We start from the raw sequence: 60,948 nt of genomic DNA, 5'->3' as shown, positions 1-60,948 counted from the left end.
GTACGAGGAGGGGCATACCTCTGGATCAGTGAAGAGATATAAGAAGGGTTGGAATTGTTCAGTGCTTTAAATGTATGGGTTAGCACTTTGAATTGACTCCTATAGGATACAGGGAGCCAATGTAAGGACTGGCAGAGGGGCGAGGTGTGAGAGGACCGACTGGATAGGAAAATCAGTCTAGCTGCAGCATTCATTACAGACTGTAGCGGGGCAGCGCGGCTTTTGGGGAGACCAATCAGGAGAGGGTTACAGTAATCCATGCGGGAAATTACTAGAGCATGGACAAGCTCCTTGGTAGCATCTTGCGTAAGAAAGGGGCGGATGCGGGCTATGTTTTTGAGTTGGAACCTACAGGACTTGGCAACAAACTGGATGTGAGACTCAAAGGTGAGACCAGAGTCAAGTATGACGCCAAGACAGCGCGCTTGTAGGGATGGACTTATGTGGATATCACTGACTTGAAGGGAGAGTGAGAGCGGAGGATCAGTATTAGGAGGAGGAAAGACAAGGAGTTCAGTTTTTGAGAGGTTAAGTTTGAGAAAGCGTGACGACATCCAGTCAGAGATGGAAGAGAGGCAAGCAGTGACACGTTGCAGTACGGCTGGGGAGAGGTCCGGTGAGGAGAGGTATATCTGAGTGTCATCAGCGTACAGGTGGTAATCACAGCAACTACAATGTACTCAGTGTAACTGCTGGAAAATACCTATAAGTGGATTTGCCATCTTTTTAAATAGTTATTTTTTTTGTTGAAATTTATAAAATTGTTAAAGATATTGATGGCACACAGTATAAATAAAACGTTACCCTCTTATTTAAATGAAAGCTGTTTGTACCATGACAGGTACACTTTAAAAGTATTTCATTGAGAGTGTTTATATTCGAGGACATTGTTTTACTGAAAGTGTGGCTGAAACAGATTAATCATTGTAAGAGAAAGTTAAAAAAAATTGGTTTGCATATAAATATATATTTTTAATAAAAATTTGAATACAGTATTACCAACGGCATGTATAGAATTATACGGTTATTACTTTAACAACATGTAACCATTTTACAGTTTGAGTTTCTTTTTTTACTCATGAATATATTTACTTTTCTTTATCCCCCTCCACCCCCACCCCCCTCCATTTGCTCAATTTGTCATGTTTCTTAGTAATACTAGTATGGCAAAAGCACTGCAGTCATGAGAGCGGTCTGGTGATAAGATGTATCTTTCTAGAAGAGTGGCGCTATTTGGCGTGGGTCATCTGGCAAGACGCTAACAGAATCTTCAGCTCTGCCGCATAGCATACACAGCATGGTGTACTCCTACAAGGAAACAAAAACAAAAGTTTTAATCGGCAAATGTAGTTTGAAGGCAAGCAGGTTAATGAAAATGTATTTACCAACTTTTACCTGTGCTTCTCAGAGTATATTTCTTGCACAGATATCGAATAATCACGCTAGTGACCATGATTCTTCACTGATATTGCTAAAGTAGAGGTTCTCCTGCATAAGCGGAGATTCTCGGAATTCTGCCCAAAACACAACTGGAATAGCTATCCCTACGGCAGAAAGGGAAATTCAACTTTAGCAATGTCAGTAAAGATGGACAGACCCAGGTAAGTGTAAAACTGTTTGAAAATTGCTTGACTCCTCACTTGGGGAGGCGTCAGGGAACTCCTGGAACCATAGACATTATAGCATGATGTAGTGGTTATGGTGCTTAGAATATCCTTTAAGCTTTTCAGTGTGCATTATGGACTTTCCCATAGTGTTGGAGATGAACGACTTACATCTGATCTAACAATAGCATGCTCTGGAGACCAAACACCTGTCAAATTCTGTCTACAACGTCACATGATTAAAGGGCCCACTCGACAGCTGCTGTAATCACTGAATTTATTTTAAATCACAGTGATAACCAAGACAAACTCAAACTCCTAAATGTTCTCACAGTGCTTACAGGATCAAATCAAGTAATGCTATATTGCTAAAAAAAAACAAATACAGCACTCTAATATGTAGCTCAGGAAAACAAAGCCACGTCCAACTTACAATGTTATATACTTAAGTGTGATTTATCATGTTCAATTCAAAGTGGATTTCAAAATTTAGGCAACAAAGAAATTGTAGTGAATAACCATTTCAGTATGAAGCTATAAAAGCAAACTTGCCTTCCCTAAATATTCACTACTGTAAAACCACTTTTTGTCCACCAAATTTACTACTCCCCTCTTAATGATCTAAGCCTATCAAAGGATGCCCATTATGAGTAAAGGATAGAAATCCATGTATATTTACTCACAATTTGCAGTCAATGATAGGTTGAGACTGTCCTCTCTTAGCCAATTGCTGCTGCCCCCTTGCTGTTCTAATGCTTCTGCATTAGTCTGGAGCAGAAAAGGAGAGCTTAAGACCAATACCTTAAGTGTTAAACCATGCAACAATCATTTAACATGTGAAGGTAAAACTGCACCGGGGACACCAGACACTATAACAACTTCACTGAGATGAAGTTGCTATGGTAGTCAGAGTTTTCCAGTCACATGATTATCTTTCCATCAGATACTAGTTTGAATAGACAGCTAGAATACATTACGCTGATTATACAGGCAAACCGATGGCTAAAAAAAATTTTTTAGATCAGTAATGATTTATAAATTAATTAAAGTGAGGGAGGAAAAATGATTTGATCCCCTGCTGGTTTTGAATGTTTGCCCACTGACAAAGAAATAATCAGTCTAGAATTTTAATTGTAGGTGTATTTTAACAGTAAGAGACAGAATAACAAAAAACAAAAAACAAACAAACAGAAAAACGCATGTCAAAAAGGTTATAAATTGATTTGCATGTCAATGAGTGAAATAAGCATTTGACCCATTTGACTTAGTACTTGGTAGCAAAATCCTTGTTGGCAATCACAGAAGTCAGACATAGTTGGCCACCAAGTTTGCACCCATCTCAGGAGGGATTTTGTCCCACTTCTCTTTGCAGATCCTCTCCATGTCATTAAGGTTTTGAGGCTGACGTTTGGCAACTTGAACCTTCAGTTCCCTCCACAGATTTTCTATGGGATTAAGGTCTGGAGTCTGGCTAGGCCACTCCAGAACCTTAATGTGCTTCTTCTTGAGCCACTCTTTTGTAGCCTTGGCTGTGTGTTTTGGGTCGTTGTCATGCTGGAATACCCATCCATGACCCATTTTGAATGCCCTGGCTAAGGAAGGAGGTTTTTAACCAAGATTCGATGGTACATGGCCAAGTCCATTGTCCCTTTGATGCAGTGCAGTTGTCCTGTCCCCTTACCAGAAACACCCCCCCAAAGCATAATGTTTACACCTCCATGTTTGACTGTGGGGATGGTGGTCCTGGGGTCATACTCAACTCAACTGCAGCATTCCTCCTCCTCAAACACGTCGAGTTTTTGGTCTCATCTGACCACAGCACTCTCACCCAGTTCTCCTCTGAATCATTCAGCAAACTTTATTGGCAAACTTCAGACAGGCCTGTACATGGGGGACCTGGATTTCAGTACTTCACAGCTTTGTGTGTTACTAATTGTTTTCTTGGTGACTATGCTCTCAGATGCATTGAGATCATTAACAAGATCCTCCCATGTAGTTCTGGGCTGATTCCTCACCGTTCTCATGATCATCGAAACTCCACGAGGTGAGATCTTGCATGGAGCACCAGACCAAGGGAGACTGACCGTTATTTTGTGTTTTTTCCATTTGCGAATAATCGCACCAACTGTTCTCACCTTCTGCTTGGCGATGGTCTGTAGCCCATTACAGCCTTGTCTAGGTCTACAATCTCGTCCCTGACATCTTTGGTCAGCTCTTTGGTCTTGGCCATGGTGGAGAGTTTGGAATCTGATTGATTGCTTCTGTGGACAGGTGTCTTTTATACAGGTAGAGAGCAGAGATTAGGAGCACTCCCTTTAAGAGAGTGCTCCTAATCTCAGCTCTTTACCTGTATAAAAGACACATGGGAGCCAGAAATCTTGCTGATCGATAGGGGATCAAATACTTATTTCACTCATTGACATGCAAGTCAATTTATAACTTTTTTGACATGGATTTTTCTGGATTTTGTTTTGTTATTCTGTCTCTCAATGTTAAAATACACCTACTATTAAAATTATAGACAGATCATTTATTTGTCAGTGGACAAACATTTAAAATCAGCAGAGGATCAAATACTTTTTCCCCTCACTGTACATTTACTTGTCATGAACGCAGGTAACAGCAGATACATCCCCACTGAGAAGAATTACACATTTCTATGATTAATGCCAGGGAAAGAGTGAGTTAACCATTTTATCTGTAGTGTGTCTGATCTTTATTGTTCTCTTCCCCTGCTGTGAGTGTTTTAACTCAGTCAGCAGTTTGCATGCACCATATTTTATGATTTTACACAAGATAGTTAAAAAGTTAGAACCTATGCAAAATTTCTCAGAATTTATAAAAGTCATGAACTAGGAAATTAAAAGGACAATATAAGCACCAAAACTACTACTTCATCATGTAGTGGTTTTGGTACACAGATGTCACTTTTCTCTGGCTACATGAAACACTGTCAATTTCTGTCAAACAGCAATGTTTACATTTTGCTGAAAACGTGCCTCTAGTACAGGAGTAGGCATAATGTGTTGCCAGTATCATGACAGTAAGAGCATGATGGGAGATGTAGTCCACAAAAGTTGCCTACCTCTGCTTTAGTAGCTGTCAAGCAGACAACAAGTAGTGGCACTTCCTCCTTAATGGAACACTACAGTGTTAGGAATACAAAAATGTATTCCTAATACTATAGTGTTTTTTTCTTCATTTAGGTTCAGGCCCCTTCTAAATAAAAATTGGAAAAATGATTTACTCAACTTCGTTTTCAGGGCCGAGATCAAGTCGAGCCCGCAGCCGTCAGTGATGTCATGCTGACGCTTTTAAATGTCTACTGAAATGCTCCTCATAGAGGGGGACAAACAAAAAATGCATGCACGTCAGCAGTACACTCCTATTGGAGGTTAGCTGTGAGAACAGGGTTTGACTTGTTTCTCACAGCGGTAGCACCTCTAGTGGCTGTCAAGTAGACAGCCACTAGAGGCGTATTTATCACCCAGATGTAAACTTTACCAAACCTACTAAATGGCAATGGCTTTGCAGGGATAAAACTAAAGGACCACTGTTCCCACACCACTTCATTGACATGAAGTAGTCTGGGTGACTTCAGATGAACCTTGATTTTGGTTTTTAAATTTGGTCAAAGCCCTTTTTTTTTTTTGAAAATCCAAATTTCAACAAGTTTCTGTTGCATAACATTATTTGGGACTTACTGTTCCTTTAAAACAGATTCTATTGATTAAAATTCCAATGCATACTACTGCATACATTTAGTAAATAAATTAAAATAAGACTGTTTAGTACCTGGTAATCATCCACCACACTGAAAGTATATTCATGCTTTGCAATTACATGATGACAATTTGTACACATATCTGAAAAATACAAAAACAAATAAAATAATATTATTATGAGGATAATAAAACATGGAATAAGAGTATTGGGGATATGCAATCAACAATAAACCTCAAAGTGATGAATTATTACAAAACAAATAACGATGATATAATGTTATAAATATATATTTTTGTGGACTTATAGCTTTCTTTATACACACTTTTAAAAATAATTAAATGTTGATTGTCACCCTAGCAAACATAGAGGGTTACATCTATTAAATTCAATTTTAAAAGCACCCGTGTAGCAAAAATGACATGGCAGCACTATGCCTAGATTTTATTTAATTTGCAAATCAAATCTTCTAATTTACAGCACATATGTTAATGAGAACTATGGCTTCTTCAAACAGTGTTACTTTTTTATTAGTAACCTTTATGGATTTAGTATAGCAGCCATGTCACTGATTCGAGGGAAGTGAATAAATACTTTTTGTATCATGAGACAATTATAAAACGTATCAAGTTTTTATAAGCTGCAATCTATTACATAAGCAATCATTATTTGCAATGCAAATAGAATATGTTTTGCCAAGTCTGCAATTTGGCAACAGAAGGTCATAAGCTGCTGATATGCTATCACTATAAATCTCTAATTGTGCATGAATCCTTTTATAAACATATTGTGCCACTATTTACTCTCCTCCCTTGGTTAGCCAGTAGAGGGAGCACAGGGAAATTAAGAGTGACACAATATCAATGAATTGCTACACAACATCTTTAAGTTACATTATTATTATTGATATAGCGTCAACAAATTCCACAACGCTGTACAATAGGAACCTAGGTTGAAAAAAGAAGAAGAAGAAAAAAAAAAGACCCTGGTCCTTTAAAGTCAACGTTTAAAACATCTTTTTATGCTGTTGATCAAAACAAAGGCAAAAAAAAAAAACATTTTGTAAAAACTGGTTTGGAATCGTCACAGTTAAATCTTCTTAATTACTTCTTGTCTTCAGTTGATTGATATATACGTCTTTTGTATATATAGTCTTGGGCCAAATGCTCGCCACAATAATATAATTATTAAATAAAAAAAATAAAAAATAAATCCTTCATACATGACTCCATAATTAGATGTCTCCTTGGGTCAACATCCTGTTCACAAACATGTAAATATATCCATGAATATACAGTTTTTTTGAAAAAAAGAAGTCTCAATGGATGACCTCTTGTTTCTTTTATGTTTCTGCCAACAAACAGGTTAGTACCTAGTTGTATTGACCATGTCAATATATTTGTACAGAGCTATCATACCCCCTCTGAGATGCCTTTTGTTCGGTCTGAAGCTGAGGGATGACATGCTCTCTTACAGATCCCTCTCATAGGTGCCACATTATGCATTCTTCAGCTCCCCAAGCTTCATCTGTCTGGAGCTCACAACACTGCATTACACTATGGATGTGCAAGGGAACAACACTGAGGTTAACGGGGCATCAGTCAAGACTTCGGTCCATAGCCCAACTCACACATTGCACAAGAAGATGCTTGTTTCCCACAGCCAAAGATCCATATTTGTCAAGTTGAGTTAATCTCACAGTTGAACATATTAGAATCTTAGAACAGGAACTTTGTTTATAAATACTTTTTAATTGCTCTGGCGTTTCAACAAAATTCGAAGGTAATCAGAAATCTTGAAAGCTTTATAAAATACTCATTGATATCAGCTTAACTGAGCCACTCTAAAGCCTCCCTTGGTGCACTGTTTAATTTGCATTTCCAATAATTTTCCAATAATCACTTAATCCAATAATCCCTTAACTGCTCCAATAAACGGATAGTAACCATACAGCTGCTGCTGTTTACCCATATGGGGATTGCAATAATGCACTGTAGTTGCTGTGATTGAGAGCAGGAGAATTGCCTGTAGGAGAAACCACCAGTTTTTCTTATAGTGTCATATCTGCTAATAATTTTGCTTCTACAATGAAATTCATTATAGAGACATAATCTTCTCATCCATTAAAAGAGAAGTTCAAAACGAATCTAACACATTTTAAGATTTTATTTTCAGCATAAATTCTCCAGTTTATTATTACTCCTTACCTCTAAGTGATTGATACTAAAATATTTACCTGGCAGTGTGACACTTGATATTACTGCATCTAATGCCTACACATTTACAATCTCAATGACACAGGTTACAGCGAATGGATAGAGTTTAAATAGACGATATCCCCATTCACACACAGTAGGAACAGTTTCTTTACACAAAGATAATGAAGCTCACTGGATACATATAGACTTTAAGCAGCATTCCCGTAAATAAATAATAAATAAAAATAAAAGATCTATCCCTTAATAAAAAGTGAAAATTATTTTCCCATGTAGCACTATATGAGTAAAAGGCTTTGCACAACTTATAGTCCACCCCCATGAAAGAGTAAGATGCACAAGCGACTTTTAAAGAAGAATTTTAGCCGGTGAATGTCACAAACTAAGGATCGTTGGATGGCATTCCCCTTCACAAAGTATTCAGACCCTTTATTTTTTTTATTAAAGAACCACTAAAGTCACCCAGACCGCTTCATCTCAATGACATGTTCTGCGTGCATTGAGCAGTTTTGCAGTTTTAACCCTTTAATATAAAGCATTGCCATTTTGCACCTTTTGGATGAGGGGGAAGCTTTGCCTTTGAGTGTTACAAGTATTTTATTTGGTTTAATTTGTTTTTAATTCATATAAATCCCTTTATAATACATACCCTTCCTTATCTTTTCATCTGTCTCCTGGTTCCAGAGGGTAACGTCACCCTACAAACTGATGCACGGTCTGACAACTTGGAGACAGTTACAAATAGGCTCCAGAAAAGGGGAGCACAAACCTGTATATATCTGAATATCTACTTTGCTTTATATATATGCTTTATATCCTAAACTGGATGCACCGCAATTGCTAAACCTGTCACTACCCTTATCAATAAATCCCTGGTGTCAGGATACATACCCAAACTTTGGAAGACTGCAAAAGTTGTACCTATCCATAAAAGTGGTGACAATACTTTGGTATCTAACTATCGCCTGATATCATTGCTCCCTGTATCAAAAATACACACGCAACTATGAATATTATCAACAATCAAATTATCTGACCCATGATCTATCAGGCTTTCGTCCAAGTCATTCAACTTCGACTGCTCTCTTAAAAGTTTGCAATGACATCAAAATTGGCATGGTACAAGGACACTTAAAGGACCACTATAGGCACCCAGACCACTTCAGCTCGATGAAGTGGTCTGGGTGCCAGGTCCCTCTAGTTTTAACGCCGCAGCTGAAAACATAGCAGTTTCAGAGAAACTGCTATGTTTCACAGAGTGCTAATCCAGCCTCTAGTGGCTGTCTCCCTGACAGCCGCTAGAGGCGCTTCCGCAATTCTCACTGTGAAAAATCACAGTGAGAAGACGCTGGACGTCCATAGGAAATCATTGAGTAATGCTTTCCAATGGGCAGTTTGCATGCGCTCACGGCTCTTGCCAAGCATGCGCATTCGGCGCTGACGTCGGCAGGAGGAGGAGAGTTCCCCAGCAGCAGGGAGGCCCTGAGGGGGACCTAATTACCCTACAGTGCCAGGAAAACAAGTTTGTTTTCCTGGCACTATAGTGGTCCTTTAACTGGAGCTGTTTCCTTGATTTTGCCAAGGCCTTTGACACAGTAGACCATGGGATTCTTTTGCAAAAATGTAAAAACTCAGGCATTGGTGATCGTCTGCTATACTGGTTTTGATCATATGTTTCAGACCGATTGCAATATGTAGCCATTTCTGATAGCGCTTCCCTCCCTCTTCCAGTCATGTGTGGTGTTCCCCAAGGCTCCATACTCGGCCCCCTGCTATTCACATTATTTATTAATGATCTGCCTAACGTCTGCAATCCTCAAGTGTACACATGTCTGCAGACGACACTGTAATCTACGCTAGTAAACCCAAGCTACTGCAATTCACAGAGGTAGAAAAGATGAAAGCGGATAACAAACTCTTCCTAGACACTGACAAAACTGTTACAATGATCTTTGGAACTGTACCTAAATTATGTAAACTACAAAATCAATAATTGTGCATCAGAACAAATTCATATAGCACACTGACAGCAGTCTGCTATTTTAAATATCTAGGTATGTTGCTAGACCCCAATCTATCTTTTGCCCTTCATACTGAAAACACCTCTTCAAAACTTTACCCAAAACTAGGTGCCCTGTACAGAAACAAATCCTGCCTAAGCCTTACAGTTAGGAAACAGATAGTGCAACAAATGCTAACACCAGTCATTGATTATGGGGATGTAGTGTATGCACCCTCACCGCAAACCCACCTTAATATGTTATATAATTTGTTCTGCCACTTTGTACTAGAATGTAATTACTTTACCCACCACTGTGACATGTTGAAAGAGCTAAACTTGCTGTCGCTAGAATCCCAACGCATTCTTCACCAGCCTTGTGCATAAGAGCATTTCTGGGAAGCTCCCACCCTACCTGAGTAGAGTGCTCTCCCCGGCCGTTCCCAACTCCTATAACCTCCGATCCAGTACTAGCCTGATATTTAGCATACCGCAATACAAAAATAAAGTGGCCCGATCCTCCTTTTCCTTCAGAGCACCGCCATTATGGAATAACCCCAGGGACACAGTCAAATCTTCATTCAATCTAAAATCTTTTAAGAGATCTATGGCACTATACCTCCGCACAGAATGCACCTGTCATAGTTGAATATATATATATATCTTACCTGTTGTGTATTATATTTATATATATATATATATATATATATATATATATATAGTTTGTATATTGTATTTTTTGTAATATTGTATCCTATTATAACTATGCGAGTCTCAGCGCTCGAAAAAAATATTTAATTATCTACTAATATTTAATGCGGACGGGTGGATAAGAAAGTGAGACTGCAGGGGATTGATCTATACACAAAAATTGCTTCATTAAGCTAAAGTTGTTTTCGTGACTATAGTGTATATTTAATTTACATTCCAAATACCCTATGAAGCATACCCTTTAGCGCCAACAAAGCTTCCAGGGCTGATCTTCCCATCAAGAAATCACCCAGCACTTCTGTGGATCAATCACAGGTTTCTCATAGAGAAGTCTGTGATTATATGAATTCGCTGGCTCAGAGTGCATGTGTACGTTCCTGATCGGGAAGGAGGGGTTAGTGAGGATTACTCCCACTTTTTGAACCCCAGGGAGGGAGGTGAGAACTAGCTTCCCCTTGCAGGAGGTAGTTTGTCGGCAGAGTGTTGTGTGAAGACAGAGGTAAAATCTGCACAAGAATACCATTAGGCAGTCAGGAACAGGGTTCTGCGTTGTCAATGTCACGAGTGCTGGGGGGCAAACTAGCCCCTGGCAGACAAGTGCCAATAGCTCTGCATGTGTACTGTCTCAAGCTGTATCACTGCACTTACAGACTCCTACCACCATGTCACTTACATACTCCTATCATCAGGTCACCTTGCCAAATCACTGAAGTGGTCATGGTGGTTTAAGTAACCCTTTCACTCATTACTTTAGTGAAGGACCTTTGGCAGGAATTGCAGTGATTGTGGTGCTGGAATGGAGGTAAGGAGGGTATTTCTTGAAAATGTACATAGAATACATTATGTATCTTTGTGAAACAGGATCTATTCAATGTGTTTGGGACAGATTTAGACAATAAAAAAAAATGTCAGTGAAGTGTTAAGGGACCTGAGAATATGCACCCAGACCACTTTAATGAATGAAGTGGCCTGGGTGCCTATATGTTCCTTTATATCTAAAGCAGATCATAATAAATAATGAGATAACTCAGACTCAGGAGTTAAGACCCCTGCTGTAATATAAAAAAGTCACTGCTTCAATTCATGGTGAAGTCAAATCAGTCTTTTATCCTTAGCTAATAATGCCAACTATACCACAACCCAGAACAGGAAACAAGCAATACGTTAAATGTACTGTTTCTTGTTAAATACTGTTAAAATGTAAATATAGTGTGGAAAACTTAAACTCTCTTACGATCGAATGTAATTATCTCCTCGCCATCCTCGTCATCTGTGGATTTATTAGCGATTAGCACAAAGTCCCGTTTATTGCACTGAGCACAGCTCACATAATTCATCAAGAAGGAACCAGTCTCCAAACATGTGCTACCCTGGAAGAAGATAAAAAAAACAAAGAATATGAGAACTCTGAGAAAGGATAAAAGCTTAAAGGAACTCAGTAGCTTGCCATTCGGTAAATTCCCATTTAAGTCTCAAAATAGTTTTTGCTCACTTGTGTCTTTACAGACAGAACCTATTCCAAGGCATACCAGGCTGATCCCACCCAAAAGGGCAGCCCAGGACCAAAATGCCGACAAGTTCTCTCTGCACGAGAGATACAGCAGTCATGGACAATAGTTTTGGCCGTCTTTGGGCCTCGTCAGAGAGGTGTAGCTGATACCCCTGTAGGCACAATGAGCAAGGGCTCCATGTCTGGATTACCTTTTTAACACCAGGTCCCCAACAGGTAGATTTGTAGGTCCCAGGCTGACCAATTGGATGTGATAAGCACTAAAGGTGAGCGATGTCACATCCCATTTCAACAGTGTGGCGAACACCTGTGTTTGCCCACTCTCCAGGGACAAAATCACTTTTACTTATGGCATCACCGGTTGTCAGTGCTGAAGTGAGGGACCCAAGCAGTGCCCCAGCAATCCCTACGAGATTGCTCTAGGTGTAGTTATGAACTGTAACAGTTTATCCATTTCCATTGTGATTGCTCTATGCGTAGTAATGGATTCTAACAGTTTAGAAACATAGAATGTGACGGCAGATAAGAACCTTCAGTCCATCTAGTCTGCCCAGTTTTCTAAATACTTTCATTAGTCTCTATAGCCTTATGCCTATTCTACGCATGCTTAAACGCCTTCACTGTGTTAACGTCTACCATTTCAGCTGGAAGCCTATTCCATGCATCCAATACCCTCTCAGTAAAATAATACTTCCTGATATTATTTGTAAGTCTTTGCCCCTCCAATTTAAGAAAATGTCCTCTTATTGTGTACTAATGCAGAAAGATAAGTCCTGCGCTCACTCCCATCACTGGGCGGCTGCAAATGACTACAGTACACATCAGCCCCAATATATAGTAAAAACCAAAGAAAAACAAGTTACCTGCGCTCTCCCCTTAATCCCTATGTATTTTTAAACAAATGGAGGTTTTTTAGTTACCTCCAATGGCCATGAGAGGATGAGCCCACCTGCCAACGCCAAGGCAGACCACCCTCTTATTGTGGTAGTTTTTCTTCTTTTAAATACAATCTCCTCCTTTATGGTGTTAATTCCCTTTATGTATTTACTGTATTTTTCGCTCCATATGACGAACCTGACCATAAGACGCACCTAGTTTTTAGAAAAGGAAAACAAAAAAATATACAAGCCCCGCTCCCCTCCCCTGTCCCATAGTGTTCCTTACCACCCGCTCCCCTCCCCTGTCCCATAATGTTCCTTACCACCCACTCCCCTGTCCCATAGTGTTCCTTACCACCCACTCCCCTCCCTTGTCCCATAATGTTCTTTCCCCCCCCCTCCCCTGTCCCATAGTGTTCTTACCCCCCCCGTCCCATTGTGTTCCTTATCACCCACTCCCCTCCCTCCCTGTCCCATAGTGTTCTTCCACCCACCCCTGTCCCATAGTGTTCCTTACCACCCCTCCTCCCGTCCCTTAGTGCCCCTCTCTCTCCCCCGGTCTCTGGTAAGTCTCCTACATTTATTGCTGTTCACACCCCAGTGCAGATACAGGTACAGTGCTGGCATTGTACACTGACAGCTATTCACACCCCAATACAGGTAAAGGTACAGTGCTGGCATTGTACGCTGACAGGTATTCACACCCCAATACAGATACAGGTACAGTGCTGGCATTGTACACTGACAGCTATTCACACCCCAATACAGGTACAGGTACAGTGCTGGCGTTGTACACTGACAGCTATTCACAGCCCAATACAGATACAGGTACAGTGCTGGCATTGTACACTGACAGCTATTCACACCCCAATGCAGATATAGGTACAGTGCTGGCATTGTACACTGACAGCTATTCACACCCCAATGCAGATACAGGTACAGTGCTGGCATTGTACACTGACAGCTATTCACACCACAGTACAGATGCAGGTACAGTGCTGGCATTGTACACTGACAGCTATTCACACCACAGTACAGATGCAGGTACAGTGCTGGCATTGTACACTGACAGCTATTCACACCCCAATACAGACACAGGTACAGTGCTGGCATTGTACACTGACAGCTATTCACACCCAAGTGTAGATACAGGTACAGTGCTGGCATTGTACACTGACAGCTATTCACACCCCAGTACAGATATAGGTACAGTGCTGGCATTGTACACTGACAGCTATTCACACCCCAATACAGGTACAGTGCTGGCGTTGTACACTGACAGCTATTCACAGCCCAATACAGATACAGGTACAGTGCTGGCATTGTACACTGACAGCTATTCACACCCCAATGCAGATATAGGTAGAGTGCTGGCATTGTACACTGACAGCTATTCACACCCCAATGCAGATACAGGTACAGTGCTGGCATTGTACACTGACAGCTATTCACACCACAGTACAGATGCAGGTACAGTGCTGGCATTGTACACTGACAGCTATTCACACCCCAATACAGATACAGGTACAGTGCTGGCATTGTACACTGACAGCTATTCACACCCCAGTACAGATACAGGTACAGTGCTGGCATTGTACACTGACAGCTATTCACACCCCAATACAGGTACAGGTACAGTGCTGGCGTTGTACACTGACAGCTATTCACAGCCCAATACAGATACAGGTACAGTGCTGGCATTGTACACTGACAGCTATTCACACCCCAATGCAGATATAGGTACAGTGCTGGCATTGTACACTGACAGCTATTCACACCCCAATGCAGATACAGGTACAGTGCTGGCATTGTACACTGACAGCTATTCACACCACAGTACAGATGCAGATACAGTGCTGGCATTGTACACTGACAGCTATTCACACCCCAGGACCATCTCCCTCCTTCCTGTTACTTCTCTTCACCCTCCACTCCTCCTCCGAGCTCACCCTATCCGGGTACTCCTCCTGCACGCACCCCCCGCACATGGCTCCGGCTAGGCCGCTACTCCGAGTCCTGGACAGTAGCCGGTAGCTGTCAGTGTACACTGAAAGGCCTTCCGGGAGGAATCACCGCGAGAGGTGTCTGATACTGTTATTCATCAGATCACCACTGGGGGGCGCTGAATCGCATCAATTCCTCACATTTCCCCTAACTTCTGTATTAACCCTTTGAGTGCAAGTGTTTACCTCCACCAGCTGCCAATAGGGAGACAAAGTGTTAACAAAACAATAAAATACATAGACACATATATTCACTAAACTTCGAACTACAGTAAGTTAAAATGTGAATGGCAAATAAAGGATGAGTGTGGAAATGAATCCTAGTCAACCATACTTAAAGGGACACTCCAGGCACCCAGACCACTTCTGCCCATTGGAGTGGTCTGGGTGCCAACTCCCACTACTCCTAACCCTGCAAGTGTAATTATTGCAGGTTTTTTTTAAAAAAAAAACTGCAATAATTACCTTGCAGGGTTAACTCCACTTCTAGTGGCTGTCTATTAGACAGCCACTAGAGGGAACTTCCTGCTCTATAGCACAGGAAACCTGTGCTAGAGCGTCGCTTGAACGTCCTCACGCTGTGTGAATTCGTTTTCAATGCTTTCCTATGGGGAGACGTAATGCGCATGCGCGGCATTGCCGCGCATGCGCATTAGGTCTCCTCGGCTGGTGGGCGGGATCAGTCGCGCCCACCGGCCGACGGAAGAACAGGGAGGAGCGTCGCGGAGGAGGAGACAGCGGCGAGGGACATCGCCGCTGCCTCTTGTAAGTGACTTCAGTAACCGGCGATTGGTGGGTGGGAGGGAGAGGGACCCTCCAGTGCTAGGAGAACGGATCGTTTTCCTGGCACTGGAGTTTCCCTTTAAAGGGACACTCCAGGCACCCAGACCACTTCTGCCCATTGGAGTGGTCTGGGTGCCAACTCCCACTACCCTTAACCCTGCAAGTGTAATTATTGCAGTTTCTATAAACTGCAATAATTGCATTGCAGGGTAAACTCCTCCTCTAGTGGCTGTCTACTAGACAGCTACTAGAGGGCACTTCCAGGTTTATAGCACAGATTTTGTGTGCTAGAGCGTCGCTGGACGTCCTCACGCTGTGTGAGGACCTCCAGCGTTGCTGAAATCCCCATAGGAAAGCATTGAAAGCATTAATGCTGCGCATGCGCATTAGATTTCCCCCGACGCCAACTGCGCATGCGCAATAGGTCGCCCCCGCCGGATTACGTCGGCGGGGGAGGAGCGTGGGCGGACCCTGAACTAGCGCCGAGGGACATCAGCGCTGGTCTCAGGTAAGTCACTGAAGGGGTTTTAACCCCTTCAGCAACCTGGGATGGGGGATGGGAGGGAGAAGGGACCTGCAGTGCCAGGAAAATGGTTTATTTTCCTGGCACTGGAGAGTCCCTGTAAATTTAAAGGCAGATTATGGCATTAAGATGTCACTGTAGAAAACTGTAGAAAATACTCATCCCCTAACATAATTCACACGCCCTGTCCCCCGCCCATGTGCTGACCATATCATTGTGCTGTCAACTAAAGTAGCCCAGATTAAAGGAACAATCTAGGCACCATAACAACTTGATTCTCTAACAGTTTAACCCCAAAGTTTCCTCCAACGCCGCTCTCACTCCTTCTGAAATTTCAGTTTCAGGAAGGTCCGTTTCTATCCAATCCAGTTTTGTGAATGGGGAGTCACTGATTGCCTGAGTGCGGCGCCCTAATCCGACAACACTTCATGCTTCTTGAAACGAACATTTCAGAAGCCAGATGCCGCCTGGGGGGAGTTGGAGGGAGGCAACTTTGGGGTTAAACGTTCAAAAACGGTTTAACCCGTTGAGGCCCGGGTGCCTTCTGGCACCATAACAACTTCATTTAGATAAAGTTGTTATTGTGCCAAAGCTGTCCCTTTAAGCTTTTAGGGAGCACCAACATATCACAACTTAACAAGGTTTAATCCTAAAACTTGCCCCAAGATTTATGTTTGCTAGCAGATTGACGAAAGGGCATTTGTTGTTTTTTTGTTAAATATTGCTCTTTTTTGAGATTAACATATATGCAATGCCAGGCTTTCAAGGCAGTACAATTCTCCTTTAGATGAATTGCAACATTTTGTAAAGCGCTGTGGATAGAAACCTGATAAAGCATGCATGCCCACACACAGCAATCCAGGATGAAGTTTCCTGAGAGTTTTTGTGAGCTTGCAAAATAAACCTCCCAGGTGTCCTGATATAGGAGGGAAAGTCCCTATTTGGGCCCTAATCCATCTGTTTCTCTTTTCTGCCCTAATGTCCCTCTTTTCTAGGAGCTCCATACTGCTGGTGTGTCTGAGTGTATAACAGAGCTCCACAGCAATAATACTCTCAGTAATGTGTCTTTAAACTGCAATAAATGTATTTAGAAATCAATCTGTGTAAATAATATACATTGTTGTTGTTCTAAATTACATTTTAGTTTTATAAATTATTGGGTCATCTCTAGCAGGTAAACTCTTTGAGCAGGGCCCTCAACCCCTCTGTATCCTGTGCGTCCAACTCGTCTGGTTACAAATACTTGTTTGTTACTCCAAATATGTACAGCGCGGCAGAATTTGTTGGCACTTTATAAATAATGATAATAATCTAAAATGTCTCAGAACAGCCACATCCTCACTCACACCCCTTAAAATTAAAGTGTCACTCTTTTTCCATTTAAAATGATTGGAGATATGCAATTTATTACCAAGATTGCTAGTGCACTGCTAGGTGTGTTTTTATTTACCTCCACTGCCTTCCTTGCCCAGTAAATGCTCAGTGATACTCAGTACCCTCAAACAGGCTGGATCACGCTTAGTGGGCCTGAGTAAGAATGCTATGCAAGTCATGCAAAATATATACAAATATAAAGTCAGAGGTTACTGTGGGAATTGCGTAACAGAAAAAATATGAGATTGGAAAACATTATTGAAGCAACAATTATTTTTAGAAAGCAAACGTTTTCTGGTACGTGACAGCCATTCACTGCCTCCATAGTAAAAGCTGCTAGTTTTTAGTTATGTAATCAACAGACAAGATCTTGTTTAGTTCTCCCTATTTTATTAATTGCCCGGTCTTAACAAGTGATGAATTTCGGGGTGCAATTTACCAATAACACAGTATCTAGATCATAATTCTTTGCAGCTTTTAAGCTGTTTAATGAAGATAATTTTTACTTTAATAACCACGAAAAGACATGAGAGAAACTACTTGGAACACTAATACAAATTGCTGATGAGTCTGGTAGCTTTGTTCATGTTTTTCATGAATAATGCCACTGTTGAACATGCATGCTTGCAGCTGCTGAAAGATCTGTCTCACAGAAAGCGATGAGAGAACCCTAAAATTTATTTTGGAATTGCAAGATAAACACGTCATAAAAGATCGTATGGAATCGTGTAAGTATAGCGACCGTTTGAATGTATTGGAAGAACAGGGAAAGGGGAGCAGCTTGCAACATAACAAATGCCATAAGTAATGCTTAGAGTATCTATTTAAATATACAAACAAAAGAACAATGTGACTGTATAAACCTCAGACAATGAAAATAACGAGGGGAGAGGCGCAGAACACAGAATCAAATTGAGAAAGGAAGGTTCAAAGAAAATAGAGATATTGAAGATAAGGTGGAGACAGGAAGGCTAAAATGTAAAAGAAGAGAGTGGCAACAAAATGTTAATAGGGGTTGTAACAGCTTAAGGGCGGGAGTAAGACAAACATAGTTATCCACTATAGTGAGCATTCTAAGTAAATTTTAAATTCAAGGTAAAATAGCCAAACTGGAAACATTCATCTATGCTTCCTATTCGGCTACTTTGGCCTTAAATTTTAAATTCACTTTGAATTCTCACTTTAGTGAATAATCCTGTTAATGTGCTGATAAGCATATGTGGCTCCCGGAATGATTTTAATGTAAAGCGTTGCGGAATAAGCTGGCGCTATATAAATACCAATAATAATAATAATATGTGTACTAACTACATTGCAATGACATTAAACCAATTTCTTTCACATAAGAACAATCTATAATCACCTCCCTGTGACCTCTACTAATGGTAAAACTGCTAATATTTTATCCAGTGGTTCATGTAAACAAGTAAAACATTTCACACCAGGTAATAATTAGCGAGTACATCAGTGATGAATTAAACCACTATGCAGTTTTACAAAACCATTACCCTTGCCTTGAAAGAAATCTCTGTCTGTACTGGTGTGGGATAAAACTGTGACAAAATTGTTTTCTAATGAGAATTTAAAGGGACACTCAGAGACACTATAGCTTATTGTAGTTGTTATGGTACAACATGGTGTCTTTGGTTGACGTCCCTACAGTCTTGTCAAACCATTTTCAAGCAGTTTAAAAAAAAAAAAAAAAAAAGAGATGTCCTGCTCCTCTGCAAACCCCATTGTAATGTGGAAGACTCACTAAAAATAAGCCTCATAATATGCATCCAAATCTGGGCAACAATGAACAGGCTGAGTCTGAGATAAACCAACCACTCAATGCCTTCACAGCCTTTCTATGTAAGCTTGTACATTATCATGGCATCAGCTGACAGTTAACTTTGGTTGCATGGAGAGCCCAGCTTTTTGGGAAAATAAAAAACATCAGGAACTGCACACAGAGACTCTTTGCACTAACACAGTCACAAAAACAAAACTGTAGCGGTTGTGGTGCCTAGAGTAGAGTGTCCCTTTAAAGGCCACATTTTTACAATTATTCAAATTAAGATGTGTCAGATTTAGATCCTCCGTGTTATAAATATTTGGCCAAAGAACACTTCATAAGGCTGACTAATATGATATCTTGTCTGCCACTTGCAATAACACTAGCTGGTGAGCTCATTGAAGCATCGGATCTCCAGTAATTGTAATGGATAAAAAGAGGATTTTAAGGCCTAGGACATAAACCTTATAGCTGTGGCACAAGATTTGTACAAAGCTCTGCTAGCAAAATAAAAAACAGTAAGGGAAAAAGACACTGGATCAGTGAAAGATGTTACATGTATGAGATAAACTAACATAATTATGTCCCTTCGTGATGCATTTTTAAGGTCTCTAATTCAAGCTTAAACACCCAACACTACCTGTTTACGTATTTTATTTGTCTTGTTTTGCATTGAATGCATTCTGATATTTACATACACTGTAAACAGGTTTGACTAGTTCAAACTGTGAGATTTGTGTTTGTAATTAACGTGTGATAGCATTCAGAAAACAAACAGGATTACTAGTCTGTTTGTTCTTAAGCTATTTCAAAACATATTTACATTGAACAGAGCCAGCCCAAAAAAGAGAGGCCAGCTATCCTTTCCAATTCAAGAAAGCAATACGTTTATGTATGCACATAATATAATGTATCTCTAATTTCAGAAAGCAACAGGGATGTATGTGTATATGATATTTATGTTAGCCTACCATATTTAATATATAAACTAGGATATACACATACATCCCTGTTGCTTTCTGTCTTTTTGTCTTTTTTTCCCCATAAACCTCTTTTAGAGCATCAGTCCCAGTCAATTAATAAAGCAAAAATTTGCACAAAACTGATATATCTAAAGCAATATTAGAGCTTCAGCGTCAGACACTTTGAGAAGACCAGAAGAACCGAGGGGACCCGGGGAATGCCAATAATTAACCCCTTAAGGACACATGACATGTGTGACATGTCATTATTCCCTCTTATTCCAGAAGTTTGGTCCTTAAGGGGTTAAACTATTCTAAAACGCTTGACTATTTACCCTCTGGGTTGGTGCCAGAGGATTGCTGGCACTATAAACACTACAAAGGTCTGCAGTGATCATAGTTCTTAGGGTGCCCATTTAAACTTGACCATTTTAATTCTCCTATTTTTCTACTCTCTGTATTCTGACCTATATCTCTTTAATGAATCATTTACCTTTCCTGACATATTGTAAAACTTGGCCTCATACCCAAGTGCGTCCCCAGTATACTCTGCCTGATGCTAATCAATAAGTCTCTGTTCATGAAAGCATATAGGCATGAACTCCTTTGGCTGATCAATCCCATGGGCCTACAGCTGTCACGTTACATCTAGTATCAGGTGAAACTGGATATCTGCTGTTCAAGAATGAACGAGAACGGTTCCATAATTTTCACAGCTGTTTGACGCTTGCTATTTGAATGCCTGAAACCACAGAGTTTATTGACTAAACAGTGAAATATGGTAGGCTAACATTTAGTAACTAACGTTCAAAATAACAGAATTGGAAGCGCAAGTTTGGCCTGTATTTTGCAACTCAATTACCGGTCACCACATGTAAAAACAAGATGAATTAACAATGTTTCTGCTTCTATTTTACTTATCTTTTGTATTTGAAATAGGGTATACTAAAGGTTTCTCATTGTTTGGGTAAGCAGCTCATTGTTTGGTCTGATAGATATTATATATTTCTCCTTTAATTTTTATTTTTCCCTAGTTTATTTGTTCTCTTTATTTTATTGTTTTGTTTTGCTTTTTGGTTGATCACGTAGCCAAAGAAACATATGGAAGAGGATTATGAAGGTTGCTAACAGAAAAGCTGGACAAAGTTCTAAAAGTGGAGCAATCGCCATGGCAACTAGTGTAATCAGCCAAAACACTGAATGTTTTTATGGTAATTCCTCCAAACTCAGAATTTTGACCCATTCTTACTTTATATTAGCTATACCATTGTCTCTAAAATAAAGTAGGAGAAATAAGCAAACACACGCCCCCTCCCTCCCCCTCCTCGGCCGGTTTCAGCTACGGTCTCCCTAGGCACTGGGTCAGTGCACCACCTCTTCTGACGTCACCCGATGGGGAGGGACGCTAAAGCCAATGCGCAGCATGCACTGCGACCGCATTAGGCCCTCCCCATAGGAAAGCATTGATTTGCTGCTTTCATTTGGAGTCTTTACTGACGCTGGATGACCTCAAGCAAAGCATGAGGACGTCCAGCATCAGTTAGGCAACCAAAACTGCAATAATCAAAATTGCAGGGTTAAGGGACAGGGACATTGCACCCAGATCAATTTAATGAGCTGTACTGCTGTGGGTGCATATAGTGTCCCTTTAAGCATTAGTCTACTGAATTAGAATGGATATCCAATCTACATGTCATATATAACCATACAGAAGGTATCTCAAACTCTGTCCTGGCCACCAGATTTTGCTAAACTACAGCTCCCATGATTCTCGGCTATCTATTGTTTTACAAAAATCATTACGTCGTATGATATTGGCATCTGAGTGGCCAAAGTTTGATATCACTGTCAGACAGCTTTTGTTTATATTATGTCATATATATTGTGAATTATTTTGCTATACCCCGCTTTAATGCAATGTTTTCTTCTTAAGGAACAAAGGTGACTTGATACAAACAGGGAATAACCACAAGGCTGAGAGATCACAAGGCTGAGGGAGCTATTTTATATGGAAAGCGATAAGCTATACCAACAGGACATTTAATTCCCTCTCTCCAACTGAAGGGTAAAAATAACATCAAGAATTGGTTGTTTGAATTAAAGAGCTCACAAAAAAGCCCTCCAGCCTGGGAGGATCAAAAACGCGTGTGTTGGATAGCTTCCCCATTCAGGAAACAAAATCAATACTAAATTGCTTTTAGACAGGATTCGGACAAACCAGAAAGACCTGGTAACATCACACCCATCAACTGTCCTGGCTTCGAGACATCATTAGATATGGTTGTGTTGCATGAAATTAACTCAAGGCTCCACCGCACACACATAACAGGATGTTTTTTCCACTTTTCTGCTTTGTTTTCTTATACATTTCCTTTTTATGTATTGTAAAAGGATACTCAAGACTGGAGATGACCCTGCCATTTTTACTGCAATATGCAGATATGTTACAAATTGGTAAAAATTAGGTAAGAATAAATAAATAAACAGAACAATCTTCCCATAGCTTCTTAATCACAGAATTTCTTCTTTTATGCCACTCGTCTTTGTAGTCACAAAACTGTGGTTCAATAATCCCACTCAATCCGTGATCTCTCATATAAATGTATGGAAATATCGTTAAAGGGTTTCTGTAATAAGTGTGTATATGTTAAGGGTGAGTAGAATATTTTTTTTAAATGTACTATATCTTCTTTTATTAACAGCTTGCCATAATATAACTCTATATCACCGAAAAATGTTAACCCGCAATCTAACGTTCTTTATAAAAAAATATACATTTATTCTACTAACAATGCAAACAGCAATACATATGTAAAAGCTTAACAGATGGTACAGCTTAACTATGTTGCAGAGAAAGAGATCTTTGCCTTTGTCCAGAAAGTCAGGGGATCAAGAGAATAGTAGTAGGACATGGTCCTTTGTCTACGTTTTTTTTTTATAGACATGACTATAATGATTTCAGAACTTTTAATAACCCTGGCCATATAAGGATACATATGAAGACCCTTGACCATCAATCCTCTCATTATGCATCCATATCCAGAGACTCATGGTACAGCATAGCAAATTACCATCTGTTCATTTTAACCCATTAGACATCAATGCTCAATATGAATAGGAACATAGAATATACAGTTTCTCCAGTGATCATGTTGGTATAAGTCTAGATGTGCAGTATTACTGCTTGAAACACTGCACATCCAGAAATATTTTACCTTTAGTGCTGGGGGCTAGTTACACCCTGACACATGTGACTTTGGCAGGCCGGAACTCTGCTAAGGCCTGTCAAATGTAAATCCTGTGCATATTTTCGTCAGCGTGAACAGTGTGCTGGCGACAGATGTAAGCATATTCTCCCCTACCTACAAGGGGAAGCTTTGCGCAGCCCTCCCTCCCTGTGTGCAATCCCTCCACTTCCTTCCATTACAGAAATATATATTTTTTTAATCCTCCCTCTCACTGTGCCTCCCCATGCCAACTCAGAGTGGGTGCATGCGTCTGAGCCACCGAAACGGACAATCTAAGGCTTCTCTGTAAGGACAATAGGGCATTATGAGGTAAAAACATTTCATTAATTGTAAGGGTTGGAAGCATTTAAGCATGCTTGCACACAGGGCCGGACTGGGATAAAAATTCGGCCCGGGCATTTTTTTATCACAGCGGCCCACTAAGAAGGAGCGGGGCAGAGAGGGTGTGTTTTGTCGTCACTAACGACAAACACGCCCCCTTCTCAAAGTGCAGGCCAGGGAAGACCATGCGCAGAGCTCTGCTAAAGAGCTCTAGCATGAGAAAAAAGCCCTGTATTTTTTCTGCACAGTGCAAGCAAATTTAATAACAGCTTGCACTGTGTTTCCTTGCAACTTGTCTCTGGTGTCTCTATAAATGGATACCAGGAGACAAAAATGCCAGGAAAGAGTATTGTGCTGTGTTTGGAGCCTGCTTGTGGGATTGTGTGTGTGTGTGTGTGTGTGTATAGAGTGAGCTGATTGTGGTGTGGTATTGTGTAATAAGGTCGGTTTTAGTCGTGTTGTGTTTGTGGTGTAATGTAATGCATATGTGGCTAGGGGCTGTAGAGAATGTGTGTATAGGGGATTTAGCAAGTGTGTGCATACAGGCTATAGTGTGTGTGTGTGTGTATATGTGATGTAGTGTTTGTAGAGAGTGTGTGTTTAGGGGTGTAGTATGTGTTTGCTTACAAGGAATCTAGTGTGTATAGGGGATCCAGAGTGTGTATGTCAGGAATGTAGTGTGTGTGTGCGTGTGTGTATATATATATATATGTATATATATATATATATATATGTTTGGAAGTATTGTGTATGTGTGTGGTGCAGTGTGTTGGGGAGGTTCTGTGTGTATGTGAGGGGTGCAGTATGTGTGTATGATGGATGCTGTGTAAGATGTGTGTGAGGGTGCTGTGTGAGAGTGCTGTGTATGATGTGTTTTGTGATAGTGCTGAGTGTGATGTGTGTGAGTCCTGAGTGTGATAGTGCTGTGGATGATGTGTGTGAGTGCTGAGGGTGATGTGTGTGAGAGTGCTGAGTGTGATAGTGCTGTGGATGATGTGTGTGAGTGCTGAGGGTGATGTGTGTGAGAGTGCTGAGTGTGATAGTGCTGTGGATGATGTGTGTGAGTGCTGAGGGTGATGTGTGTGAGAGTGCTGAGTGTAATAGTGCTGTGGATGATGTGTGTGAGTGCTGAGTGTGATGTGTGTGAGAGTGCTGTGTGTGAAAGTGCTGTGATGGGTTTGAGAATGCTGTGTGTGATGGGAGTGATAGTGATGGGAGTGAGAGTGCTGTGTGTGATGGGAGTGATAGTGCTGTGTGTGATTGTGCTGTGTGTGAATGTTAGAAGGGGGGATTGAGTGTTGGGGGGGTAAAATAAAATGTAGCATTATGTCCCCCCTTCTTTCTTACCTGTAGCCTGGGAGGTGGGGGGGACCGGCACGCTGGTGAGTGAGAGGGGGGGACCGACACGCTGGTATCTTCCCTGGCGGTCCAGTGGGTGAGTGAACTCTAGCCTGCGAGGCTAGAGTTCACTCTCGCGAGATCCAGTCGTTGCCATGGCAACGCGCCGGATCTCGCGAGAGGAACCCGGCGGAGCTGCAATATAGAGCTCCGCCGGGTCCTCTCCCTCCCTCCCTCCCCAGCCGCAGGTCTTTCCAAGGGGGCCGGTGAGGGAGATCTTTGTTCTCCCCACCGGCCCTCTGGAATACAGCGGGGCCGGCGCTCGGATAGTGCCGGCCCTGCATAGACCGGCAGGGGAGATCCTGGGACCTTCCCCTGCCGGCCTCGGCCCATGGCCACCGCGGCCCACCGGGCATTTGCCCGGTGTGCCCGATGGCCAGTCCGGGCCTGCTTGCACATCACAATAAAAGGCTTCCTGGAGAAAGCATTTTGTCACGTGCAGTAATTCTGCCCTCTTTTGCACTGATTTCAGTATGTGTACTCATATTAATACTGAGTATGCTAATAGCATAGTATATGCAACAACCTACAGCCAACAATTGTTTATTTGAAACTGTGGCTGAAGTACAAGCTACATTCTGCAGAAAAAACCTTTAGAATTTATTTATTTATTTAAAAAATAAAATAAAACCGGGAATATCCCAACATGCAGATTAGTAGGATAGCCTAGCATACATTAAAGGGTGAGATCTGGTGAGTATAGTCAGTCCCTGCAGGCTCTTTGCTGTAAACACTGCCTTTTCAGAGAAAAGGCAGTGTTTACATTACAGTCTAGGGAAACCTCCAGTGGCCACTCCACAGATGGCTACTAGAGGTGCTTTCTGGGGCAGTGCTGCACAGTGTGCAGCACTGACATTCAGTGTCTCCACCCTCTGCATGGAGATGCTGAACTTTCCTCATACAGATGCATTGATTCAATGCATCTTTATGAGGAGATGCTAATTGTCCTGGTGGCATTTGCCTCTGCCCTGTCCCACCTCCTTGACTGAGATCATCAGAATTGACGATCTCAGCCATTCCAATGCTTTCCTATGGGAAAGCCAAGGAGGTGGATCGGGTGTGGAGCCAGCACCAGTGGACCCGTGTGGCGCTGGAAATAGGTGAGTTTTTACTATATTTAAGGGTGGTAAGGAGGGGCTAATGTGATTTTAACACTATAAGGTCAGGAATATATGTTTGTGTCCTGACCCTGTAGTGTTCCTTTAAGTTCTGATATGCTTTGAAGTTGTTATAGTAGATAGTGTCACTTTAAAGATTACACACTCACACTTGTTTGAATTTTGCAGGTGTAATATTATCATTTTTGGAAAGGAACATTCTATCATGGGTCATGTGTGCCAATGTGGAGCAAACAATAACAAAAAAAGAACAAACATATTGGCAATTATTTATTCTGTGTAGAATTTTAGATCACATCCATTATATGGCTGGAGAAATATCAGTACATTTATACAGATAAAGACTTATGTTCTATCTTACCAATTATCTTTGAAAAGTCAAGACGCAGATCAATGTTATTGTTTATTTGAATTTTAAATTTACAACAGTACTCAGATACAGTCCTGATACAGCATTCTTGTATCCTTCACGGGGTTTAAAAGAATACAGTCATCAAGTACAAGTCTAAAATCTGAACACAATCGATTTTTAGGGTAAAATTTTTAGTAAGTGTTAGGGTAGTCATTTTATGAGTGAACAGAAAAAAAAATCATATGGAAACAGAAAGTCTGATAGGGACTTCCAAAAACATTAAGAGGGGTATGTCCAATACAAAATGCCCTAAAGTGAACAAATAAATACCAACAAGGGGCAAGATATTGATAGGACAGGCAGATAATGAAAAGGAGTAAAGTTCCCTTGTTCATGAGCTTAGACACTAATGCCTTGTTTCCACGGAGTGCAACGGTTCGGGTCGGTACAGTTTTGAAGGTTTAGAATGGTCCAGCCTATTCAGGTGAGCATTTCCACTGCAAGTCAGACCTTCAGGGGCCATGAGGGGTTTAGAAAAAATGCCTAGCGTGTCATTTGTCGTGAGAATTTCCATTTTCCTGTCCGCCAATCAATGGATTGTATAGTGTGACGCTAGTAGCTCCGCCCTAACCGTACCATACCATTTCCTATGGCCCTACATCTGAAGGAGGACCATGAATGGTGCAGTACGGTTTGATTGTATGGGCCACTTTCATAATGGAAACACTCAAAATAGCGTACGGGACCCACCCGAACCGATCCGCTCAGTGGAAACGACTCGGCATTAGATATTAGGACCCTCGAACATATCTATAGGATTTTGTACATGGGCATGGGACGTAGGACAACTGTTAACATATATGCAATTACCAATAAGTTGCTCTTTGTTCCTGTATCTGTGTTTGATGGTATGCTAGATTTTTGTAAATACATGGCATTGCTCATTTCAACAATGATATACTAATATAGACAGGTTGATAATAAATATCTGATTATATGGTAGAACTGCCTAATAAAAAAAGATCAGATTAAGTAAATCGTTTTCAACCATGAGCTTCCAGTTATGTTAGTGATGAACTACCAATTATGGTTAGTGTATTTTATCTAGATGAATACAGTTTAAAATCAGAAGCTACAAACATTGTCCTATTAAGAACACATAAGCTTTGATGCAATTCAAAAATCTATATATTTTTCTTTCAACCCTGTTCTATCACTGTCGATTTTAATGCAGACTTAACTATGTCAAATGACACCTGTTGAGGTTAAGGTAGCATGCATTTTTGAAATGACCATAGTATTTCTCATGTTGCAAACGTTTGCCATTAAATTAAACTACGTTTAATTTACATTCTAGATCTACTATTTGGCAAGTTTAAGGAGTCTTTGGATATCTGGTTCAATGTTGATAGTAAGGACATTTTTGCTGTAGCGCTTGAATGGTTCCCCTTCAGGACCTATAAGAAACTTCTCAAAGTTCCAGGAAATATCAGATCGGTGAACTGGGCTCCATACAATACACCGGGGGTCAGTAATAAGGCTTCCGGGATCATCATCAGGACTAGGTAGCTTGTCCTTCAGGTAGGCAAAGACAGGGTGTATGCTTTTTCCATTCACTTCACATTTCTGCAACAAGGTAAAACCAGGTTCGAAGCCATTACCTGGCCGAACATATTTTAGGGAATTTAAAATTTCTTCATTCTTGCAATTCTCCTACGTATAGAAAATAAAGAAAATGAAATACAAATAACATCCTATAAATATGGTTGCAAATCAGAATAGCTGTTCAAGGTTACAAATACCTTATTTTTTTTTTTACACATTTTGCCAGTTTCCATAACAACTGTCTGAACCAATTGGTTTACTATGTTTTTAAAGGCAAAGTATAACAGTGAGGGGTTTATTAACTAAACAGTGAATTATGATGAATTGAAAATTCTCCAGTCCAGCTATTATTATTTTTAACCCCTTAAGGACACATGGCATGTGTGACACGCCATGATTCCCTTTTATTCCAGAAGTTTGGTCCTTAAGGGGTTAAGTTGTGCTCCAACACAAAACATTTTGCAATTCCCTTCAATATCTTATCACCTAACTGTTTAGTAAATAAAACCTCCAAGTATACTTGCCAGTGATGGCAAAGAATACCTGCGTTGTAAAGAACACATTTTATTGTTAATTTAATGGAATCACTTACTTGGTAGCCAAACTGATTGCAAGGGAATCCCAGTACCACAAGTCGTCGTGGGTACTTGGTTTGCAGCTCATTAAGTTGGGTGTAATCCCTAACAGTAGTGTCTCACAAGGAAGCAACATTCACTATCAAAACGACCCTCCCCCTAAATAGGTTAAAATCCACCTTTTCTCCATCTAAATTTGTAGCATGTAGGTCGTAGAATGATTTAGCTATGTAATTCATGGCTGCTCCCAGGTCATCTATGGTTGTTTTCTTACCAAGAGGACAATTTAAAACCTTTTATTTGTGATCATGTGACCACATGTCACTGATGTCAATCTGCTGGGTATACTTTACAGAAAGTTGATACCTGCATGTCACTGATACTGCCTTTTGCACATTTTAATGATGAAGCTATTGTATAATTTCGGTCTGGTACCATTCTTCATTAAAGATGCAAACTCTTGATCAGTGAAACGGCAATACATTTCAAAAAGTCTTTTCATCAACAATAACTAGCCAACAATAACAAGCCTGACCAGCTAGGGTTCTATGTGACTTAACATTGATTTTATAAGGTTCCAGATATTGACGGTTTGATTCAATACATTAAATATAGGATGAGTGGATCAGGGTATTCAAAAGAGATAAAATGTTAAGGAAATAAATAAATATTTAGAATGAGGAAGTGATGTGTCCTCAGGTGATATACGCAACGAAAAATAGAAGAACAATGGAGGATAATATAGTGTAGAATATTCTACAAATGGTGCGTGAAAGAAAAAAAAGAGATGCCCTTACAGGAAGTGGAGCTATGAAATGGCTCAAAAAAAATGCACTGGAGATGTACAATCCCGCTTTAGTATGTGCAATGTGTCTCTTGGTTACTGCCGGTAGTCCAGAAATATGAAAAAAAAAACACAGAAATAGACACTATATAGTGTAATCGCTTTGGATCATATAAGTCTATTAAATAAGTGAATAAGGTTGCACTCACATTTATTGGAGCCTTCTCTTTGGCTCCTTTAAACGGCATGGAGTTGGATAATCCCCACTCTAAGGATGTGTTAATGGTGTAGTGTCTTCTCAGTAGTGTATATGACAAAAACAGATATTTCTTCATTGGTGTCTCTCACTCATCCATTCTACATTCCTTCATTTAATTAACTCTATGCAAAACATACGTGATTTCAGTCATCAATGTGGTTGCAAACATGGTCTCAGGGATTCTGGTAGGAAACCCCAGATTATGTTACAGTGTTCTAAAATAGTTTGAAAGAACACCAAGGAACTGTGCCTATAGATTCACAGCATCATAACCAGTTCAATAAGCTGTTGGGTTATGGTACTTAGAGTGTCTCTTTATCGAAGCATGGTTAGCTGATAATACTATATAATCTATAAACCGAAGGGGTTAGCTCCAGTCTGGAGTGTCCCTTTAAAACACTATACTTGCATCAGCTGTCACTGACAGATTACATCATTAGATCAGACTGAGATTATTCCATGTGAGTAGCTTTGTGCTGAATTCCTATTGGCTGTCAAGACACGCATTGCATGGCTCGAACAGTTGGATAGCTGCCATTTGTACAATTGCATGTTCTTCTTTAAGTCTCAAAAACTGTCAGCGAATCATGTTAAAGGACACATAACATACACAGGTTATATTGTTCTGCAAAGAATATTTACTTTAATATTACACATTTTTATTGTAACTCATTTTTATGTTTTTTAATCAATCAGGCAAGGCAGGAAAACCCCTACCTCCTCTCTCATATTACTGTGCAAAAAATACAGCACTGACAAACAGACTAGCCAGAGATAATTATATGAGCATGGAGTAAAAAGTAAAACGTGACGGTACATGACAAAAGCACACAAGAGATGAAACAAAAAAAGCAATAATACATATTGATTATTAGAGAGCAAGGTAAATTGTGAGCTCATGTAAGACAGCAGAGTTTTATAACAAAAAACGAAACAAATAATTTCTAAAACGGAAAACATGCACAGACCATGTCGGTGACCAGATCTGTGTATATCAGAATTAGAAAGGTGAGGGAACAAAAATGACTCAGACTGCAGTCTGCAGCATGAGACAGAATCATGTGTACTGCATATCAATTTGAAGAGGGATGAATACAAATTCAGGGGCCAATAATAAGACCAAGGATGAATTTAAAAAATGTAAGCACACTAGTCCTGCTCTCAGTGGTGGAAGTAATGTATAGAGTGCCCTGGTGCAAGAGATTTTTTGAGTCTCCCTCAAATGCAAGGGTAGCCTAAAGGTAGGTCCCCACCTGTTGTACAACTCCCACAATGCTGTGCCTGCTGTCTCACACACTGACATATACATACACTGTCACAAAGCTACACACATGCACAAATATATAAACACGTCATATTTTTTGTATTTTTAGTGGTTAGCCTGGAGTCCTGCTGCAGACCGATGGAAGTAAATGTAATACCCAACACGCAGAGTGAAAACCACCAGTAGAAATAGAGACAGAAAGAAAGTCCCTAAGCTGGTCCTTAGAATGGCTGGATAAAAGAGATAACTACAAGATATGTCAGAAACAAGCCAAGGTCAAGAGAAGCCAGAAATACACAATAACGAGGAGCGAAGCCGGGTCAGGGAAACCAGAAGTCAGAATAGTCAAGAGCAAGCCGGGTCAAAACCAAAGAACTATCACGAAAGGATACAGGAATGCACTAAAGAGACACTAGTGACACATGGCACACTAGGAACCACAACAGGGCACTGTTTTTAAGGCAGACTGGGCTTTTATATGATTGGGGGCGTAATTATCATAAACACGTCCCCAAAAGGTACTTGTGTGCTGGGCTCTTTTATGTAGAGTACTCCTGACGTCATGACACCGGCATGCATGCACCACGTCATTAAAAGGGGCAGACACCTGGCGGCTGGCGGCCCTGAGGCTGAGTGGAGCCTCTCCCGACGTGGGAGCGGCGGTCCAACCAATCCCGGTGCCGGCAGAGAGCTGACAGTGTAGATCTGGAGCTGGGCCTCTGCTTGCTTCTCTCTGTCCTTCTCTGCCTCATCTCTTCCCTTCCTGTGCCTCCTCCCCGCCTCCCGCACATCTCTCCCTGTAGGGGGGAGGAAGTGATCTGACCTCATTTCCTTCCTGGCCCGGCTGCACTCTTAAATGGCTGCGGCACATGAATGGCTCCTGTTCAGCAATAGCCATTGGATTGGATTGACCATAAGTGCATAGCCACCTGATTGCACCCCAGCTGCACTGGCGGGGGATCTGCAGTTGCCTGCACTTAACCTCAACCTCATGAATACCTGCATGGCCTAGAGGCATGGGTAGGCAACATCCGGAGTGCCAAAAGTTACCTATCTTAGAACTAGATATTTGGCGTGAATGTATAAACAAAAAGAACAAAAAAAGGTGCCTGCACACTATCCTAATAAACACTTTTAAACAGCTAAACCATGCCAAACAAAATTGCAGATAGGGTTAAGCACAATTCAGCGTGGCCAATTCCTCCAGCTTCCCAGAATTCATAACCTCTCATTGTATAGAGCAAGCTATATAGTATAATAAAAAATTTTTTAGTAGTATCTATTTGTCATACAATTCAGACAACATTACACTCAGAATCAGTTTTTCAATGGTTTAGCAATTGAGACTTTGGGCAGATAACACAGAGATACGTGTTGCCATGGACACCTGGTAAAAATCCAGTGTATATGTCTGAGGAGAAATGCAAATGTGTTAATATTGCTTCCTGGTTAAACTAATGAAGTGTAACAAATCGCCATTTCCAATCTCTGAATTGTATTTTAACTGTATTTGTGACCTGTCTATTAATACGGTTCTCATATTGTTATATAATACATTAATAATAGGTTTTGATGTGTACATATATATTATTGTTTGTAAATAGATCTGGTTTTCTAACGCAAGGTCAGTTAAATACTCAAAACAATGCTGGCCATTGTGCTCACCGGGCAAATGACGCGTGCCCACGTGTGTCCCCAGCAAGAAGGCATGTGTCAAAAACAGACCGCCCCTACAGAGGTTGCCAGGCTGACAGCCTGACCCCCATGGTGGAAGCGGGACAGATCCCCGGGACCTACATTTATTAGGGTAGTACCCCAAATGCTGTCTTAGCAAATTCAAGAAGGCTGGCACCTATGCTTTGTAACTACTACTCCAGAGAGGGCAGGAAACTGACCCAAACCATCTTTACGGCGGCTTTGTCACTCTATACTTACCATACTTCCATCTGTTCCTCTTCTCTTCCAAAATGAAGATCTTATCAATTCTGCATAGTATTTTAGTTGGGCAGAAGTCAACATTTGCACATGTTTTCAAAAAGGCTCATCAGTGTTTCTTGGAGCCCACATCACAGTAAACCCTAATAATATTGCCTTTTTCTACATATTTGATCTTTAGCAGTCCCCAAACCAAGTCAAATAAACCTATATGGCCTCAGGTGCATAATGCTGTTTCCATTTAATTTGCATATGAACGCATATGAGTGGTTGATGAGTTGTCATAGACACAAATTGCTCACAAGCTGCCTAAAAATACACCAGGTAATATCAAGGGCCTACATATAATAAGCAGTTGGGTATTTAATGTGGTAGTAGGAAATAAATGCAAGAGTAGAGGCCCTTGTTCCAGTCACTTGTAATATGCATCTGTTTAAGATGGCTACCAGGCTGTGTCCCGTCAGTCAATTTAAGAAAAAATCCACATTTTAGAGAACATGCATCTTATTTAGTAGTCTCCTGTTGTCAAACAATGTAGACAATTTCACTCTCAGAATCGGTACATAAACGGTTTAGTAAATAAGTTACATAGCCATGTGAAATAGTGTAATTTATTCATTTTAAAAACGTCAACATAAAAAGTCACACTCATTATTGTGATGTTATATGTTGCAGCAAGATAGATGATATAGACTTCGTCTTATCTTAGGCTTTGCCAACATTATGGCTGTATGAACGTTATGGAAGATACAATCCAGAACATGGGGAGTGGCGAAGATTGCCCACCTTCGGTAACGGTTGTCTAAATTTTGTCTAAATTTAGGGTTAGGTTGGATTTAAAGGGACACTATAGGCACCCAGTGGTCTGGGTACAGTGTCCCTATCCCTTAAACCCTGCAAAACATTGCAGTTTTAGAGAAAATTCTGCAAAGCCCCCAGTAGGTGACAGTGCCACTTGAAAGCAGCTCTGTCAGTTTTGTTTTAATATGTTAGTATGCCAAAAATCCCTTCAGGTTGACAAAAGTTGACAAAGGGTGGAGCTTTAGTCAAGCTCCACGGCTTTTGTCACCTATGTCATTGGCCATCCTGTCCTTTACTCAAATCCATCCACGTCATGGATTCTCTCTGCTGACTCTCGTGTGCTCATGAGAGTCAACACAGATCCATAGAAACTACTGAAGGTCCTGGGGATGTGCGTAATTTCATGTTCATGTCCAAGGAAGGGCATAAGTTAGGATTTTCCTTGCCACCACCATCTTACAAACTTTCAAATGATGACACTGTGACTGGCACAAACATAAAAACTATAATTTATGCTGGTTCTAGCTCTAAAAAAAGGCTGTGGGGAAGAGGTGAGGGGTCAGAGGGAAGTCGGGGCCTAATGCCGTATTTAGTAACAGAGCTGCTCTAAGCAAAATAAGCATACAAATAAATTTTAGTGTAGTGATTTATTTTACATTATGTGTCACGCAAAGCGAAATGCTGCAGATTTTATTCTATCTATAGAAGGATACAAAATCATTTATTTTCTTTTATGTATTAAATTAAGGTAAAATTAGCACTTCCTGACCTGGTGATGAACAATTCAACAGCATGGATATAAGTGGGTGTTTAATTATCTAACAGGTATAACCTATTTATGAGCTGCGACTTTCAGTAGCACAATGTGACCAGAACTGTAGGAGAGAATACTAGCTGTTGCTAATGTGTAAGGAATACAGCCAGTGGGGGAGGGAAGGAAAAAGGACAAAGGATATAAGAGGGGGGAGGGCACAAATGAAACCAGGGAAAGGAAGGATGACTGTAATGACAACATTCCAGAATAAAATTAAGGCAACTGTGTATTTCTATAGTATATTCTTGTTTTTTTTTTGTTTGGAATTGTATGTTATCTGTTTGTCGAACACTGTTTTGAAATAAAAAAGACAAAAAACATAAACATGTGGTTACACTGTTTAAGGATACAATATATAAACAAACCAGTATGTAGTGTGCATACACCATTTAGTGGTTTGAGAAGTTGTTTATTTATTATATATTTATTTATATGCAGTAGCGGCAGTTTAAAAATGATGGCATTCTTCATTGCTTTTTCTTAAATTGGGTTCTACAGTAGGGCCTCCTTCCTCAGTACTCCTTTCCATGATGATTGGAAGATTTCTAATTAAAACATTAAATGAGTATTTTAAAATTTAAAGAGGCTCTGTCACTTTTCAGAAATTCTTTCATATTTTTAAAAAAATACCCCAGATGGTGTTTGGCTGCAAGGTCTGATCTGCCCTTACAGCCGCTGCCTTCGTCCTACTTTGTCTCAGTATATCTTTTAACTGAGTTGGAATTCCAGTGAAATTCCAACACAGTCAATATGAGTATCTTGGAAAGATTTTATCTTTATGAAATACCGAAATATTTAAGCAATGCCTATGGTGCCGAATAGAAATTTGGTATATAGGCTTGGACCCAGAGCATAAGACGCTAAAGGTCCCTCAGTACGGTACAGTTTTCTTTAACACTCCTCACTGCCACAGGTTAAATAAAGTGCATATAATGCAACACCAGATGAGCATACAGCCCTGAGTTCAGTGGTTTAGAAGCCCAAAATCTTTTTGCATGTTCTCACAGATGAGCTAGGTGATTCCAGGACATTAGGACTGACACATGCACTTCATGGCTGTGAACATTATAACTGCTCTCCACTGCACCTCCTCTCATTCAAGGACTATACTTGCTAATGGTGGCAAGTATGCGGCCCAGCTGTGCCCATCATTTTCAGCAGTATACTTATTCATGCTGTTGGCATGCAGAAATCTGATCTGTATTTGAAGGAACACTCCCACCCCCCATAGCAACTACAGCTCATTGAAGTTGTTATGGGGCAGGACAGCTTGAGCACAATGTTACCCTCAGGGGTTAAGCCAGTTTTATTGTTTAACACAGAGTTAGTGGCTCTGGCACCCTATACTACTCCCCCCCAGCTCCTTTATTTTCTGACTTTGCAGTATGACTATGTTCTGATGTACTATTTCTCTCAGTAGTAAGGGCAGTGAAAGGCTGAGAGTGTCAACTTTGGTGATAAACTGTTGCAAAACGGTTTCATCCCTGAAGGTGCCCAGAACTGCACTGCACAATAACTTCAATGGCCATAAGTTATTGTGTTATTGTGTTCCTTTAACACAATGTCTGAGTGATTTGCCACTGCAAGCAGGAAAAAAAATAAACAGTAAAATGTAAAACATTTTTTTTTCTTAAATCTTTTTCGATGTAGCTTGAAATCTCCTTTTATGTGTACTTTGTGATATTCTTAAATAACAATTGGCTTATCAGTGGTTTGGGTTTGTTTGTATTTCTGCAAATAGGTCTGTTTGACCTTATGCCTTTCTTTTGTATTCTAATTGTTGGAAGTATCCAAATGTAATTCTGTTCAACCAGCTTTTTGTTTGCTGCAAATGGTGTTATACATAGAAACGAATTAGTAGCAATTCAGTAAATATACATGAACTCACCATAAACACAACAATGCACTATTTATGAGACACACTCATTCTAACCCAGTTGCCCACCATGAGCAGTATACAACACTGTTATGGGATACAGCTGGAATCTAATAGGAAAAAATACACAGCAAAGTGTAACACAGTAAAACTGCGCAATTCAACGCCAGAAATTATTACACTCACAGAAAACTAACGTGTATCTTCACGTAAAGGTGCCTCACCCAATCTTTGGGGGGCTGGTACTAGTAACACACCCACACATTCAAATTCTGCCTCTGGATTGATACAGCTTCTAATAATAAAAGTAATACAAGTATTTCACACATCAAAAATGTTTTTATTCAAAATAAATATTTAAAAAACAAATAATATTAAAGTTCCAACACATTTCCGGGACCAAATACAACATTTATGTGGTGCCCGAGGAAGTCTGTGAGTGCTATAATTTCTGGCGTTGAATTGCTGTGTTACACAAAGTTATGTATTTTTTCCTGTTAGATTCCAGCTGTGTCCCCTAACAGTGTTGAGTTATTTATTAAACCAGGAATTGTCAGTAACTGGTCAGACACTTGCAAATTATAGGCCAAAATAGAGAGAGTGTAAAATAGAAGCCCTCCACCTCGGCTATTATCACAGTTCTGTTATTTTGGTAGACATTGTGAAATTACCTTATCAATACCCAAGTTTAATTTAAAAAGAAGTGATTCTATGTACCTGTGTAGACGTGCATAAACAGCAAGCATGCATGTGCGTATGGCCCCAATAGGCTGCTTATAATTTTCCCAGTTATGCATTACATTATAAGGAACGTCTAAGAACCATGAAAAAAAACAGATGGTGGGCAGGATCACAGGAGACAGTCATTTACGTGATCTGCACATCTTCAAGGACTTCATACACTGAAGGAGGGAAATTATTAATTAATCATCCTTTGGGATCCTACTTTCATTAAGGATTTGATTTCAGATCTTTGAGATATCTTACATAGTTACATAGTAAGTAAGGTAGAAGCTTATATATATAAGCACTGCGGAATAAGTTGGCGCTACATAAATGGCAATAATAATAATAATATCGTGGCTCTATCAGCATTAATAAAGTTACATGTGTCAAAAAAACACCCTTAGTCTGGCAACTTTCTAGGCTATATATTATACTACATTGCAAATTAAAATCTGAATGTAAAACTTTTAGATACAATGACTATCCAATTCTACTACAGTCACAGCAGGGCTATTTTAGCCTATTTTCCATTTGAATTGAATCCGTTTTTAGTGAATTTACCTGCATGTGCATAAGCAAAACGATTTGCACATGAACAGTCTGAAATCACAATTATAGATAATCTGAAGCCCTCTTAAATGCTTTGATACTGTAAATATAGGACTTTGTTTTTCCTCCCTTTGTTAATTAAAATGTCAATAAGGATTGTATGGGGCATGGGTGTTGGCTTTCTATATACAATACTAACTGAATGTATATTAAAATTACCAGCTAGGGGGTTCTAGAAAAAAAATTCAAGGAAATGAAAATGTATTTAAAATTAAAATGCATAATTATTGGGTTTATGTTGTATCTATTAAGGTTTTACAAACATATATAAAATATTTTATATATACAGTGTACATGATAATATATATATATTTTTTTCCTCTTGAATGCAAAATCTGAACAATAATAGCTTATATTAGCCAAAGCAAATCATTGTGTTTTATATCTAAAGAAATCGCCTACAGCACACTGGCCGCCATTTTGTGTTTGCTATCTACACGTAGCATTCGCTTGCTCCACAGGCACCATTTTGTATAGTTGATTAACAGCAGCAGAATGAGGGATGAGCGCATGCCCACCCAAAACCCCGCCTCTAAATCTCCATTTTGTGAGCACAGCAAAAGTTGATTGGCAGGTGGAAGCATGCCTTTTATTGGCTATTCCTTGTCATAGCCACACCCTGTGCCAGGCCTCGCCCCTTTCCAGTTCCCATTTTGTAAAGCTGTGCTGTTAGAACTGCGTCATTTGGAGCTTGTTCGTCGAAGGATAAGGTTGGTGTGTACAGTTTGCTACAACTGGTTTACATTCTTTTTATTTATATTTTATTATATCTAAAATCATTATTTTTTTTTCTACTTATGTTGAACGTATTTCACGTGCATTACAGTGGCATGTGTTACTATAGTTTATATTTTTGTTTGATTTCAATTTAAAATGTGAGTTTAATGGATATCATTGGATTACTAATTAGTTTCAGATTTCTTATTTTAATCACTGTACCCCTCAGTGTAAGCGCCTGTATGGTTATTTTGGGTGGTTAGTGAGGGTGACTTTGTCTCCTCCTCTTGGCGAGGCAGTCGGCGCCATTTTGTAGCCAGCATGCTGATGGAGTTTATATTCTTATTTATAACTGATTTTTTCGTTTTACATTTCGAGGTTTTGCATCTTGTACTTCATTATATCGATCTAAACGAGTTCTATTCATTTTTTTTTTTTTGTTTAATTTTTTTTTTTTTTATCATGCTTAGTCTGTTTAGCCTGAGCGAGCATGTAGCAAAGCCTTATAAAAATGAGCAACAGATGTTACCGGTAGTAAGGGCTGGAAATTTAGTTATAATACATTAGCATGGAATGCGAAATTTTATTAAACTTCTAGTTATCTTAATCTTGTTCATTATTAAGTTGTGGGGAGAGGTACACACACACTATGTATATTATTGGGTATCTTTAATGTAACAAGTGCCCCTGACAGTCATCCATTAGGCTTTATTTGAGCTTACTAGTTCCCTGCCATCATAACTGGGTGGGGCTGGAGTGCTGTAATGGTGTTCCTTTAATAAGAGTATACATTATGATCATGTGATGTAACTAAATGTATCTTTAAAAGGGTGCTCTATAGGCTCCAGGACCATTGAAGTAGTCTGGGTATACTGTCCAAATTTCCCTAACCCTCAATGTAAAAAAATGCAGGGTTAAGCCTGCCTCTAGTGGCTGCCGGAAATATCACAGTTTGACTCGGTGAAACGACACTAGTCATGACATCCTGAATCTTCAGAATCCCTATAGGAAAGCATTGAGTCCACGCATATGTGTGGGAAGGCCTGTTGTGCACACACATTATCCCTCACATAGAGTACAAAACCGGTTACTCTAGGCCACTGGCATTTACATTGTAAAACTGTTATGAAGACATATTCCTCTGCATATTATAACTTCTGTCTTTTAATATATAGTGTGTGTATTTCACTGCTTATAACTTACTTTCCCCCCCCCCCCCCCCACCCCCCAGCATTTTATTGTCTCTAGAAAAAGAAAAATGAGTGGTTGTCGTGTATTCATTGGTCGTCTGAACCCTGCTGCCAGGGAGAAAGATGTTGAGCGATTTTTCAAAGGCTATGGTCGCATCAGAGATATTGACTTAAAAAGGGGATTTGGGTTTGTGGTAAGTGCTTTGTTGCTTTTGTGTATTGTATTCCTATATTGTCTGTTGTAGTTTACAGCTGACATTTTACGATTTAGTTAACTGGTGTATTAACTATTGCATAATTCTATAATCTATATGTGCATGCATATTTTCATATTCTGCAGATTAATTTCCCTATTTAGATCCAATTTATGTGGCGACTGGCCCATTTTGATATGAAATAAAAATGTTTGACCTTTATACTTTGTCCTAATTCAGGAGTTTGAAGACCCAAGGGATGCAGATGATGCTGTTTATGAGCTTGATGGAAAGGAACTCTGCAGTGAAAGGTGTGTGTGTGTGTGTGTGTGTGTGTTTTTTATTTTTATTTTTTAAATATATATTTTCTTTGTTGTGTAGGCTTGAACAAACAAAGCTAATCAATTTTTCATTCCGCTGTAGAGTTACGATTGAACATGCAAGGCTTCGCTCAAGAGGAGGTGGTGGTGGACGAGGACTTGGCAGAGGAAGGTACCCTGATAGATTCAGCAGCCGTCGCCCACGTAATGATAGAAGGTAACTATGCTTTACCAGCTATAAGATGTAGTTTGTCACAATCTTTAGGCTGTACCCACAATAATGACTTTTTTTTGTTTTTCCTTAGTGCACCGCCCATCAGGACTGAGAATCGTCTAATTGTAGAAAACTTGTCTTCTAGAGTCAGCTGGCAGGTTTGTTAATTTATGAATGGGGTGATCACAACGTTGACTTCTGTATGCTGGTTAATTGGGTATTAAATGTCTGTGGGTTATGGGACAATTTGTTTCTCCATAATTTCAATCATAATTTTAACCAAATATTAAACCCTTTATTTGCCAGCCTATCTGTGTGTCGTTGGCCTTATGATGAGGAGCGCCTGTTGGTTATCGCTCTGTCTTGGTCACTTATGATTGGGCCGGGTTGAATTTGCCAGTTGGCCACCTAGATCGGTTGATGGTCTAGACATACTGGAGCGGTCCTTAAATTGCCAGGTTGCAGCGACCCCCTGAAAGTTAACGAGATCTGGTCCTTAAGTTGAGAGATCTTCTTCTGTAAAGATTCCGAATAAGAGGTCCTGGTCGAAAAGAGTTGAAAGATACGCAATTAGGTGGTCGTTGGAATCCTGGTCGCACTAAAGTCCCTGGTAACGCACAAGAATAGAAAATGATGGCCATCGTCCATAGTCTTCTAATAGGGAGGGTCGTTCGCCTTAAAGGCTTCCATCACTTGGGTAGCCCACAAGTGGGTGGCGAAGAGCCAGTCGGGCTTGTGTCGTGACAGTCTCTCCGGTCGCTTATTGCAGTTTGCTGATTCACTAGCCTAGGGAATTGTTATTGAAGGTAAAGTAAACCTACATTTTTAATGACCTATGCGGCACCAAATATCTTTATTATTCGTTGTATTTGATGCTAATATTAAGCATTTAAAGTATCAGGCCTTTTCTTGAACAGTAAACTAAACATTTATGCTAGCATTTTACATACATTGTGCCCTACTGTAGCTTTTGCTGTTCTGAAGTTCCATGAATGGTAACCTTGCCAAGTCACCTTTATCTAACACGTTTTATTCTTTCAGTAACTATTGCTTTATTTTTATGTCCACTATGTTTGTTTAATTAAATCTTTTGTCATAATAGGATTTGAAAGACTTCATGAGACAAGCTGGAGAAGTTACATTTGCTGATGCACACAGACCAAAGCTGAATGAAGGGTAATTATCATGCTGTAGTAGTTTTATTTTCTCCCTCCTTGTAAAGCGCATTGAACAGCTTGCAACTGTCATGTTACAAGTTCTCTGCTTTAAACTTGGAAATTGACATTTAGGCCCAATGTAGACAGAATCCATTTTAACTAACCTGTGTTGTTTACTTTTGCAGGGTTGTTGAATTTGCATCATACAGTGACTTGAAAAACGCCATTGAGAAACTTTCTGGGAAAGAAATCAATGGCAGAAAAATAAAGTTGATTGAAGGCAACAAAAGACACAGGTATTTACTTTCTGGTATCTGTATGTTAATGTATTTTTGTCTTCTGCATTCTGTTTTCTAACACTGCAAACTTTTAGTAGGTCAAGAAGTCGGTCCCGATCTCGTAGCCGAAGCTCCTCCCGCTCCCGCAGCCGTTCCCGCTCAAGAAGCAGAAAGTCTTACAGCCGTTCTCGTAGCCGCAGTCGCAGTGCTCGTAGCAATCGCAGCAACCGTAGCAACCATAGCAACCGTAGCAAATCACGTTCTCCTAGCAGGTCTCCTGTACCAGAGAAGAACCAGAAGGCTGGATCTTCGAGTCCATCTAAATCACCTGCCTCTGTTGACCGACCGAGATCTCGATCAAGGTCTCGGTCTGTTGACAGCAGAAACTGAACTATTCACATCTCATTTTTTTTTTTTTTTTAAATATTGTTTGTTTTTCACAAAGTAAAATCTAGAAGCTTACTTATGTGGTAAGTATTTGTGGGGCTACTTAGAAGAGCAGGAGATCTCAATTGTTTTTGTATATAATTGGACCACCAATGGACAAGAATCTTAAGCTTGTGTGACAAACTGCTTTTGTCCAATGTGTATAGTTCGTGTAAAAATTATTTTAATTTTTTTTTCCCATCCCTCTTCTTCTCCTTTCTTTGAAGTATAGACCCCTGATATTTTGTATATAGGCGTACTAGAGGTGCTGGGTGTCAAACTAAAATTGCTGTACATAATGCAAGACTTTTTTTTTTTTTTTTTTTTGTCTAAATCAACTTTTTTTTTGTTTTTGCTGCATACAGTGTTTAATTTTGTGAATTAAATGCTATTGCTTTAAATAAACTTTATTAATAAAAAAGTTGTTTCTTCACATTCATAATTGTTTAATTACAACACTACATACATATTAATCCTTGTTAGTTGGTAGAGGGCACAGAAATGTGATTTTAGCTTAGTCCCCACAAGGAGGTGAAGGTGGGTGAGGGGCCAAGGTTAAAACTGGATGTGTTAACTATGCACACCGTACGATTGTCTACAACAGGGATAGGCAACCTTCGGTACTCCAGATGTTGTGGACTGCATCCCCCATAATGCTCTTACACCCATGCTGGAGGTGTAGCCCAAAACATCTGCAGTGCTGAAGATTGCCTATGCCTGGTCTACAACGTTAAATGTATACCAATGCAGGGAGCCTAAATAAAGGGGAGAATTAAACACATGCCACCTTCAATTCCTGCATCTGAAACTGCATTCAGACATCACTATTACAAACACATACGCCAAGCAGGGATACTGTGATCTGGTGTTGGTGTCATCTACCTGATCTGACTGGAAGTGCTCATGGAGTACAGAAAATCTGGCTCCTGTACTGTGGACTGTCTGTTCAAGGGTTGGGTGGTAACAAAATGAGGGTGACACAGGCGTACACACAATGGCTTTCAGATAAACTGCTGATTTTATACTAGGGTTAATATAGCATATAGTGGATGTCTCACTGACAAGTGCTTCTCACTGAAAATCAGTGAGAAAACACTGGACGTCCATAGGAAAGCACTGAGTAATGCTTTCCAATGGGTGTTTTGAATGCATGCGCGCGGCTCTTCGGTGCTGACATCGGAAGGAGCAGTGTTCCTGGCGCCAGAGAAAGATGTGTTTTAACCCCTTCAGCCTTGAGGGTGAGGGGGACCTAAAGGCCCTTTAAGGTGAGCAGAAGTGACATTGCCTGGATTTTGGTCATGTTTGTAAAAAAAAATAAATGTGTTTTTTTTGGTGTTTTTTTTAAACTGGTAGGCGAGGGTGCCAAATACAGGATTAGTTCTTGCTCCATTCCCAGCTATTAAAGCATTGTGGGACTTGTATGACAAAGTGGGCAAAACAAATGTTTGCACCAGGCCATTTCTATGTTGGTTCTGCCACTGCATGATCAAATGTAACAGTTCAGCATTATAGTGATTGTTGTACAGATGAGAGAGAAAAGCTGAGTTTGTGTCAAGACTGAGTTTTCCTAGTACTATCGAAGGCCCTCCTTTGGCCCTGGCTCGGCTCTGTTCATGCTCCTCCCCTGTCACCAGGCTGGGGAGACCTAATGTGCCTGCACTGTAATGGCCGCGCTCGCATTAGGATTTCCCCATTGGAAAGCTTTATTTAATGCTTTTCCATGAGGATTCCTGTGACGCAGGCAGTCCTAATGCATTGCCAATCTACCTGGAAGACCCTCTTTTGGCTGTCTGGTAGACAGCCACTAGAGGAGTTAACCCTAGCAGGTAATTATTGCAATTTATAAAAACTAATCATTACATGGTCAGGGTTAAGGATGATGAGTTTGCACCCAGACTACTTCAATGAACTGAAGTGGTCTGGGTGCCTACAGTTTCTTTAACTGTCTTGTATTTAAAAGGAAATTTCAAGTCATAATGTGTTAGGTTTGCGTTGTGATGAAAGGGTTACAATTAAGTCTGGTGTGTTATCCCGCATTGATTCACTGAATACTAAACTGTATACCAATCGATTCTCGCTAGTGCTCAGAGTACTTCCAGCCCTCTTCCAGACTCCATCAGCACCGTAGTCCCCATGTCCAGCCTTACAGCTTAGCTGGGATCTCGCCATCCTCCACCCACCTTGTACCCAAGACCAGGAACCAGCTTCCAGCGGCTGAACCTCTCCTGCTCCATAGAGTATAGCAGGAACAGCTCTGATAAGAACTAGTGATAACACAGGGGAGTATTGTGATATAGCAATCCCCAGAGCAGATACAGCTGTCCCTATGTCAATATCTTTGTAAAGAGGTGTCCCTCCAGTGGTTATATATTTTTTGTATTGACCAAGTATCAAGTCGTACAACAATCACAGAATTCTTGTGATAAAATGTTACGTAGAAAACTGGTACATATGATAATGTCAAAGCTATCCTAACATGCAAACCTAGTTAAAGGCAGGACAGACGACAGAAACACGTACAGTTTTGGTCCCATCTTAAAATTAATTGATCCTTTATTGATTAGTTTTAAAAACGTCTATTAACTCAACATAAATTATTTGTAATCTGTTAGTGTGCATAGGGCTGGGAAATAGTTATAGGATCAGTGATGATATTGTAGTTTGGTTAAGCAGAAGGAATAATTTAATCCTATGTACCTTATATAAAACAAAATTTAATGTACAATAGCGGCTTTTGCTAGCCAGCCACCACTTTATTAAAGGGACATTATATGCACCAAGACCACTTTAACTCATTGAAGTGGTCTGCGTGCAGTGTTCCCAGGCCCCTTAACTCTTTAATTGTAATTATTGCAGTTTTTTGGTAAACTGCAATAATTACCTTGCAGGGTTGACTCCACGACAGCCACTAGAGGAACTTCAGGGTCGTTAGGCGACTTGTGATCTCCTAACTGACGAATGTCCTCACGCTTTGCATGAAGACATCCAGGGTCACTCTAAACCCCATAGGAAAGCATTTTATAAGGGGAAGTTCTAGTTCGCTTGCGACGCTCACCGTGCATGCGCATTAGGTCCCTCCGGTCTGGCGAGGTGGAGCCTAAACCAGCGCAAGGGGACATCGGCACTGGAATCAGGTAAATTATAAAGGGGGAGGCTAGAGGGAGGGGGCATTATAGGGAGATGTTTTCCTAGCACTATAGTTTCCCTTTAGTGCTCACAATAGAAAGTGGTTTTTAACTATTTGCTCACTGGTTGAGCCAGCAGGTGTTTTGGGAAATTAAAACACGAATGTGGTTTAACAATCCAGGCCCGTACTTTCACCATTCGGATCCGAGTTCAGGCATTTGGTCGTGTCTAGGCAAAATAATATATGGACAAAATTCTGTCTCATTTGGTCAAAATCTGGACATTGTTAGTGTGAACGGTATCCATCTTTTGCTGGATGCTGCTGAATTTTTCCTGATGTACTGTACTTGGAGCATTTGGTGCTTAATGAAAATGCACATTTTCCTATTTGAGTACTATGGGACTAATATTATTTTATAATTTACCTCTTGGTTTGCATACCATTATTTGTATCATGTTATATAATTTACTTTAAAGAAAATAATAGAATATGGTGAAAAATTGAAAAGAAAAACATGTTTTTTGACTTTTACTTGAAAAATCTTATACTCATCTACAAAAGCTAATGAAAAAAACTGCTAAAAATATTCAACATTTTGTCCTGAGTTTAAAAACACCCAGTGTTTACATGCTTTTTTGCAAGTTATATGGCTATAAGTACAAGTAGGACATTGCTGTTTCAAAATATATATATATATATATTTTTAAATGTATCAATAGTGACATTGTAACACTGTTATCTGTCATAAACCTCTGAATCACACCTCACATGTACATCTTTTTTTGAAGTAGGCAACCCACGGTATTCAATATGGGGTATGTCCGGTCTTTTTTTTTTTTTTAAACTCTTTAAAAAGAGTTAGCATGACCGCAATCGTAAGCATGACCAAATCGCAGTGTTAATACAGTAGTGACATATGAGCATTGCACATTTTTATATTAGAGTAATAACAAATAATAAACTAAACCTAAGTAAACATTTGTTGCTTAAAACAAGTGACGGTGGTAGTCTGAGTTGCGTTAAAGTGTCAGCTTGGTTAAATAGTGAGGTCGTTGGTGAGGAGGTAAAAAGAAGAAAGAACAGGCAGTAATGCTGATCCTTGTTAGGCTAGTCGAACTAGTGCTGTGAATAAAACCTGTCGTGTGGTTGTGCGTGTTGCTGTGCAGTCATTGCTGGCAATTATAATGTGCTGTGAGTGAGAATCCGACTGTTCAACAGGCGTCGGGTACAGTTATTGCTCAGTTTGGACTGGTGTGTCATTATTCTGCTTATTATAGGTCGGTGGTTTTAATAATGGTCGTGCGCGTCTGTGCTATATAGGAGGCCTTGTCCGCTATCCTGCTGCATTGCACAAGTAGTAGTAATACGTCTTACTGCTAGTTCCTCTCGCGTCTCCCCGTGGGTCCTCTTGACCGACGGGGGGGGGAGGGGGTGTCTGAGTGTGTCATAATGTGTTAGCTATGCGTGGTGGGTGCAGAGAGGTATCTGTGTGTACGGTCTCCTAGCCGAGGTAGTTCACATATCAACTAAACGGTAAGAAAAGCAAAAACATGGGGAGGGCTAGAAAGGGGTTAAATCAAGGTGCCACAGGGTCGTGGCTAAACAATATATTGTGTATCGTCCCAGTAGAGTCATGATGTGGTTTGTGGGTCCTTCAGGGTCCCCGTGCTCTGGCCCCGTCAGAGGGTTCCTGCCTGGGTTGTCGCGGCACAAAATTTTTGACGCGTTCAGGGTTCCAGCCATGTGGAGGTCTTGTGGTCATCTGGGGCGCCGTACGGTGCATGGTGTCCTGGGGAAGGCCCAAGACGCTTAGTAAGTCCCGTGCTTCATGGAGGTCGCAAACCACGTGTTTGTCTTCCCCTCTCGTGATGAGAAGAGAACGGTCTGGGCGCCATCTATATGGTATGTCTCTCTGTCGGAGGAGTGTGGTAAAGGGCTTTAATGACCCTCTCCAGGCCAAGGTGCCGCCTGTCAGATCTGCAAAGAACGATAGGGAGTAGCCTTCAAACGTGAGCGGCGCCCGGTCCCTAGCCGCTGCCAGTGTTGCGGTCTTGTCTTTTCTGTGCTGGAAGCGAATTATAAGGTCGCGAGAAGCTGTTGCTGGAGCTCTGGCCGGTTTTGGGACCCGGAATATGCTCTCGAGTTGGATGGCTTTGGCAGCTTTTGGTGTGAGTAAGTCTGTTAGTAGCCTGCGCACATAGTGTGGCAGCTCTTCGTTGGGCACGTCGTCGGGTACCCCCCGTACCTTTATGTTGGCAGCTCGGCGCCCGTCCTCTGCAGCGGCGAACCTCCGTTCGAAGTCTGCGGTCTTTTGTTTAAGGCTAGCAATCTCCGTCTGCAAGGAGGTGATGCTCGAGTCTTGTGCTGCAGAGGTGACTTCCAGGGTATCCAGCCTTGAGGTAATTCCTTGTAACTCCGCGCGGAGGGTGGCTATGTCCCCTTGAAGCGTGGACTGCAGGCCCGGCAGCAGGGTCTTTAGTACCGCTGTTGTAATCGGTGCCCCGTCGGGGTCCTGGGGTTTGGACACGGCCATCGGCAGTCTAGGTGTGATGAGCGTGTCTTCGTCCAGGGAGTATTCATCGGAAAGGTCGGAGTATGTGTCGGCTAAGGTAGCCATCTTGGGCCCTGTGGCGTCGTGGGCTTGTCTCCACATTGCCCCAATATCGTGGTTCTGGCTCGGCCGATCCGGCTTTGATTTTTTGGATTTTCGACCCATGATTGTTCTGCAACCTTATGCCGGTAGTTGAATCTATTTTGGGTGGTTTTGTCGGTCTGGAACAGCTTAATTTGCGTTTATTTCTCAGGAGCTCCGGCGCCATGCGACCTCTCTGCTTCGCAGTTAGGCTCCGCCCCCTGTCCGGTCTTTTTTAATAGAAACTTAGTCACAAACACTGGCCAAAGTTAGCATTCATATTTGTTTGTGTGTCAAAAATGCAAAAAAACAATTATGAACGTTAACTCTGGCCAGTGTTTGTGACTAAGTGGTTACTAAAAAAAAGACTGAACATACCCTATTTGCAATATCTTGGGTTGTCTTCTTTTGCAAATGGTATGCCATCATGGGGGTAATTCTCATTCCTGGGCTCTCATACACTCTCAAAGGCAACATAACCAATCTGGCGATTTCAAAGTGAAAAAAAACTGAAAATCAGGCCTTATATTTGACCCTGTAACTTTCAAAAACACTATAAGACCTGTACATGGGGGTACTGTTATACTTGGGAGACTTTGCTTAACACAAATATTAGTGTTTCAAAACAGTAAAAGGTATCACAACAATGATATCATAATTGAAAGTGCCGTTTGTGTGTGAAACATGCAAAATATTTCTTTTTTTTTTTATTTAAATTTTTTTATTTTTCAAAAGAATGTATCACAATAGACAATACAGGACAGTACAGGACTTATTAAAAAAAAAAAATAGACAATAAAACAATAAAACAATAAATACGTTTCGACAGTACTAGCCCTCTAAGATACTGAATCTTTTAGTTTATTACCCTTAATTATCCTCTTAATTATAAATTGGACGACATACCAAATTTAGTATCTTTACTTCAACTTAAGAGAACCTTAAATAACTATTTACTGTCTATGATAAACCATGTAAGCATAAAAACAAAACGAACATAAAGTCACACTGTGCCAAGATCTATATATATCCTGATAAATAATACCTTACTATAGGGCTTGATATTTTCCCCTTTACTTTTTCCCTTTCTTCTACTTTCTCTTTTTTTTTTTCTTTAAAAAAAAAAAAAAAAAAAGTACATTATTAATAGCCAAGAAAACGGCTTTATATAGAGATGCAAAATGTATAAACATTACAGCCCCAAGACGTATCAACAATGTTAGCTCTGTAAGATGAAAAATTATAAAAAAAAATTCTGATCTGTCTATATTCATAAGTCACAGAAAGTTTATCATCTTTTATTCTTCTCAAAAGAATTTTTTTTTTTTTATTGTTCGCTACGTAGTTTTTTAGCAGTAGTGTCCAATACTCATACTGTGCTAAAATCAAATAATGGATACCACTATTTTCCTTATGTAGGGCTTAACTTTTTTACCCATTCCTCCCATTGTTCTATTCTAGGATTAGTATAATTGTCTTGTCTCAGGATTCCAATCTCCATTTTGCAATGGTTCAGGACCTGAAATTTTATCATGTCCCAAATGGGGGAATCAGATAATTTCCAATATCTCGCCAATGTTGCTTTGGTCTCCGTTAGAATGTGGATCACTATATCTTTTTTGCTTCTTGAAATTCTAGGCCAGCCTAGATGTAATACAAAGGACTTACAGGAAAAGTCAAGATCTACTTTTATCACCTCTTGACAAAATGTTGCTACTTTGTTCCATAGTTGCCTTAGGTTTGGGCATGACCACCAGATGTGGACATAGTCTGCTCTAGATGAGCCACATCTCCAACACTTATATTGAGAGGATGGGTACATTTTTGCCAGTTTAGTGGGGACATAATGCCATCTATTAATGATCTTATAATGACTTTCAGATGAATTTAAACAATGAATAGCCTTAGTTACGGCATTATTTGCATTTATCCACTCATTTCTTGTAATAGTAACCTGTAGGTCTTTTTCCCAAGATACAAGGGCTGGAAATGTTGGGCTCGATTTATATAATTTATATAGTTTAGCAGAATGTGATACTAAATTTTTATTACTTTTAGAGTTAATTAAATTCATGAATGTATGTAATCCTTCAGATGACTCTATGGCCCTATGTTTATGTAGAAAATGTTTTATCCTTAAATATGTAAATTTCTCTCTATAGGGAAGGGAAAATAGCTGCCTAATGTCCTCAAAGGACATAATTTGATTCTGTTGCATTATTTGATCTATATTATTAATACCATTGGCCGTCCAGTTTTTTATATTTAAATCTTCTATATTGACTGTCAAAATGCTGAAGGGTATATCCGTGATAATTTTATCCAGTATCTTAAGTCTCTTTTTCCAGTTTTTCCACTGCCATAATAAATTATCCGTAATTAGGCCTATGTTTGTATTATTTCTCTTTTGTAGACTCCAAAATATAGCTAATAAGTCTGGAGATCCCAGTCTTGTGGCTTCTATTTTTGCCCAAGCTTCCTCTGCGGAGCTCTCTTTTAGTGATATAATTAAATGAGCCAACGCGCATGTCTCATATATCTCTAAAATATCTGGGACCCCCAACCCACCTTTTTTGGAACTCATATTTAGTATTTTTTTATTCACCCTCGGTTTTTTTTTCAGCCATATAAACTTCTCAAAAGCTGTCTGTATCATTGTAAGCCATGGTTTTGGGATTTTAAGAGGTATCATGCGGAATATATAGCTCCATTTGGGCATTAAATATGATTTTACAACATTTATTCTCCCAATCCATGATATCTCTGCAGTTCTTAGGTCTTTAAGTTGTTTATTTATTTGTTTCATCATAGGGAGAATATTGTTCTCTATGATTTTACTTGGGTTACTTGTAATTTTGATACCTAAATATTGCAAATGTTTCTTAGCCCAAGCGAAGTCATATTTATTCCCAATCTTCCCTCTATCTTCCTTACTTAGATTTTTTGCTAATATAGTTGTTTTATCTACATTCAGCTTGAGATTGGAATAATTTCCAAATTCAGTTATAACTTTCATCAATTCATCCAATGATGGTACAGGATCTGTAATGGAGATTAGGACATCGTCCGCATATAGTGATAATTTATAAACTTCCTGACTGATTCTGACACCTTTAATCTTGAAGTTTTCCCTAATTTCACAGGCTAGAGGTTCGATATATAACAAGTAGAGCAGCGGCGAGAGAGGGCACCCCTGTCTCGTCCCGTTGCTTATTTTAAACCAGTCGGATGTTATACCTCTCCCTATAGTTCTAGCCCTTGGGAAAGAATATAAAGCCATTACAGCGTCCATTAGCCATCCACCGAAACCAAAAGCCCTCATAGCTGCTATCAGGAAGTCCCACCTGACCCTATCAAAGGCCTTCTCTGCATCCAATGATAGGGCCAGAAATGGGACTCCCAAATCGTTAGTGCTATCTAGGATATCAATAATTTTTCTCACACTATTACTGGATAGTCTACCTTTTATGAAACCGACCTGATCTTTATGAATTATAAAAGGTAAGACGGTTTGCAACCTGTTCGCTAGAATGCTAGCATATATCTTTATATCCGAATTTAGCAGGGAAATAGGCCTATAGCTTCTTACTTGATCTGGTGGTTTTTCTGGCTTATGTATAGGGATAATGTTTGCGTATAGCATTTCCTCCGGAATGACCTTTTCCTCCACAATTTTATTAAATACATTTTTCAAATGGAGCGCCAATTCTTCCTTAAATTGCTTATAAAATATGTTAGGATAGCCATCCGGGCCTGGAGTTTTATTCTTTTTTAACGTATCTATTGCCTCCTTAATCTCTAATTCAGTGAAAGGTTTGTTGATACTATTAACCTGTTCTGCTGATAGCTGTTTCATCTTTTTATTTTTAAAATATGTTTCTGGATTGTTGGGTTGGTTAGGCAAGTTATATAGCTCTTGATAAAAAGAGTTAAATGCTTTACCAACTTTTTCAGGGGTTAGTTGTGGCCCTTCCTCAGTTGTAATTTTCTGTATCCTCTTGGCCATTCTAAATCCTTTAACTTTACTTGTAAGCATTTTATTTTCCCGGTTGCCTCTGTAATACCATTTTATTCTTAAGCGTTCCAATTTTTTGGCGGTTTGCTGCCATAGAATTTCATTAATATTTTCTTTAATTTTATCTATATTCTCACTCATTTGTTTGGAGGGATTATCTTTATTAAGCCTTGTTAGAGCATTTAGCGAAATATATAGGTCTGTCAAGGAGGAACTTCTACTCTTATTTCTTATTGAACCCATTTTGATAAAGTGCCCTCTCAGGACTGCCTTATAGGTGCACCAAACTACTACATCTGATGTACCTTTGTTTTGGTTATCTTCAAAGAAACATTTAGTTAATTCTTTCACTTTCTCTATTTCTTGAGAATTTTTTAATAAAAGATCATTTAGTCTCCAACTGTTCCTTATTTTATTATCTGGGCTTATATTAAGGTCTAATATAACCGGGTTATGGTCTGACCAAGTAACTTCCTGAATTATGACCTTCTTTATCTTAAGTGATGTCTCTACTGTACCCAAGAATAGATCTAACCTTGAATATGTATAATGAACTTTTGAAAAGCACGTAAAGTCCCTTTCTTGGGGGTGGTAGATTCTCCATATATCTAACAAACCATGTCTACCTACTGAAAGTTTAAGCTGGTTTGATGTTTTTTTGTTTTGGATAACCCCTTTAAGTGAGTTTCTATCTAGCGTTTCGTCCATAATGCAATTAAAGTCTCCCCCTATAAGGACTTTTCCCTTTTTAATATTATCTATTTTGTTTAGTACCGTTTGTATAAAGCCAATAGGTTTAACATTAGGTGCATATAAATTTGCTATTGTATATATTTCATTTTGTATTTTACATATTACTATAGTGTATCTTCCGTTTTTATCTATTAGCTGGTACATAATCTGTATATCTATGTCACTGGTTACAAGGAAGGCAACCCCACATTTTCTTTTATCCTCTAGTGAAGAACATATTTTGATATTAAAAGTATTAGGAATAAATCTTTTTGTATCTTTCCATAACCAATGAGTTTCTTGCAACAAAACTATTTTTGCACCTTCTTTTTTAATATATTCAAATACCATGGATCTTTTATGTGGATTATTTAAACCCTGTACATTAAGTGTCAGAATTTTAACCATTCGGAGAAAGTAGAAGAATAGGACATAGTCTCGGCACAGTCAACACAACAACAAAAGAAAAAAGAAAAAAAAGAAAAAACAACAACAAATAAAACATGGTAAAAACCATGGTCCCTCATGTAAAAAATACATGAAGCATCCCGTCTCCAACCCCCTTTGTTGGGGACAGGAATCCACACCCTATTCCCTATGGTGTGGCATCCAAACTCCATCTAATATTGGAGTAATATGGGGATTAAGCCTCGCCTCAGTCTAGCGAGATGCAGTGTATCAGAGTTCAGAAGAGGGTATCACAATGTAACGAATAGGGATACTAAAGGGGAACATGCAAAATATTTCACTTTCACTGACAATATCATCGCTGTGATATCTTTTACTGTTTTGAAACACTAATATTTGTGTTCAGTGAAGTCTCCCGAGTAAAACACTACCCCCACGTACAGGTTTTAGGGTGTCATGGAAAGTTACAGGGTTAAATACGGTGCTAGCAAATTAAATTCTCTGGACTTTCGGCCTGGGTTGTCAGGCAGGTCCCTCAAATTGCAATCAATAAAATTACTTAATTATGTAAAAATATTATATAAATATGCACGTAGAATTTAAATATATATTCATATTTGTATATTTAAAGTCTACGTGTATATTTATGAAATTATTTATATAATTATGTGTATTTTATTCTAAGTGTATTTTGATATATATATATATATATATATTCATATCAAAATACAGTTAGAATACAACTATATATATATAATTTAAACTTTTTTATTATTTGTAATTTTTTTTTATTTGTTTATTTATTATTTATATTTTATAATATATATATACATATTATATATATATATATGTGTGTGTGTAATTTAATTATAAGTTTATTTTTAAATTAATATATGCATAGTATGACATTATATATATATATATATATATATATATATATATATAGCTATAATATATGTATACATATCTCATATACATATATAAAAAAAAAAAAATGAATTTACTAACATATTTTTATTTTCCAGCAGCAGGCAGTCCCCCTCTGTTAAAACAATCACATGGCCCAGAGGCCCAGAGGGGCCTAATTTGCCTGGGAGGGGGGGGGGGACTGTCTGGGCTGTAAGGCAGTCCCCCCAGACCGGGAGCAACACCGATCACTGGCGATGGGAACGGCAGAGATCGGGTAAATAATTATGATGGTTCAGGACTGTCATCAGTCCTCAATGAGATGTTTCTGATGACGGTCCTGAGCTGTCATCGGTCCTCAAGGAGTTAAAGGAACACTGCAGTGTCAGGAACACAAACATGCATTCTTGACACTATAGTGGTAAAATAACAATTTAGGCCCCAGGCCCCCTCTTTTTACATTAAAAAGATGAGTTTACTCACCTTTTTTTCAGTGCTGCATTGGTCTTGCCGTGGCTGGCCCCATCTTGCTCCGCCTCAAATTTGACAATCTGAACCAATCGAATTCTTTCACATAGCACTGGGAGGCTATTGTGCTGTGCCAATCTGCATCTCCTCATAGAGATGCATTGAATGAAGGCGTCTCTAGGAGGAACGTTCAGCGTCTCTATACAGAGTGTGGAGACCCAGGAAGCCATCCTAGTGGCTGTCTGACTGACTGCTACTAGAGGTGTAACTAAGCAGCAATGTTAACTGCCTTTTTCTGATAAGGCGGTGTTTTTATTAAAAAAAGGTTAAGAATGGCTCCAATACACTATTCCAGTTTAATTCTTTCAGTTTTCTCACTGAGGATTTATTTTAACAACTGATGATGACATCTCCTTAAATGGCACAATATTTGACAATTTTGCTAAAGTCAATGGGTTTTAAATGATCCTCCAGCCCATGTAGCTTGGTAGACAATGCATGGACCTAGCAGTCAGTGCAATGCTTATATAAATACACCTATTTGCACTACAGCTGCTCTTATACTATAAACCTCTGTTTAGCACTATAACCCCTTTCATACATAGTGGTTCATAAATTGCTGCATGTTATGTGCTGGGGCTCTTTTGATTGGCTCCACCTACTGGAATTTTCTGCCATTGCAGCCTTACTTGCAGATTATGACCAGGTGTAAATGATTGGACAGGAAACTGATATGGACCTAATGAAAAGCCATTGCTTCACTTCACCTGGAGGAAGTACAAAAGGTAGAATGTTCATAAATATTTATTATAGAGTAGAAGCTAGGTCAGTTATTCAATATGTAAATTAGAAAAGAGGGGATAAGGGGGTAAATATGTATGTACATTATTTTTTTTGTTTGTTTTATTGTTGTTTTTTGGTCAGAAAGATAGTTCCCTCTAAGATATTGCACTTGTGACTGTATACAGCAAAATTTCAGTGAGAGTATCATTGCACTGCAGGGTGTATACATTATAGAAATGAGATTGTGTAATAAAAGGATAAAGAGCTCAATATAGGGTCGTGGTACTATAACAATGTCACTATGCAGAATATAAGTCCATCTCTTTCAATAGCTGTGGTTTTTAGACTTTGAATATTTGTACTGAAAAACTGTTTGTGATCTATCCTTTAAATTGTGGAGTATTTAACTGTGGAGTATTTAAACTGATGGGGGGGAGGTTTGAAAACTCAGACCAAATCAGTCAAGTATTTCTCCAATTCAGCTAGATTGTCCTCAGTTTTGCAGGTCCACTTTTAATTGGTAACATTTCTTTGCTTGGTAAAGTGTGTGTGTCCCTTCCTTCCGATTATTTACTATAGTGAACTTAAACTAAATATTTATTTCAGATTCTCACTCTAGTAAATAACCCTGATATTTTAAACTGTTGTAAATTCAATGTATTCTTTTCCCCCCTCATGTTTTAGGCCTAAATAGTAGACCTGAAAAAGTTCTCAGCTATGATTTCAGTACTGTTATTTTGGTCTAAAAAATGAAATATTCTTAAAGGACCGCTCTAGGCACCCAGACCACTTCAGCTTAATGAAGTGGTCTGGGTGCCAGGTCCAGCTAGGGTTAACCCATTTTTTTTTATAAACATAGCAGTTTCAGAGAAACTGCTATGTTTATAAATGGGTTAATCCAGCCCTCAAATCCTCTAGTGGCTGCCGCTAGAGGCGCTTGCGTGATTCTCACTGTGAAAATCACAGTGAGAGCACTCAAGCGTCTATAGGAAAGCATTGATAATGCTTTCCTATGAGACCGGCTGAATGCGAGCGCGGCTCCTGCGCATTCAGCGAAATGGGAGGAGAGGAGGAGAAGAGCTCCCCGCCAGGCACTGGAGAAAGGTAAGTTTTAACCCCTTTCCTCTCCCCAGAGCCCGGCGGGAGGGGGTCCCTGAGGGTGGGGGCACCCTCAAGGCACTATAGTGCCAGGAAAACGAGTGTTTTCCTGGCACTATAGTGGTCCTTTAATGTAAATGACCTTTTTTGGCCTAAAATGTACTAATTCCTTCTAACCCTGGCTTCCTTAACCCCTTAAGGACCAAACTTCTGGAATAAAAGGGAATCATGACATGTCACACATGTCATGTGTCCTTAAGGGGTTAAACTGCATCCCTCCATGGCAGACTATAATCTATGATCATATAATGTAACTACACCCCTTTTTATTTTTGCCTAGATTAGGTGGTTTAAAAATAAATAAATCTGTGAGCTTCAAAATTGCTGTTTGGTGGATAAATGAGTGCGCTGGATCTTGTATATTGTATGAATTGGGCCTGAGCAGCACCCCGTTTATGCATGTTTAGGTGAGTGCAACCCCTTGGTCTCATATATATATATATATATATATATATATATATATATAATCTCTCTATCTGTTTTTGCCATTTCTCGCTGAGACGCGTGTGCCTGACCTATGTCCCTTATTGTCCCTGTTATGAGTAGTTGACCTCTGGTGTCAGTATCTGACTAACGTTATTTTAATAAACAGTGAAAGACAAAAATGTACTATTACCTTATCAATACCTAGTTTAGTGTGTACACCCCATTTTCTCTGCTGTAGCAGCATAAAAGATTATGCTACAACTGCAGCAGTCAATATGGTATACGCTGGCAGTGGCATGACCAGGGTGTAGTATGGGTTACCCTCTCCCACACCGTTGTCATTCCCAAAAAGTTGTGTGGGAAAATATATTTTTTGGTTTCACTTTGTTTTGCAGCAGTCTGTGGTAATAGCACAAGCTCAGGGATATATTTTAAAATTAGAATTATCAATGAATTCTTACTGGTAAAACACATAAGAATAAAAGTAATTAATGCTGAACATTATCACTTGATTTGTAGACCATTCTCATTTTCTCTCACCTTTTTGGTTTTATAGTTTCACTATGTACGTTAACCCCTTAAGGACACATGACATGTGTGACATGTCATGATTCCCTTTTATTCCAGAAGTTTGGTCCTTAAGGGGTTAAGCAGGTTGGTAGCACTGTGTATAAGTAAAATTACTTTTATTTTTCTTTTTCATTTTCTTTGTTTTTATGTTGAGGAATTCTGCTTGTGTGATGTATGGGTATGGCAACTATTTTGTGAGGTTATTTGTGTGCAGGCTGTATTTACAATGGGTGTCTATGAACATACATGTGGGCTGTATGTAGTATTGTGTATGCTTTGTCTATTTGTGGGGTTTTAGGTGTGTAAGGTATTGTGTGGGATTTATGTTTATGCATGACTGTAGACTTTCTGTGTTGTTAAGTTTGTGTATATGAGGGTTGATTGTAGTATTTGTGTGTGGTGGGCACCATCTCTGTTATCCATTTATTATATCGTTGCAATGGACAAATTAAAATGTAAAATGTTAATACTTTGTCGAGAATCCTTTTCAGGCAATGATGGCTTAAAGTAATGGAGGCTGTAAAATATTCTATATTTTGTAAATGTTTCTTCCAAGCATTTCACACTAAGGTGTGGTTGATCTTGAGTGACATGAACAGATGACAATAAGTGTTGCAAGCTCATTTCTATTTCTGAGTGTCCATGGAACATTGGATGACCTAACATGGTTAGAATTAGAATTGCCAACAAGCATATTGTATCAATAGCATTGGCTTTTGTAATGCTTAAACAGCCACTTTGGTGGTATATATGTAGAATATATTATGGGAGACAATGAGACAGAGGACATCAAGGGAGAGTGTCTCCTTATTCCAAATGTCCAGTATATACCATCTGGTTTTGACCTATTTAACATCAATTACGCTCTAATTACTGACTTTGTATATGTGAAGCAAGAAGGATAAGAAAAGCCAGGAAAGTCTGGTTGCATTATATTTTTAAAAGTCCCAGAAAAACTAAAATATATATGATACCGGGCAAGCCACCCAACAACAAGAAAGAAGGATTAACATACATATATGAATAGGTATTGTTAGGCTGCAATATTTTACAGGGTCTGGTAACCAGAGGCGGCTCTCTAATTAGGCGATTTAGGCGGCCGCCTAAGGCCTCGTGCTGTCTGGGGCCTTGCGGCCGCCTAAATCGCCTTAGGGCAGACTGACATGTCAGGTCCTCGGTCTATGACCGAGGGCCCGACACAGGAGTTGGCCTGGCGGCTTACCCATAATGCCGCCGGCTTGCGAGGCCCCTCCTGTCAGTCTGCCCTGGGGGAGAGCCAGCCTCCAGTCTGCAGCTCCGCGGTAACGCTCTGACTGGAGATCACGAGACTTACCATGTGGTCTGCAGCTCACTCCCAGCGGAGATGCAGACTGGAGAGAGGGAGGGTGCCTGCCGGACCACCAGGGGAATCCAGAGATTAAAAAAAAAGGTATTTATGAACCCCCACTGCCTCTCTATCCCCTCACTGCCACTCTATCCCCTCTACCCCCTGTCACTGCCCCTCTAGTGTTAGTATGTAGTGTTGGCATTTGAATGCAGGCGTGCATTTGTGTGTAGTGTGTTTGTATGTAGTGTTGAGCATAGGCATGCGCAGCCCATTGCATAAGGGCGTGCACCCTAAAGCACAAACACCGCATATATATATATATATATACTACTGTGTGTGACGGTGCTGTTAGTATGTGTATATATGTAAGGGTGATGTGTGTGTATTGTGTGGGGGTGGCGTTTTAGGAAATATCCCCCCTCCCGCCTTACCTTATGTAGGGGAGATGCTGAGACCGTGCTGCTGCCATCCCTGGTGGTCCAGTGGTAAGTGAACTCTTGCCCCGCAAAGGGCTAGAGTTCACTCTACTCTTGCGAGATCTGAGCGTTGCCGCGGCAACTCTCCTACCTCGCGAGAAGAACCCGGTGGAGCTGCTGGCAAGAGTCCTTTCCTTCTTCCCTCCCTGCTGCTGTGGGCCGGATCTCCCTCACCGGCCCACAGAGGGAGGCACATAGCGCGTGCCGCGGGGATTAGGGTGTGCCCAGGCATACCCGGCACACCCCGTGCGCATGCCTATGGTGTTGAGGTTTGAATACAGGGATGTATTTGTGTGTAGTGCTGGCAAGATGCTGATATGTATGCACACACACACACACACACATACACAAAATGATACTTGCCGATATATAGACATACAAATGCACACTGACACACATGCAGATACAGACACTGCTACATACACACACACAGATACATACTCACAGACACATAAGTACATACATGCAACTACACAGACACAAACACTGACACAAATACACATATACAAACACATGCAGATACACATAGAGATAGACAGGTACACAGTGTTTTTTATAGTGCATGCACTCTGTGTTGTGCATGTAGTGTGGGGTTCTTGTGTAGCAGAGTAGTGTGTTTGTCTAGTGGATGCAGTGTTTGTTGTGTGGGATAAGTACTGGGGAAAGGGGGGATTTTTAATTAGCTGGGCTTATTCCCCCCTTCCCTCCACAGGCAAGAGGCATGGAGGGGGGGGGGGGGGGAATAAGCCCAACTAATTAAAAAAAACTGGAACCCCCCCCCCCCATCACTTATCCCACACAACAAACACATGCAGTACACAAACAGACTCTGCTTCCAAAACAAACACACTACACACACCTCACTCACAATGCATCCACACACACATCACACTATTTACCCCCTCCCTGCCTGCTACCTGTGGCCAGGAAGGGGTGGGACACATTTCCCAGGTGGTCCGTTGGCTTTAGCAGGCTATATAGGGAAGAGTGACCCAGAAGTCATCTTGCACCCTCCTGCAGCAGCATGCCCTTTCCTTTTGCGAGCATTGCCGCGGGTTGCCATGGCATGCATTGCGTGCCATGCGGAGCGTTGCCATAGTATCCCGCAGCAACGCATTCGCGATAGGAAAAGACATGCTGCTCGAGGGTGCAAGATGACTCCTGGGTCCCTCTTCATCATGCAAGAAGACACAGGGACAGCATTTTACTGCCCTTGCATGATGAAGAGGGGCCCAGGAGTCAAAATGCTGCTGCTGTCAACGTGCGCCCTGGGCACCCCCTAATCAGTGGCACCCGGTGCGGACCTCCCATCCCCCCTTAGTACGCCTCTGGCCATCAGACATTTTGTGGCCCCTTACACATTTGCCCCAAATGCCCACAGGGCTCAAATCTGAACCCACACAGAAAGTGGAGTGTATGTGTGTAGAGGGGATGTGTTATTTAAGAGGATGCAATGTGTGTGTATTTATGGAATATAGTGTACTGGGAATCCGGTTCTGAAGGGAATGTAGTGTGTGTGTGTGTGTGTGTGTGTGTGTGTGTATAGTGGATATGTGTAAGGCATACATGTAGAGTTTGTGTGTAAGGGGAAACTTGTATATATTTTTTTTAAATTCTTTATTTTCAGTTTGACATATGCAGCAGCGTATCCATTTACATTGGCATGTATGTTGGTC

The 60,948-nt window shown here is 40.1% G+C and overlaps 3 protein-coding genes across 4 annotated transcripts; 1 reads left to right on the top strand and 2 right to left on the bottom strand.

Moving 5' to 3' along the window:
- Positions 1-791: 791 nt before the first annotated feature.
- CHURC1 (churchill domain containing 1) lies at positions 792-14,733 on the bottom strand. Its single transcript, XM_063439022.1, has 4 exons — positions 14,591-14,733; positions 11,488-11,623; positions 5,400-5,470; positions 792-1,308 (listed from the first exon to the last, which is right to left on the bottom strand). The coding sequence occupies exons 1-4, from the start codon at positions 14,627-14,629 to the stop codon at positions 1,216-1,218; spliced, it is 339 nt and encodes a 112-aa protein (XP_063295092.1). The 5' UTR covers positions 14,630-14,733; the 3' UTR covers positions 792-1,215.
- Positions 14,734-27,805: 13,072 nt separating this feature from the next.
- On the bottom strand, positions 27,806-29,096 carry GPX2 (glutathione peroxidase 2). The gene is made up of 2 exons (XM_063440518.1): positions 28,698-29,096; positions 27,806-28,213 (listed from the first exon to the last, which is right to left on the bottom strand). Exons 1-2 carry the CDS (start codon positions 28,917-28,919, stop codon positions 27,863-27,865), a joined length of 573 nt encoding a protein of 190 aa, XP_063296588.1. The 5' UTR covers positions 28,920-29,096; the 3' UTR covers positions 27,806-27,862.
- Positions 29,097-38,367: 9,271 nt separating this feature from the next.
- Positions 38,368-42,231, top strand: SRSF5 (serine and arginine rich splicing factor 5). Of its 2 annotated transcripts, none has more exons than XM_063440108.1 (8): positions 38,368-38,458; positions 39,697-39,849; positions 40,090-40,160; positions 40,273-40,386; positions 40,475-40,541; positions 41,486-41,559; positions 41,726-41,836; positions 41,917-42,231. In XM_063440108.1, the coding sequence occupies exons 2-8, from the start codon at positions 39,724-39,726 to the stop codon at positions 42,206-42,208; spliced, it is 855 nt and encodes a 284-aa protein (XP_063296178.1). In that variant the 5' UTR covers positions 38,368-38,458; positions 39,697-39,723; the 3' UTR covers positions 42,209-42,231. The 2 variants fall into 2 exon arrangements, with proteins under 2 accessions (XP_063296178.1, XP_063296177.1); XM_063440107.1 differs by having other exon boundaries at positions 38,369-38,458; positions 41,914-42,231.
- The last annotated feature ends 18,717 nt before the right edge of the window (positions 42,232-60,948 follow it).

This window comes from Pelobates fuscus, chromosome 13 (assembly GCF_036172605.1).
Source record: "Pelobates fuscus isolate aPelFus1 chromosome 13, aPelFus1.pri, whole genome shotgun sequence".
NCBI classification, from domain to species: Eukaryota; Metazoa; Chordata; class Amphibia; order Anura; family Pelobatidae; genus Pelobates; species Pelobates fuscus.
This window is presented reverse-complemented; position numbering and strand designations above follow the sequence as displayed.

Coding starts and splice junctions, on each gene's coding strand:
- SRSF5 (XM_063440107.1), top strand. CDS start 39,724: ATGAGTGGTTGTCGTGTATTCATTGGTCGTCTGAACCCTGCTGCCAGG. Junction 41,560..41,725: donor AGACCAAAGCTGAATGAAGG/GTAATTATCATG, acceptor TTACTTTTGCAG/GGTTGTTGAATTTGCATCAT. Junction 41,837..41,913: donor GAAGGCAACAAAAGACACAG/GTATTTACTTTC, acceptor GCAAACTTTTAG/TAGGTCAAGAAGTCGGTCCC.
- CHURC1 (XM_063439022.1), bottom strand. CDS start 14,629: ATGTGCGGGGGGTGCGTGCAGGAGGAGTACCCGGATAGG. Junction 5,471..11,487: donor GGAGATAATTACATTCGATC/GTAAGAGAGTTT, acceptor TGTATTTTTCAG/ATATGTGTACAAATTGTCAT. Junction 1,309..5,399: donor GTGTGGTGGATGATTACCAG/GTACTAAACAGT, acceptor GTTTCCTTGTAG/GAGTACACCATGCTGTGTAT.